At 39.1% G+C, this 60,948-nt stretch overlaps 1 protein-coding gene across 2 annotated transcripts; it reads left to right on the forward strand.

Moving 5' to 3' along the window:
* Positions 1-31,220: 31,220 nt before the first annotated feature.
* Positions 31,221-60,663, forward strand: LOC140239260 (uncharacterized). 2 transcript variants are annotated; one of them, XM_072319136.1, is made up of 13 exons: positions 31,221-32,693; positions 43,137-43,321; positions 43,798-44,245; positions 44,400-45,099; positions 45,534-45,618; positions 47,359-47,523; positions 49,715-50,005; positions 50,263-51,254; positions 52,169-52,291; positions 53,520-53,643; positions 54,210-54,398; positions 55,775-56,089; positions 56,464-60,663. In XM_072319136.1, the coding sequence occupies exons 1-13, from the start codon at positions 31,298-31,300 to the stop codon at positions 57,679-57,681; spliced, it is 6,231 nt and encodes a 2,076-aa protein (XP_072175237.1). In that variant the 5' UTR covers positions 31,221-31,297; the 3' UTR covers positions 57,682-60,663. The 2 variants fall into 2 exon arrangements, with proteins under 2 accessions (XP_072175237.1, XP_072175238.1); XM_072319137.1 differs by lacking the exon at positions 47,359-47,523.
* The last annotated feature ends 285 nt before the right edge of the window (positions 60,664-60,948 follow it).

The raw sequence follows: 60,948 nt of genomic DNA on the forward strand, positions 1-60,948 counted from the left end.
ACAAGCTTTGTGAGATCTCCTTTTGGCCCTAAACTGGCAATTCTGGCTCGTTTATCGGAAATTGATGAGGTTACGGTTACAATCAAAATTGATCTCGGCTGTCCACGGAATGTAATTCTACAACGAAAACAAAATATTTGCCATCGTGAACTTCAACTGGCTGATGTTTCAAAGTGCATAAATCCACCGGAGCTCACTTGTTTTTGTTTTGTTTTTCCCTGATGTAACTCTCTCTTTTTTTCGTACTTGCTAGTTCCTACTTGATGCAGAGTCTAGTTTATTGAATTTGTCTGTTCTGGGCCTGGGCATGCCCAATAAACAATTTGTCTTTTAACAATTCACAATTTTGCTGGATGGGCATTCATCTCTGATAACCTGAATGTTGATGCAAGACTCTGGTTGCATCAGAAGGAAAAGGAGGAGGAGGAGGAGGAGGAGGAGGGGTAGAGATGAGGAAGGCATCCCATGGGTATGTTGCCGTGGTGCCAGAGTGGTCTGTCTTTGGTGAGGTCATTTCTAGTCTTGTTTTCGTTGTCTTTGCCAGTTTATTCAGCAATATCCATACATAGTTTTTCTTGTTGCTTAAGTGATATGTTCAGCTGTTTAGGATTTATTATTTTTGTTTCCATTAGTTCCTCCATCTCATAACCACATTTCCTCCTGTTCCTATGTAGTCGAGATGAAACAGCAAACCCTTCATATTTTAAACCAACTTAAATCAGTAAAAAGTACAGCAAGGGTGCGTTAAAAATTGACTGATTACAAATCAAGCCAGGATCATTATATGTGCACACAATTTTAAAGGCTCAGTTATGAAAATGTGTTATTTTAACCAACGCTGCACGCTGGCACTGGTCCAACGGTTTCTGACCAGTAAAAATCACTGTCGGACCAGTAACTTTTTCAGGAATAGACCAGCAAATAATGGAAAAACTGGGTGCCAACAGACAGGTCGGACCAGTATATAATATGAGTTAGTGTGCAGCCCTGTTTTAACATTTTTTCTAGGTGAGGTATTCAAGCATTGAGACAGGGGTGGATAATAAAAGTTACACTTGGATGGCTGGCATGGATCCATGTTTCAAAACTATGTGTTTATTTTCCATTTAGGGTCGATAAAGATTCATACCATGGTACTGGCTTTTTTTAGTTATAGAAGTCAAACATTTGGTCAATTGCTGTTTATTCCTCAAGTGCCATTATTTTGATAAGCCACATGCATGAATCACTCTGACACAGCTGTATTATTTTTGCACATAGGAAAGTGCAAATGAAGTGACCGATACTTTTCAGCTTTGCCTGTGAGTGAGTCACACAAATTGGCAACACTGGCGTAAATTACCTCATAATTGGTCTGGACCTTCGGTGAAATTTGCTGGCAAAATCTCCAAGAAACACTAACCCTATAATCAGTTCTTCATTAGCAGCTCAAACTTGTGAGAATTTTTTGAATCAAACTTCCCTTGCTGAGTGGGGAGTCACTTTTCTCAATCATGACAAAACATCCCCCCCCCCCCCCACCCATCGTCAGAGAACACCTTTTAATAATTTGAACAAGGATGAATTTCCTTCTGAAAATTATATGATAAATGGCTGGTTTCCCCTCTGTATACTAAACACCTAATTCCTGCCTAACCAAATTAATGGCAAGCAAACTCTTACATACTTAGTCACTGATTTTTGCAATTTTCATAGATTTTCTTCTTTAGTAATTTGGAGAGGAAGGGCGTAAGAATTTTTGGTAAATTGGCTGGTAAAAGGAGAATACCTTGCTATTAGTCCCTGTCTGTGTATTTCTCTTTACAAGGCTTGTCCAAGGAAATAAAGTTATCTCCTTGAGTGCCTTCGTTCTTTTATTTCGAAGAGAAAGCTTCCTAAGCTGCTAATCTACCTTTCATTTATGAGGTGAAGCAAGTGCATACATCTTTCTGCATTTCCTGTAATTCAAATAAAAAAAGATGTACACGTATGTTTTCTCTGATGAGAAATGTGTGCGATTTAATTTCCTGCTGAGATATCGCTATGCCAGACTGATTTTCCTGCAAGGAAGTGGAGATATAGAAAGACCCCCTCAGGAAAAGACCGTCTATCTTCAAAGACTACAACAGTCATACAGTACTCAAGAATGTTGAGCATTTACATGTATGGCAAAATCCATCCATGGATGCCTAAATATAACCAGCCAGTGAGTTTTTTACCTCCTTATAGCTACCTCATGAAAACACCCAAAAATACATGGTTAAATCCCCTTTCTCATTCTTTTAGCAAGTCCTCAGGTGTGATAGGATGTGAGTGATAAGCTGTGACAAAAACTGGTAATCCGACTCAGAGTTGTGATTGTAATCATACCGTGTGTGCTTTTCTAATCTGAAGAGTACACATTTGTGCATTAGTTTTGTCCTCTCTTTTTCCTGAACTCAGTCATATATAAGTCAATTCATCACTAATTAGCTGAGACTGTAGAGTCAGAATTATAGCACTGTGCTGATTTTTGCTATCTGTGGTTACTAAGTTCTCTGTTCATTTCATATTTATTTCTAACATAAATCAGAGTAAACCCTCAGAAAACATACTTTTTCTACCTGATACCTTTTTCAGATGTTGTTCTTTTTTGTTTTCTTTCCCTTGGTGTAAGTTTGTATATTTGTCTTTACTTTGGTTTACAGTACAGAAATAGTCATTTTCCCTTCAAAAACTGTCTTGTATATGACCATTTATCTGCATCGGAAGTGAAAGTCTTGTTAGTACCTATAGTTGCAATTTTATGACTAGAAATACAAGATTTATACGACTGTATTTCTTTCCAAGTTTGTATAAGGACCAACTCGCACATGACTTTGCTGTTCTGCTTACTTTTTCCCCTATGGACGGTAAAAACGTAAATGTACTCAGGGCTCAAAGACGTAAAAACTGGTCCTGTGGTAAAGTCAGTGCCACGTGGCTAGCTACACTGAAGGCATCATCCATTTCCATGGCAACCTGTATCTAGGCTGGGTCAGATTGCATCTCTCTTAGGAGGGTAGCAGGGTGGGGCAGGCAAGGTGGAGGAAGGGGTGGGGTGTGGGTGACTAGCAGAAAGCAGCTCAATATCTGCTTGCCCAAGCGGGCTAGTGCCATTCTCTGCCCGGCCTATGGATGGATTGTGGAGGAGAATGCGAGGCGCTGGATGTGTGATGAAAGCAAATGTGAGGAAACCATTCCCCCCTCACCAGCGGGCACGCTCTTTGGATATTTCTGGAGTCGAGCGCTCCCAAATATGGCGAGGGGTCGGCTGGAAGAATGTGATGGAAATAGAGTGTTGTAGGATAATGCAGGAAAGTAGGTCATTAGAGGGCAAGAGGGTGTTTATTGGCACAGACAAGGGTGAGTGATGAATGGAAGGAGACAGGTCCTCGGGATCACAGAGTCTTCACCAAAAACTTCTCCAGAGGTGAAAAGGAGTGGAATGTGGAGGCAGAGTAGTTTGTTCATCATCAGGCATTGTTGTCACCTTAGAAGGCTTCACCCGCATCCTTTTTATTCAGGAAGAGGCGATGATGACATTGACTTCAGAGGCTCCTGATGGTAGCAAAACAAGACAGAGATAGAGAAAAAAAGATGAGGGTATTTGAGATGACATTAGGATGATAAAGAGAAAGTGGAAGTACGGCACTGCTTTCTAAATGGACATCGAAAAATATCATTGTTTGATTCACTCATGTTGAGTTGTCATGTTGTCACCATTTCAGAGAAGTCAATTTATTGTGACTTCTAACCAGAGTACATATGTACCGTGCAGAGCCAGTGAAAATCTCATAGCACATGCAGCTCATGGTTGGCTTTATAACTTCAGTTATGGTTTGTAGAATTCAAATGAACATTGTTTGCAAGTTTCCCAGTCATTTTGCAGTAATCATGAAGGAAATGCCCAAAATAGATATTTTATAGAAAAGAAGGCAAAATAAGTGAATTAAGATATTTGTTCAGAAAAAAAAAATGTCTTGTCCCGCCTATTTATATTTTTGTATAAAAGGTTACATCATCTTCAACATAAATGTGTAGGTTTGCTTCACGGATTTAGTCTGTCATTACGGCTCATATTGATAGAAGTCTTATCTTTAGCTTACATACAATTTGTAGTTAGTCATGTAAGCAACTTCTAAACAGTGTCTCATGACCCATGTTTTCATTACCAAGTGTTTACTGGGACGGAATAATTGTAGCTTGTGGTATCTTCCCATTAGCGAAACCAAAAATGTAATTTTCATGGAATTTCTTTTCAATGAATAGCAATTTGTTTTGTGACTATTGCATGATGCATGAAGCAATAGAAGCCAAACCATTGTGCCTTTAGCTTTTATGAACTATGTGTCATGACTATCAAGTTTATACTGAGCCTCTGAAAATCCCAAATATGTCACACTTTGCCTATCTTGGTCTGTATCTGTCTATTTTTCTTTTTTTTTTCTCTCTCTCTCTTTTTGTTCACCCTGACCGATGTATGACATTGAACATTGAAATTTGCCAGTTGAGCGATGCACGAAGAAATATTGTTGAGTTTCAAGAATTCATCTTGTATGAGGCCAGACGTCCGTCAAACAGCCAGTGAAATCATCGTAAATTTTCCTGCGTCAACATCCAGCGCCCATTGCTACAGAAATGACATTGTGTACAATGTATGTCACAGGGCTGACAGGGGTATCGGTTTTACGCAGGTAGCTGGAACAATTGTCAGAACTTCAAAACATGCACATACTGCTACTTCATAATCATTTGGCTTATACCGTAGATATCTGATTTTCTAAACAAAAACAAAAAAAAAAGAATGGACACGTTTGAGTGTATATTACAATAATGAAAAGTCACTGTTTCACAGAACAAATCCTCCACGGATGATAATTTTAGCTTTGCAACAGTTTTGTCTTTTTATGAAATCAAGAAATTCAGTGCGATATTGTAACGATGACTCCAAACTTTTCCAATGGTGATGTGGGGATATCAGGTAAATCACTTGTCTTCAAGATATTGGAATTTCCATGGGATTGTTAAATACATATGTTAGCACCTCTGTTTCTAGCGAGGTTACATAATGCCCATGGCAAATTATGACGGCATGTTTCACCTCTGAACTGTCTCATCAAGGTTTGAAGCAGTTCGTTAACATGGTAAATGATGAATCCTTTGTGAACTACTGTACATGCACTGTGTGGCAGGCAAAGGGACAACTAGTCTTTTAGAAATGTGAGCTTGCTGGGGATAATGTACTCTCTCTCAGACCACCAGCATGGATATTAGTATGTGGGGCAATGTCTCACAATCAGATCTTTAATACTACTGAAGGAACTCACATCACTTTTACAGTCAGAGCTTACCTGCCTATGAGTTGATTCTAATGATAATATTGATATCAACTTATTTGGTTCATAGTAAATTAAAAAAATAAAAAATTTAAAGAATGATTGGGTTTTCCCAGGAACAAACTTCCCTAATATTTTCAAATCTTGATCAAATTTTCACTATTGTGCTTAAGACATTTTACTTTTTCTTTCCAGACTAACTTTAAACTGGTCTGAAAACCCCCTGTAAGTTATTTTTTTTTTATTGTTCCATCTGCTCCATCTTTGCTTTTCTTTTCTTTCTCCTCTTGCCCCCCCCCCCCTTTCAGTCTCTTTGTCTTTTTTTTTTTCTCTTATATCTGTCTCTTTTGCTCAGGCTTTACTTTGTCTTTTTTTTTTCTGTTTTTTATTTTCCTTTTGCATTCAGCCTATTGTCATTTTGTTGCAATTCTGCTGGGTTTTTTTTTTTTCTTGCCTATATCAAAGCCATCTCATATCTCAGGCTCACTTTTCTCTCTCTCTCTCACACACACATATTTCTCCCTCTATGCCATTGTCTCATTGTCTTCTATGACAGAGTAAATGTATTTGGCTGCCAAAGCAACCAGGGTGTTTTGCCAGAAATTAATTATTTGCGGCATCTGCTTTGCCATGAAGTGTTTTAATTAAAAGCCCTCCTTTTCATTAGTTATTTGCATATGAAATTTATCTCTGCAGAAAGCAGGCTTTTTAGCAATTTGGGCTCTCTGGTACGCACCAGTAATTATACGCCATCAACGAAGGCCATAATGTGTTAATTACATACGCTTTATTTTTCTTCTCTCTTCTCATTAGAAACAGGGCATTTTTCCTCTGAACGTAACCCCTAAGTAATATTGATGTGTGTTGGGGAATAAAAAATAGATGAGGATTGGTTACCATGGCAATATTGATCTTGTCAATTACGATGGTGATGATGCTGTGTATGTTTGGGAATGTTTGAGAAAGAGATATAAGCAGGTGAAGATGCATTAGGATTGTGGCAGTTTTAATCAGCAAGATATTTTTGTAACTTCGTCTTGACGTAATAGCTAATTATTAATTTCTGTGTCAGTGTTTGCTATTAATACATGCCGGAGTGGCATCTTTTTGAGATTGAAATGCTGTGCTATGATAGCGGAGATTTCATTTTCTACCATTTTGTAGGAGGTTGGGGGTGCCATTGACAATATAAGAATACTGGATATGATGAATTCTAAAAGAAGAATTTTGAAAAGAGCTTTATTGATTGTCAAGATGTGTTTGTAGACATGATGATTGTATGTGGACTTGACATGCTTTATTTAAGAAACTTGATTTGATACTTTGGCATTTAATGTTCAACAATGTGTGACTGAGTGAGCATCTACAGTTTAACACTCTACATGAATCTTCAAGTTGTTAAATCTCACTTTGATGAAATGATTTATAATCTTAACACGTCATAAATTGAATTGGACCCTATTTTTGTAACCAGAGCTGGAAGCGATGTTTTCCATTAAGAAACAAAATTACAATAAGAACACATCCGGGACAGCGGTTTTCAACATGGTAACCGCAAGTAGGGAAAAAATTGGAAAAACTTCAGAACCAAACTTCTATATTTTACCATTTAATCTCAAATATCTAAATGACACCTCACTTTTCTTTCCACTCTTGAATGGTATCTAAAGGTAGCAACCACATTTAACAGTAATTCTAGTTAAAATGTGCATCATGTCAGTGATGGCTAACTTTTGGTTCTCAAATCCATGTATGAAATGATGATGTCGTGGTTTATCCTTTGCCACAAGTCATCAGCGTATTAAAATTCTTTTGAAAGTTTGATCAGGGCTTCTTGTCATTTAGGGGTAATTACACATGGAGACATACTTCATTTCAGCAAGAATCCAATACATGTACCACCCGCTATATTGAACTAATATGGAAATTCACTGTAAAAGAATGCTTGAAATCTTAGGCATCCAAAGTGTGAACCAAATTGAGTGAAAAGATACGCTAGCATATCAAAACTGGAGGGGATATATGTATATATAGCCCAGCATATGCCATTTCATAGCGCTTGATGCGGCGTGGGTAGTGTTACACACATTGGACTGATTAGTCGTCAACACTGTAATGTGCATGCCTGTGTACTTTGAAGTAGTTTCAACTAATGACGAAGGCCCAAACTACAGGTTAGTACTTGTCCACTGTGCAGTTGTCTACTTTAGTAGAAGTAGTAAGAGACAATTTAGGTTAAGTGCTGTAGCAGCAGCAAATTGTGAAGTAATTATTATTACTATTACTTATGCTAATCAAAAGTATTTTGTACTGAACAACTTAATAATTCAGAGACAAAATTTTACATTGTTTGCATCATTGGGTTTGGCTGGTATTTCAATTGTATGTTGCCTCATGATGAAAACTACCACTGGAAAAAAAAAATGGATAAACATCTGAAATACATGTAGCACATCAGATCTCCCCCTTGCAGGTATGTTATGTAAAAGTGATTACATGGACACACATGTACATAATCCTATAATGAAAGCAACACTATAAAGCTACTAAAGATAGCTGCTCAAATCCAAAAGACACCCCCCCCCCCCAACTTCAAAAGTGATAAAGAAATTCCTTGATAATGTTGGTATTTGCCTGTAACAACTAAATGCTTTATTAAAGAATATACAAACACAAATCCAATCTTAGAAAACTGAACTGTTGAACAGTTTCTTCATTTAATGTTGGTGCGTGTGATGTTCACATGTTATAAAATATGATATAATATGTAGACAAAATATTTCTCAACATCCTCTCTTAATGATGAAAGCGGTATAATGTTAGACTTGTTGTAAAATAAGAAATCTACATAACCATGGGAGTTGTCTTCAAGCTATTTGCCAAACCACAAAGTTTCACTGCCACAGCTTATTAGAAAGCATGCATGGATTAGTTATATACCCTGAATTTGAAATTCAAAAGACATAAGAACATATTCTATTTTGGGTAGGCTGCAGACTATTGAAGGTTTACTTGGCTAGCATAGATGATCTCACTGCTTTTAATACTATCAGTAGTTTTGTTTTTCCCTGTTTTGTTATTTGATTGTTATTCTTAACTTGGATTACACAGGCTTCCTTCTGATGAGGTGGTAAAAAAAAAAAACCCCGAAGCACTTCAAATTTTTTTTCAGTTTCCTTGAGATCCTGAAGTATCTCCCACAAAGTCTGAGAGAATACTACACAATTAATATGACCCTGTCTGTGTCATATTTATGCGTCAATATTGAGATGTAGTTCACTCCCTGAGTTCGCATTTTAATTACTCATCAAATGGGTCATTAAATGTTCAGTGATTAGTAAGCAATTTTTATGATATATTATATGTCTTGTGCATCAGATTTCTGAAACTCAAATGTTTGAGATGTATTTTATATTGTGTATGATGACAGATAAAATTGCTCAGTTTCAATCCACCGATGATTGGTTAGAATTGATGTGGTTTGATTTGAAAGCCTTCAAAGTTCATGGCATGTTTCTTTCTGATATCTTTTTGTACTCAAATTTTTAAGATTCTTATAATACAGCTTTATGCTTTGCCGGGAAGTGGAAAATTTGATTTGTGTACAGACAAATAAACTCTTTTCTGCCTTTCATAATTATGTAGTCTTACTTTTGATAAAACGTGGATATAATTTTGATCAAATTGGATATCATAAAGGAAAGTTACGTGCATTCATGTGCTCATGAATAGGTAAAATTGATGGCATAATCCATACTCCTGGAATGAGACCTCAGACATATAAAGTGCCAACTCACATGTAGGTATGTGGGACTACAAGAATTGCGCTTTGCAGACTGAAACATTGGTAACCATTTGATGGCTAGAATAGTACTTTTCAAGGAAATTTCACATTTTCTCATCTCTCACATGTCACATTATACGCATAGGCATGGGTAAATAGAAAGATTTATAATTTTTTGCATATGGTTCACCAAAATCATACTGAAGATTAGGTGGCAAATATTGATCTTGCAGTGCCGCATGCACTTATATGTCAAAGACCTTGTACATTGCACACTTGTATACTAGTCTTCAGAGAATGGCGTATTAAATGTGATAATGACTCCCTTGTACCATAAAATGGCTTCTCTATGATCACATTCAGGCCATACTTTATTCAGACAGAAAAGGGGATGGGAGGTTTGGGTAATGTGTTTGAAATATGTTTTTGTCACCTGCTTTAACTGGGATTATGTTAATAGTCTTCCTGCTTTTGTGTTTCTCCACTCTGGGCAAAGATTGTTGGTGTCTTGTTTTTTTTTTTCTTTTTTTTTAATTGTTCTCTTTTCTCCCTTGCTGTCTCTCTCACTCTTTCTCTACCGTCTCTTTCTTGTTTGAGATTGTGTTTCACTTTATTTAGAGTGTAATTTTGAAGTAGACATCTGATAATGTGATTAATTAACTCATTAAAGTGCAGAATAACAGGGTGATTAGCTCAAAATTGCATAATTTTTGCAGCTGTGCGGCTGGCATATGCATCTAGGTTGTGAAATATTCATTGACGTTCTGCCTGTGTTAAGATTCCATTTTCCCCTCCTGCACAGTCAACACTTGTAAATGGAGATTTAAGCAGTACATCAATGTGTGATTCAGGTAGCATATGGCATGGTGGCGGAGGGTAGACCATTTTTGCAGGCTCATGTCAGAAAATGCAAGCTTTATGGGATACAGGGTGATAATCTTTAAGGTATCATGGTAATTAACTCCAGTTTGGGAGAGAATTTGAGAAGAAGAATAATTAATGATTGTTTTAACATTTCATGCTCTTGACAACTTCATAATTTGTACGACATGAGAAGCTACGCATGGTAAAAATGTATTGTTTTTGTGCACTGCCTTCTGTTCGGCAGTTTGTATGCCCGAATTGGAGTGTGCTGGAATTTGACTTATTTCTGGAATCTCAGTCTCTACCCAGACTATGTGTGAAAGTCCGGTCACCAAAGTTTGCCTCCAAGCAAGAAAAATATTTAAATGTATATCAATGCATGTGTGTGTGTATGTATGTATGTATGTATGTTTGTGTGTATGTACATATAGTATGAGTGGGGGTGTTTTATGTATTTATCAAGAAAGGTATGTGAACATCAGCACATATGTGTAGATATGAAAAGATGATATTTATGTGTTTGTTTGCGTGTATAATATGTATGTTTAAATTTGTGTGTATCACATACTTTTTTACAAATGAAATCAATATCAAATTAATGAAATTACATCAAATATTTGTCTCTTACAAATTTCCATGTGAGAAATGACATCTTTCCGTTCATACGAATGGGAAATGGGATAGAAATGTTAATGGATGAGGTTATGGAAATATGTAGAGACATCAATACATAGACACACACACACACACACACACAGGGACAGAGACCATTGCATTGTTCCAACTCCAAGTGGAGCCTACATTAGTTTGTGTGATGTTTTATTGGTTGTTAGCATGCACTAACCAGGCCCTATAGCGCCTGGCGGAGAAGCCACAATGATAATTGCACGGCGACCCAGTCCGTTGGATTCCAGAAATTCCACATTGGGGTTCTTTTGCTGCATTTTGATACGCCACCTCGGAGCAGGAGCTAGGGGAAAAGAAAAGAGGCAGGGAGACGACACGAAGGGGAAGTTGGGGGAACCACGTCCAACGGAGAAGCCCCAATTTCAGCTGGCTTCTCGCCTGGAATTTGATCAGGCCGGGAATCACTAATAACGTTTTGTAGCTCACCGTACCAAATATGGGACTCCAAGAAATTGGCCTATCTTGACATTACCTCCTTGGGCCTCTCGCCAGAATTTTATACATTATTTATAGAGACACTACGTTGTGAAGGTTCATATGTATTATCGCCACATTCCCAGAGATGACTGCTTTGTACAATGTATAATACATATATGCTGGCGTGGCGTATATTCTTCATACACAAATGTTGGCACAGTCCTGTATGGAAGTGTCACAGTGAAATGTGTCCCGTGTAGACATGCTCACTGTATCTACTTTCGTGTTGTGATATCCTTGTCTAAAAAAAAAAGAAGAAAAAGGTCGAAGGCTGTTTGTGAATGTACTTTTCCTTTTTTTTTTTCTCTCTCAATCCTTTAATGGGAATAGTAAAATATCCTTTTTTGTGGAAGCATTTGCCAAATGATGGATTGGAGATAACTTGTGGAAGAAACGGGACATTCCATGTAAATTGGTTATTTCCGGGATATGTCAATTGTAGCTGTAGCTAGAGAGACTGCAGTTATTGCTCATTTTGTGATTTAATGTCGCATCCCTGCAGCCAGGTAGTAAGCCCGCCTTTCCCCCTAACAGATGTTGACATGGCATTTTGATAAATAATACATCAACATCCCGGTCTTAAATGGTCATATTCATATTTTATGATCTTCCTCCTTCTCACTTTCCATGGGAGGAGAGACTGTGGTGTGTATCAGCACGGAATCTCTCCGTTCCTCAGCAGAAGAGCAAATCCAAACAATAATCATTCCTTTGCCTTAAATGAAGCCTTTCCTTCGGGGCATTCTGAGCAATTTGCTGGCATTCCTGCCTCCTTATCGCAAACAATTTCACAATGCCGGGTTTTTGTTTCTCAATTCCATAAATGCCGGCGTGACCTTTTACAAACGTTCATTATCATAAGCATATTTTTGCCATTACCAGAGGTATGCAGCGAATCTAACGTGCAATTAATTTCATGTACAGTGACGCTTCTCGCTAACTGAGAGTGCATTTCGAGACGGAGCAATCAGGGAAGAAGTAGTACAGGGGGGTAGAGGTCAGTTGAAGAGCACGTATAATTGGTCTGTGTAAGACTGGTTGTAGCTATGAGTCTTCCTCTCTTTCTCCTAAAGCCTTAAAGGATGTGCCCCAGCCCCCTTTGCTCAGCATCTCAAGGATCCATCGGAGGGCATATTTTGAAATCCTTTCTGTTCAGGTTGGTAGAAGCAGGCAAGAGAGGTAAAATGAAAAGGCAGGTGACTGGTGTCCTAGTTGTGCAAAACTAGACCAATGGTTATCTTTTTCTTTTAATTTACTGTCTCTTGTAAAATTTGATAGAAATATTTTGATTTATGATGTATTTTCCACATTTTTCTTTGAAATGGGAAGTGAAATGTTGTTTGTGCAGTTCATCATTCAACTATCATTTATAGGTACAGTATGGCAGCTAGTTCCTGCATGGAATACCATCCACACTCCCTCCCCCCCCCCCCCTTCCCATAACAATCATAGGTTACTACCTTTAAAAGAGCAGATTAAATCAGAGAGGATTGATTGAAGAATTAGAGATTAAAATCCCAGAAATGGGGAGGGGGAGATTATGCCGAAGTGGGTATTTGTGGAAAGATGCATCCGAAAGAAAGATTAGGAGGTTTAGTGCACAGAAGGTCAGCCCAAAAGGACTGAAAACTTATTTATCCCGAAATGAGAAGGAAAGGAAAGCACTGCTTATTATGAAATAGGGTTTGTGCCAGTCAGAAGCCTTATAATGCTCAAATAAGAAGGAAAAACTATGGAATGATTTAATTCAATCCCAGTATTTCATTTCATCTCCAACGATGATGAAAGACATTCAAATGAAATGATATGGAATAAGAAGTTAAGAACTACGAATTGACTAAAGTAGGTTAGCTCTTTTTTTTTTCTCTCTCTCCCTTTCTCTCTTTTATCTCCTTCCCCTTTACTCATCTCTGTCTATCTTTACTTTGATATGCCTCTTCCTCCGGAAAGTATTCCTTTTTTTGATGAAGAAATGTTATTTTAGTTTTGATTTTGCAAAGAAAACACCTTCTTATAAAGTGATGACGAAGTTTATCATGCCAGTGTTTATCCTTGTCAATATCTCCCATTTGATATCACCCAAATGTTTTGTTTTCCTGCGTTCCCTCAGGACATTGTCTCAAATGGAACTGAAGGATCTGATACCGATATCAATGTCTCGGAATTAGTTTTTCTTACAGGAAAATATCCGGGAGACAGCATTTACATCAGTTTAATTAAATTGCGTCGGAGCCTGTGACGAAAATGGGAGTGAGGAGGATGGTGGAGGGTGGGGTTGAAACATCGGGAGAGTCGGGAAAAAACTCGGGTAGACAAGGAGAGAGAATGAAATTAAAGTTTGTGTATGTGTGAGAGAGAAAAGGAATGCCAAAAGAAGACCAGGAAAGATGAGGAGAGAGAGAAAAGGGACCAAAAAAAAAAAGATTAGGAGAAAGATAAAGTGGTATACGCTTGTACTTCCTTGAGAAAACCATCAATTAACGGAGGAAAAAACAATGGCATTGACAAACAAAAGATTAATGTTGTCATGACTAGCAGATATAAGCATTTCTCATAATACATCTGGTTATGTGGAGTGCCGAGTGTGAGGATTGAACAATCAAAGTATGCCTTCGGAGAGGTCATGTAGAAAGGAAGAAAAGAGAAAAGAAATTTTAGAGCAACTACGATTAGTAAAAGATAGATAGATGGAGAAAGAAAGAGTGCGAGGGAGAGAGAGAGAGAAGAGGGGTGATTTGGTGAGCTAAGACAAAGAGGATGAAGAAAATGGACAAAGTTTCATTACCATTAATTAGATGATGTTTCTGTATTCTCCCACCCTGTAAATAAGAAGGCCACTGGAAATTAGCACATGGGATAATTACATTTTCTTCCCCGGAAACATCTGCCGGAGACAGAGACACTAAATGATCAAATTTTGGCTCAATTGCTTCCATCCCATTTGTGCCGTAATTGTGTTTTCTCGGGGAGAAGATAAAGTTTTTAATTAGTTCCCCCCCCCCACCACCACCACCACCACCACCACTGCTATCTTTTTGTCTTTGTCTAATTGATTGAAATGTCTTATTTGCCAGAGGTTTTTGATTATAAGTGTATTAAGGGCAGAACTCTTGACATGTGATTTGTTCCAGAGTTACATGCACTTCGTACATAATGTCGCCTGTCATTATACCCCCGCATACACTAAGTGTATTTAAGGGGGTACTGTATAAGCTATTATTTTCGTGTATTAGGAGGTCACAGACATTTTCGCAAACTGTTATTTTCATGAGTTGGCATCCATGCTATCTAAATGCATTGTTACCCTAGTGCATGGCGACGTTTTCGTGTGTTGTTAAATTCGCAACCTACAATGTAACTGTGATTCGCGAAATTCATGCAAATAACAGCTTTGATAGGAATCAGTGTATGGTCGGTAGGTCAGGCAGTCAGTTGCAAATCTTGCGCAAACTCCTACAGTTTTGAAACAATTTAGATGAAACTTAAGGTATGTGATGACATTGAGGTGTACATGTGCAAGACATGTTTTTTGTGTTTGTTGGAGAAATGTTGCCATGGTAACCACAATTTTCCTAAAACCTTGTGGAGTGAACTACCTCCACAGTATTTAAGCAATTCATTTTAAATTTGGTATGTATAATGATGTATAGGTGTAGTTATGCAAGACACTCTTTGTGTTTGTACCAGACAAGGCATTGCCATGGTAACTGCATATTTTCTTGAAAATGTTGCAAGATGAACTGCGTCCACAATAGCGAAACAATTGAAATCGAATTTGATGGACGCTATGGCATTGAGGTATAGATGTGGAGACCTGATTGAAATGAAACTTTGTAGAGTAAACTACTTCACATTATTGAAGCATTTAAAGTCAAGTTTGGTAGGTGTGATAATGTCGCTATGCAAAACAACCTTTGTGTTTGTGTGTAACAAAGCATTGCCATGGTAACCACATTTTTGGCAGGTATCTTGTGGATCCAACTGCTTACACACACACACACACACATACACGCACACACACACAAGCTAAACCTTTTATCAAACCTTCGTTCAATTCTGCTGGAGCGTGGGTATTAATCACCTTCAGTGATTAGCAAGATCTAGTTTACGTTTGTCAAAATGAAATGCGTGGCTCTAATATACATGTAAATTGTACAGGCAGAGAATCATGAGTATTACAGTTGTACATTGGCCTCATTTTTTTGTATCAGAAATTTTCTCCTTTTTTATTAGTATTTCACTCCTTTTGTCTGCCTTATTAATGCTCTTTTATTAACGTGTGTGTGTTTTTGTATGTGTTTGTGTGGTGATGCTATGTAGAGTATTATTTCTTTTAATTTACCTGATGTGCACTTTATGCTTCATTTTAGCATTTTTTTGTTTTATTTGTTTGTTTGTTTGTTGTTGTTTTGTTTTGTTTTTGTGAGGATACTCAAATAGGCCCTAAGAGTATGATATATATATAACACAGTGCTTATATAGCGCATATCACTACCGTGGTGTCTCTATGCGCTTCAAGGGAGAGGGATGAAAGTAGAAAGAGGAAACATGGTGTACAATGTATGAACCATAAACGCAACACCAAACTCAATCATAATACTTTTTGAACAGAAATGTCTTGAGAGCAGTTTTAAGAGAGTAGTGTATTTTCAAACTGTCTTTGCCTGTTAACACTTAAAATAAAGTTTCATAAACGGAACCACTTAAGAGAAGTTACATTAGTCTTATTCTGCACACATTGGAGAAAATCTTTCCAATGGAAAACTGTTGGGTCAAAGTCTGCTGTACTGACATCCTTTTGCATCTTAAGTGACCTTACTTACATGTATGTGATTATCTGCACTAGCTGAGGCTGTCACTCCTACTTCAAATAGAATCAATGCATTCATTTACCCGCCTCTTGTCACTGGCATGGCAGAATGTAGTTAATTTTGACCATCATCCTTAGTCAAAAAGGGGGCAAAAAAGAGAGGAAAAAATCAATATCGTGTTGTATTTTTTGTTTGTAATTTTCTGGGCTGGTTTTGAATTAATTCACTGATTGGGGCAATATTCCTGGAGAGCCATATGGCAGAAGGGACATAAATTAATGCATGGCCATAAAAGCCTGCGTAGAAAATCAATAGTGAAAGAGGCTTTGCAGGCATGTATTATCTATTGAGTGAACATGCCCCATGTCAGAATAGGATATTTACACATTACCCTCAATCCATTTTATGCCTCTTTTCCCCCCTCTTTTTGTGTGTGTATGTGTGTGTGAAGAGATACCACCTATATACTCGTCATTCCACCAGATAGGGTACCAGGTAGCGGAGCTTTCAAAATTCTTCGCTGCTGAAATATGCAGACTCCAATAAATGTTTCCTGTTCTGTGATAGTTATAATCAGAAGACAAAAATTTGGAACTTTATTTATCTCTGTTTTGCATTGGCTTTTTAATCTCTTTTTTTTTCAAGTTTATATTTGGGGGGCACCTCTGAAATTGCACGTAAATCAGAAGCTTTGAAAGTCTTCATTCATTACCTCTCATGTGTCCTATTTATATGTAAATCTATGGAGTTAATTGTCTCTAGGAAGAGTAGAAACAACCACATCATTACGTATGCTGTGTAATTCGATTAACCAGTCTTAATCTGGGCTCATATAGCCACTGCGTCCATCTTCACTAGCTTCTAGACGTGTGTTTGTTTTGCAGTGTAACAAAGGTTATATACATTTGCTGAAATCAAAAAAGAAGTTCTAAATTACTGCATCATTTGTCAGTGGAAATGATGAATGCACAGACAGTGTTGGAGATATATCAGCCTGGAGTTTACGGAGGGTTTATAGCCTTCAACCCCAGCCTTCTTAGTCTCATTAGCTCGCATGCATTTATTTTCTTCATATTTCATAATGTCAATAGTATTTACACAAAGTTCCTTGAGCCTGTAGTCACCCCTCCAGGCGGCGGGCAGCAGGGACAATTGTTATGTATCTCACAGGCGCTCCGCAGATACTTCAGTGGGGCTCTGGTGAGGAAAATTTGCTCTCTCGCTCAAGTTACATTTTTCTGTAAGAATGTCAAGTATTTCTGATTCACGTCAGTTTCTGCCGTGGAAGGTAACAGACAGAAGCCATAGATCAAGGAACGACAAGTTAATGTTACCCTTCGTGTTTACCCAGATCAGTGATACATGAGGCTTGTGTGAATATACAGACAAGCGGATTTGTTTTCAAATTGCTCCTTACTGCCACTAAGTGAGATACATTTCCGCCGCTTATCCGTACCTTTCTCTCCAGTTCTGGCTGCAGCTCTCGTTGCCGTGGCAGTCCGTTTGGTCCGGGACGCTGTGGCGATCCCACCGTGGCATGTCGAATTCGGTCAGTTTGGGGCACGGCCAGAGGGGGAATGAGTTTCCCCCTGATCGATGAATGTCATCAAGTTCTATTTCATGAATATATTGTTCAGCGGAGTGACTAAAACTCTCTTTTAGAGTTGTGCATTTGTACGCTGAAGTGGGCCAACAGTTGGAGGTGGGAATTATTATCCCTGCATCGACTCTTAACTTCTCCAAGCAATCATGATGTCGCAAGTTTATTTTCTTCCATCCATTCAAGATAGATGTAGGGTGAGATTTATTTGTAAGAATTGTTTGATCAACATTGGCCTCAGCCTATAGTTTATTTTGTCATAGTGTATTCCCACATTGTCAATGTTTCCTCCAGAATTTGTAATGGATGCATTTGAGATTAACCAGAATGTGTCATCTTTCTTTTTTGATGTCCTTGAAGATATTTGTGTGAATGAAGACTAGATGCAGTGTGTATAGTAATCACAGTTTTTGTGGCAAGAGGAAGGTAATACTAGAAGTCATTTTAGTAATGTCTTTTATCAGTTGTACATTTCTCACATTTGCATACTTCCAAATATATGGCATTGTATACGTAGATGGAGAGGTTTTGAATTTAAGCAAAGGAAAAATGGTAGTACAAAGGTTAATCATAGCTTAAAGAAGATGTACACTATTTATCTTTGTGTATGTGTTGTTGTGTTTTTTAGAGTGATTGCTGTACGTCTTATGATTCCCAATGTGCAATGTAAAAAAAAATATGTTCTCTAAAACAGTAGGCAAACCAAGCCAGAAGTACACAGTGTACACTGAGAACTAGTATTTGTTAATCATTTTTATGCAATATTTAGGAAGGAACATTGCCAAAGAGTTTGCAATTTTTAGTGCTTTTACATCTGGTGTTCAAATACTTTTACTGAATTTTTTTATGAAAGAAGATATTTCATCTGTGCCAGCATGGAATTGTAATTAAAATGCACGTGTGCAAAGACATGTGACAGTCAACTCTACGTACAGCTTGAGGCAGTGCTCCAGACTGTTAAGAGGGAATTCATCAGCTTTTTCGATCGGTTTTCTCGATAGGATGTGGGCTTGTCCTGGCCCAGTTAAATTGCTGCTATTTACCTTGCATCATAATTATTCTAAACAAATCTGTGTAGTGTTGCATTTCCCTGGTGGAAACAGGAACATGAATATTGCCATGAAGTGCTGTGATGATTCAGAACACTGTCTGAAATGATGTATTCAGCTAGGTTGTAGTGTGTTTGAGGATTTAACATCTTCACATGTTTCTTTCTCAAATTCACTTCTGAGGTGATTATCATTGGCCTAGATAGTCCTTGATCTAAAGCAGTGAGGAAATGGCCAATATAAAGGAACCTCAAATCTCTGTGTGTGACTGTTTTCAGGGTGCATTCAAACTTCCTCATCCAACTCCAAGTCCTTAAAAGCATAATTTACTATTTGCAGATGAAACAAAAACCCAGCATTAGTGCTTTACACATATTTCCTTATGTTTTAGGCTTTTTTTTTGCAAAAATTGTATATGATAGGATGTTTTGTGGTTCTACAGACTTACACGTATGCATTAAATGTCATATCTTGGAAATCTTTTAAATCACTGTTCCGAAAGGTAAACAAGACCTTTAAAGGGCTCTCTTCTGATCAGCCTACAGTACCTTTCAACAGAAATCACAACCAGATCAGGTGGGCTACTGTTTCCAAGACCCTTTATTGAACCTGTGTATAGTTTTATCAAAATTGCTGTTAACAACGTACTGTACCTACAGCATGTCTAACACACCCATCATTGTTTCAGGGCTGATGCTATGATGCATGTCTCCCAAGATCAGATGTTTAATGATCAAATTAATATTTTCCTGAAAAAGAAAAATAATTACAAGGAAGACTACATTGGTTGAGAAAGGTAAGGACGTTCAAGGTGCAACAAGTGCTATAGGCTAGCTCTGCTCCTTCCCCCCCCCCCCCTTCCCACACACAACCACGTAACTGTAAACCAAAAATATTTGTGGCATGAAATGTTCACAAATTGGAGACAACAGCCTTTTTTGAAGCATGAAATGTATGCATAGTGTAGACAACAGCTTTTGCATGCAATTTAATAATTATGGCAAATGTTGGCTCCTTGCAATTTTTTTTTTTTATTTCATGCACGCGAAAATTTCTAAGTTTTACAGTATGGGTTTATAATGACCTGCAGCTTTCAGGTTACTGGCGAGTGTGTCTGAGTTTGTGAATATTTTGCTCATGCCACGATAAAAAGTGTGTGGGAGTTTACATGGCTGATCAGTTCAGGTAAACTTTTGTTGTTTGTTTAAACTGGTCATTCAGAAAGTTATGAGCAATTATATCATCCTTGATCTGTAATGGAGATGCTGTAAGACCAGGGAGTTTCATGAATTCAAGGTGAACATATAATGATATTTTTCTTTAAAGTATATAGATTGTAGATTATAAAGTTCTGTCCTTATGAAAGAAAGCAACAAAGAAAAAAAAAACTGGAAAAAGGTCTCCTAACTTCAGACAGGAAGTATGTAGGGGCCAAAAGTTTCCAAACCATGTCTTTTTATTTATTGAATGAGGATGTTTTGAAAATAACTGGTACCATCATAATTATCATAGTTATATGAGCTACAATGTACGAGATGGTCTTGAACCGTTTGTATTCTGTACACTAAAACTTAAACTGCCAGGATGTTTTCAGCGTACACCGGCATTCATTTGCTCCTTTTCAGTAACTGTTATCTTTTTTTATTATTCCTTTCTTTCTTCTCTTATACCTGCAAATGTTCGCAAAAACATTAGAATGCATGAACTGACCTTGGGAATTTTCTTTCTACACGATGATTAATTCATATTACACATTATTTTTGCCCCTCTTATATACCTAGCATCATATTTTCAATCACAATAATAATTCATTTCATTTTTGTCCCTAAATTCTGAACTCTTTCAAGGAGATTGCTTTTTTTTTAATTTTCTTCTACCATCAAATATTCTCAAGTCCTTGAGATTTTTTTTTTATAAACCGATAATTTATTATGATAGGTTTTTGATTTGAACTGCCTCTTGTATACCTCACGTTATATTCTTAATTCCTACAATAATTCATTTCATTTGTCCCCAAAATTATGTCATGTCTGGAGGACAGTATTCTCTTGGGTTTTTTTTTTTCTACCTGTAGATATTCTCAAAGCTTTGAGATCTCTTTTTACCAATATATATGTTTTTAATTAATAAAAGATATTTAATTTTTGCCATGTTTTACATCAAACATATTTTTAATCACAATGTTGATTATTCATATCATTTTTCTCCAAATTATGTGCCGTCTCTAGGGGAATGTTGTCATGATTTGTTCTACCTGCAAATGTTTTTTATTGTGATGCATGAACTCGGCTTTGAGATGTGTATTCTACTCATGATTAATACATATTTGGTATTCAATTTTTTCCCATTTTCTGTGGAGCGTGAATGAATTATCTAATCTCTTTTTCTTCAGAATTTGTTACTGTTTCGAGGGGAATGTTTTCTTCTGTATGGGTGAAGGCAGAGTGATGTGTCAATATTCAGGTTGCCTCTAATCCTAGAGATACATGTACAATAGAAGTCTTAATAAATAAGAGTTTGTGTCACATAACTTGTACAAGGACTACACAGTCACACTATAACCACTGCACATGTGTATGCATAGCAATTAGGAGATACACAGAACTGCACTACATTCCTACTGTGCAGTTAAGATGAATTTTATACGTGTTTATTTTCACGGAATCAAAATATAGCGTAGCTGTAACATGAAAACAAGTAATAAATCTACATACTTTATATTTTCATGCTCTATAGTTCCATGTCACATGAAATACTTGAAAACTTGTGCTTTCATGGTACTAGCTTTTGTGCTGTCTCTTTCTTTTTGGATACTGCTGGACTGTCAAGGAAAAATAATAAAGAAAAATGTCAATTTTCAGTGACAACAGCCATTCCATCCAACATCCACATAGAAGTAGCTTGGTGATAACTCCAAACTGTTCACAGTATTCTGTTTTCACCCTTCGTACATGTACTTGGTACAATAGCAAGCAATATAATGTGCAAGATGCAGAATAAAAAATAAAAAAAAATACCAGTGAAGAATCAATGAATATCATCTGAAGGATGAAAAAGGAATATTGCTCTTTTTGAAAATTGACATTTCATGAAAAAAAAAAAGAAATGAATGACAAATACACCTCTCCATCCCCTTACACCCCCCCCCCCCCCCCCCATCATGCAAAGCAGGATTTTATATACGTGTGAATTACACACACAGTATTGTGTGAGCACACATGTCAGTTTCTCCTGCGTGCAAATCATGTGTCGCAGTAGAGCTGTGGTGTGGTCTCCTGACACGAGAAATAACTTTGCATGTTAAATTGATCATCTTGATGAATTTAGACGGTGTTGAGGTCACAATGGAAAGACACTTTAGCTTGTCATGACCCCAAAGATACCGAAGAAAGGGAGTGTGAGAGAGAAGAGAGCATTCCCTCAGCTTTAATGACTGTACAGCTCGTCTGAAAACCCACGACAGAGTGTGTGACTCCTGTGTGTTCCCTGCCCGAGTGAGAGTAATTTTGATCTACCATTTATGGAGATGCCTTCTGGGCTGTTGGGTGACAGTCTCCCTATCGGTGTGTGCAGCGGTATCCTCCTCACATCATTCAATGCACCGGCACCTATCTCGGCCGCTGCGCCAGGGGGGAAAGCCGTGTACATTGACGTCAGTCACTGATTTGGGCCAACTCGTGCAATATTAGCCAACTTCACCCTCCCATCAATGAAGTATATCTCCCTGAAGATTTACAGTACGTACCTTGCTTCCTTTATTCATCCTCCTGTAGTTTTATCATTTTTCCTCTCTTCTCTTCATATTTTGTTACTCCTAGCCCTTTTTACCCATCTTCCCCTCACATATCTTTCTCTTACCCACCCTTCTCCATTTTTCTCTCCTTTTCTCCATCTTGACATTCATTTGTCTCTCATTTTTTTTCTCTCTCTCTTTTCTTTTTTGTCCCTTTTTTCTTTTTTTTTTATTTTGTAGATATTTGTATCTCTCTTATTAGGTGATCCGAGTATTTCAGATATCCAATTCTTCCATGTTTTTTTTTTCTCTTGCCTATTCATTCCTTTACTTAATACCAATCTATCATTCCTCTGTGTTTTCTTTCTCTTGCCTATTCATTCCTTTACTTAATACCAATTTATCTATCTGTCTATCCTTCCATCATTCTTTCTACTATATACACATAGTTCTATCTACCCTCTGTCTCCTCTCTGTTTTCAATATTTTTCATATTCCAAAAAAAGATAGTCTTGAAAAATTCAAGGGCGATGTGATATCTTTTAAGCAAGCTCTGAACCTAAGAAAAAAAAAAGTCTCATGATATCAAAAAGGAAGAAAAAAAATGTTACAGTGAAGAATGTCCATGAAAGCAGAAGAATAGCATTAATGATGAATGTAATGAACAATGTGATGCAAAGTTTTCCTGTGAAGTAAGATATTGTCAGACTCTTTGTAATTGGAACTCAAATGTTGTGATTTTATCTGTGGGTCTTTATTGTTGCTGTGTTAGTCTTTAGTTTTGTCCTTTTCCTTTTTTTTATCTCTGTTTGTTTTTGCTGCACAACAGTGTAGGACACCCAACATTGTGGAAGAATTGATGCTCATAATTTGATCTTTTGACCATAAAGGGACACATCTCCATGGTAAATGATGACTTGTGGTAAAGGTGATGGCAGACAGACTTCAGTTAATAGTGTTCTTCCTTGGTAAAATCAACCGTAGTCTCTATACCAGTATGCCATGGTGGATGTTTGGTTTGCTGATTAATGTGTTTTGAGTTGTTGGCATCGTGTAAGCTGCAATGTAACTTCCCTAACATCGAAACAACTGAATGTGCCGTTAACAATGTACATTGCATTGGCACTTACGAATTAAATATTGTGCATGTCCTAGCATGAAGGTGGCGACCATCTATCCAAACAACAGAATTTGTGTTCGTTAAGCCATGATTTCAAATGTAGGACGGTCATACATGAAACATGACTCTTCATATCGAACCTAATGCTATGAGCTTTGTTTGTTATTGATGTTTCTTACACGTGTAACAGGGGAGGGGATCATAGACCAGTACAAATCTCATATACTGTACTGAGAGTGGCATAATGATAATCGGTGGATGATGAACATTGTAGAAATTGCTCCGCGAGACTCTTGCTGCACAACATCGCGGAGGAATTTGAAAGACAGTTCAGAATCTTGTCATCATGCCAGCCGTGGAATTGTGAAGCGTGGCTTTCTTTGGACCAGAAGACAGCATCATTCTTTGTGTCTGGGAACTAGTAACTCATTAGGCATTCCATACCACATGCATGATATCACTGTCTTGCAGCGTAAAGTACATTTCACATGAATTTGAAAGTAAAGAAGCCTTGCCTATTCTGTCTCCTGTCTGTCTGTACCTTTTGTAAGTTGTCATGGCGTGATGGACGTGTCTATTGTTTTAGCGACGCGTACTCCACGAAGTGAAGAATTGTAGTATAGCAATTTGAGTGGAGTGATGTTCATCATCACCGAACCCAAGACACTGAGTGCACTTCAATCTTGACATCGCTCTGAAGTATTTTACAATCTGCTTGTAAAGAGGAGAAATCACTGTGACAAGACGATTTTATGTCTCATTGAAAAGGTGTCGGCTCATGGTTTCACATTGTAGCTGTACTCAACAGACATTCATACAGTGTGAGCAGATGACTCCATTTTACCATTTGCTTCCTTGTGACTCCATTCATGCACTGCATGTTTTAATGCTTTCTTCTTTTCTTTTCTTTTATTTTCTCTCATTTTTCTGCCATGTAGTACCTTTGGCTCAGCCTAGCATGCTTTTCTGGCAGATACCACAATTTTGTTAGCTTTTGTCTCACACACACTGGATGCCAAGCTTGAAAATCAATTTGTTCATGCATACATGCAAGGGACTTGGAATAGATTTTGCATCATTTATATTTGAAATATACTGCAAGTGTGCAAGAGTGAAAAAAAATAGACAGCAGGAAATCAAAAATGCAAAAGATTCTGTAAATTGCTAGTATAAATGTGAGTGAAGGATGTGTTACCTGGAGGTGGTGTGTATAAGGGCACTGTTCATCCCATTTGTTATACAAGGAATGAGCAACAGCCCTGGAATTCCCCATTAGTGACCTAGAACAATGAATGATGAATGTTTCTGTTACTCAACTGCATTGCAAAAATATAATAATGTCACTATAAGTAGCGTTCTCCATGACATGGCTAGTCCATTACGTTGCAGATCAGTGTTGTTATTTTGTCCATATGAAATGCAGTGTCACTGTAAAGAGAAATGTAGTAGATATCAATTATATTGAACTTCAAAAGGTCATGCAGGGATAACATTAAGCAAATTACAGGGTTAGTTGTTACACATTTATGCAACAGACAAAATCAAACGATGAATTTGCCTTTCGCATCATCCGAGTATAACTTATTACTACGTACATAATGTAAATGTAGTTGAATAATCACTGTGTGGTATGGAGCATGAAATTGTATACATTCACTCAGCTCATCTATCTTTGTCAGTTCTCAGTCGCTATGGTAACAGAACACTAGACAAGTAAGTATAAATGGAGATAGAACCTACACACAGACTTTCCTCCTAAACCAGAGAACATTTGACAAGTATGTGCCATGCTACCTCATTCAGAACGTCTTGGGGAATTCTCCAAATACGCACTTCTTTTCATCAGCGGAGATGGCTTTATGAAACCATAGTTGAATTTATAAGCAGAGAACAATGGCACTCTTGTGTACCAGTAATGAATGTGAGGATTGTGGTGACGTCATGAAATCTTAGAAAGCATCATCATTTCTTCTTATTTTTAGGTCTGAACATTTCATGTCATTACTACGCTTGGCATACCATAGAAATATTGAAGGTCTTTTTCATGGGTTGACAGCTCAAATTAAAGCGCAGTATCTCGTGTCCAAGTCCCATGTCCCAAACATTGCTCTATGAACTTTAGGGATAGGATGTCCTTCGTCACAATTTGATGACTCTTGAAGAGATGATACTACTGCATCATGCCTCTTAAAGGGGAAATCCAGTCTAAATATAAGTTAGTCTGATCAAGAGTTCAACAGTAAAATTTTGATCAAAATTGGGTGAAAAATATGGAAGTTATGACATTTTGAAGTTTTGCTAATTTTTCAGGAAACAGTTCTCGAATAGTCAATATGAATATGCAAATGGCAAAGTGAGCATGTCATCCCCTGACAAATTGCCATATAGTTTGTACACAACATTTCGGAATTTTCAGTTTTTCATTCAAACACATTTATGCCCGAGGCTCAAATCTTGATACAAAGTGATCACTATTCTGAAGTTATTCAACCAGAAATAACATCATGTTTTAGACTTCAATGACAGAAACATTGCATTCTCGTCATTTTTTGTACACGATCAATGGAAAATTGTGAGGTTATGACATGGTCAGCTCACTCATTTGCATATTATATAAATCCACTGTACAAAAACTGTTTTGCAGAAATTAGCAAAACTTAAAAATTTTATAACTTCTTATTTTTCATCCCATTTCAGTCAAAATTTTACCATTGAAATTCATAAGATTTTACTCTTTTTTTTTATCAGACTAATTTATTTTTGGACTGGATTTCCCCTTTATTCTTAGATGTTCTACAGGAGAATTCATTGATTCTATAGGATCTCTACTACCTCAAGCACACACAGAAAATAGATAATGACAAATGATATGACAATTTTATGTTTCATCATTGAAGTATTATTTTTGTACTAAAAAACAGCACCCATCTGGTGTCTTTCCTATCTGAATTTTGTGGATAGAGTGTTAGGGGACTGTGACAAATACAGCCTCCTCACTTTAGATGCCCATTTTTCATGCTATCATGGGCAACCATTCAAACCAGTATAAAATGTAAATTCATAAGAATATGCCCCAATAATTCAAGGCCTTGTAATATTTAATGTGATCTCATAGGTGATAACTGTTGTGTGTTCAACAATAGAGTACTAAAGTGTGATGTCATAGCCATTCATCGCCATGGAAACTGGTTCTAAACAACCTCACCTGGCCCGAGTGTTTGTGCTCGCACCTGGTTCCAACCCAAGCTATAACAAAAGACTGTGACATCATCGCGTCATGTTCTTACATTACAATGATTATTTGTTTTAGTTGATGAATTGCTAGATTTTTAAGTGATTCTTCAATCAACATCACTTATGTATGCTTTAAAGTCCCCCATAATCACAATGTCATGGTTAAGCGCCATATCTTCATTGTAACTTTTACTGTTCATCAAATATTCATATATTTTAGTTATTAAAAAAAGTGATCATTTCTGCCCTTTGCTGTACATGTCATGTTCTTACGTTACAATAATTATTTGTTTTAGTTGATGAATTGCTAGATTTTTAAGTGATTCTTCAATTAACATCACTTATATGCTAGGAGATTAAACTTACTGTTTCTTTCTTAGATTGGTCAAAATTTGAAATGAATTTGCTTTTGATACTGTGGCAATTTTATGAATTTAATAGATTCTATTTAGATGTTTGCAGTAAAAATCAGTGTTGCCAATTTGATGACAAGATAATGAGCAGCAAATTCTCCCAGGACTCGTGGGTTGACAAACAGCACTGGCTTTTTGCATTCTTTACTGACTACATACATAGATTAATGGCTGGATAAATCAGTAATACACCAACACCACCAACACCACCACTACCACTACCACTACCACTGCCACATAACATTACGGCGGCGGTATAGAAGCAGAATGGCATTACAAGTACCTCCGGTTCCAGTTTTACACAGCCTTATTGCTATTGACTTTCAGTATGGTTCTGCCAGTTGCTGGAGAACTTGATATGTCTCCTGTATTTTTTCCCAAACTGTTGGGTCCATGAGTGACACCTGATACTTCCACTGCCATCACATGACTTCGTTGTATAAGATGGGAAGGAAGGCAGTGAGAGCAGGCCATGCACATACCGTCATCCGCGTGTCACACCATTCCTAAGGATGCTAAGCACTGTGTAGCCTCTGTCTGACTGCTATGATGGTTTCTGTTACACATAGGATTTACAGCATCACTACTCTCTACCAGGATTCTCTTTCCTCTTCTCATCACTCATTCCCTCCTCCACCTCTTCATCTTCCTCCTGCTTCTCCTCTTCCTTCTTTTTGCTCCTCCTCTTTTCACCCTTCCAGATCTCTTCTTCTTAAACTTCTTCCCCTCCTCCTCTTTCTCCTCTTCATCTTTTCATCCTCTTTCTCATCTTTATCCTCTTCTACCATGCAGCAGGGGGTTTCCCTTTCAGTTGTGATAGGAAGGTGTACACAGAGAAACATTAGCACGATTTGGATTGCACTCTGAATTTTTTGCACCCATTCAAACATACAGAAACATCTTGCTGATTGCTGATTGCAATATTTTGTTGACCAAACTGCACGCGCCTGAAATCTTCTGAAATGATGATCATTGCCCCTTTGTTTGTGTGCTGTTGTAATGTGTGTTTTAAATGATGGAATGGACAATCTCAGGATTTACTCTAATATTCACACACTCGCTGATGTGAAAATCATTGTACTATTTCTCAAGTAATTGTCAGGATTCTAAAATACAAAGATTTCTTGCAATTTGGATCCCAATGCTGATCACATTATCAAGTGGGATTTTTATTCCCAGACAGGCAAAATATGGATCCTGATGCAAATCTCAAAATTTGATCCTGCTATATTTGCATCAGGGTGTTTTGCATTAATGTGTATTGCTATCAACTGAGGTGTTAGGTCTCTATGGCAGTCGATAGTACACTGTTGTATCCTTTCAAAATATTTATGCATATAATAGCTAACATAATATGAAGCTGTTGCGGTTCCAGAAAGGTTAGAAATGATTATCATTCCATACTGCTTTGATATGGAGTTTTTGATTGAGTGGCTAAAGGGAAAAACAAAGAGAGAGAAAGAGAGGAGATAAAAGGAAGCAGAGAAAAATTGAGCTGTACTATTTTCCAGTTATGCTGACATTACAGACACTCCATACATATTCATTGGTCAATGCTTAATAGTCATTACTTATGAGAACTGGAGTCCAAAGAAAAAGGAAAGAAAATGATAATTCATATTCACATAATAGAAATTATGTTTGTTTTATGGAAAAGTCATGATTTTAAGCTCCTGTCCAGACTAAAAAAGAAATATCCCATTTCAGAGCCGCTGTTTAGTTTTTGACCTTGAATTTCATTTTGCCTGTTCTAATTATTTTTGCCTTTCACTCTAATGGTGTCTTATGATTTGGAGAACTATTTGTAAAGTGCAGTGCACCCTGTATCTTAATCCCTCCAGCTGACTGGCAAACCTGTCGAGGTACGTCTGGAGGGAAAACTTGCTTAAAATGACTAGGCGGGATCCAGTGTATGGCAGAGGATGAGGGCCTGCACAGGAATTAGGGAAAAGATACAGCATTAAAGACCAAGTGGTATACGAAGACCTTGCCACGGGAAGGTTGCCCAACTCGGATCTACAGTATGTCCAAAAAAAATTACAATCAGATTTTTGCATTGATAACACCCAATATGATTAAACCATCGAAATGCTACTTCAGGGTCTTAATATATAACATCTTAGCTCTATTTTGCAGAAAACCCCATTCAATTTGGTTAAGCGGTCACAGAAATATGTGGATTGTTGTAAAGCATGTCATGAGTCTGATTTTTCCAAGTTTAGCACTTGGATGCTCTTGGAACTGCATATTAATGTGTTAACACAATAGAACTTAAAGGGAAGGGATTCCTGACATCATGCTCTACAAAAATCATCATTTCTCTTTGACCACTGAAGCAAATGAGATGGGGTTTTCTGTAAGATACATGTACGTGGGCAATGAGTTATAGTATCATACCCTGAAATTGTGTTTGGATTGATTCACTATTTTCAAAGTTATCAATGCGGAGGGTCCCGTTGAATTTTTTCACATACGGCATTTGGGAATCCCCGTAACAAATCATGTACAGCTATACTCAGCACTTGTGCAGCCAAAGTCAGTGTCAACTAGAGTCGAACATTTCTGATCAGCGTTATGCTTCAGTCCCAGGACATTTTCACTGACAAGCAATTCTATTCCAGTAGGCCTGTGCTAGTCATGGTTATCTAGAGACATTTATGATGAACTGTATGTTTCCTCAAATAAGACTACCATAAGTCTGATTTTAAACCCAGACTAACATTAGTTTGGGTTTAAACCATGACTTGGTTATATTCCCCCAGACAATGTGGGGGCAAAGAAACTGATATTCTCAGAGCGAACAAAACCTGACAATGATGTAAATGTACCTATATAGAGAGTCTCGTTTCTTTTCTAATGCTAGTAAGTTTGATTGTATCATTTTTTTTTTAATTCATGGAATCTATCTGACAAATGATGTTAAAAAGTAATATGAACACAACATGATTTACAGCAGGGAAGAAGTGTCATGATGTAAAGTTTATGAAGTATGTAAAGTTTGTGAGCTGCTTTCTAAAGACTCTATAAAGAGACCCTAAAGCAAAGGTCATTTATACAATAGCAGCTTTCCCTCGAGTGTTGTGGTAATCGTTTTCATGTGAGAGAAGAATTTTTAAAATGTTTCATGGTAATTTGATACTCGGCCAAATACATGAGATAGGCCGTCTCAAAATAGGGAAGTTTGGTGAACACTGACACTAGAAAAAAAAAAAAAAATGTCATTGTTTTTGTATGTTTTAGCTTTTTATCTCATTCAGGGCTTATTTTGTCATTTTACCTCATGATAACCCAATTTGTGAGACAATGCCTTGCCTTATTGACAATATTGTTTGAAATACGATTCACTCATTTTAGGCGACTGATGGGGAAAAATCTTGAAAGCCTTTGAACATGGCATAGAAAAATTCACCTTACGAGATAATGTTCTGATAAGATAAGGCAAGCTCTTTTATTGTGAACACTCATTGGATAGTCTTTTGTAGATATTTTGACAGTTATTTTGTCTTGTCATTTGCAGTACCCTAGTGTACCTCATTTAGTTTCAGTTGATTAACCCCCCGAGTGCCATACAGCCATTGAGTTTCATTCTTACAGGGATTGTTCATACAGCAAGGGGATGCCACTGGGATGGATACTAGCAGACATAATAATTCTCTGAGAAGTTTTTCAGTCAAATACACAAACTGATACAAACGTGCACCTATGGATATATGAATGTCTGTCTGTCTGTCTGTCTGTCTATCTGTTTGTCTGCCTGTCTGTCCCTGGAGCAAAAGATATTATTTTGGATTGTGAATTCTCATGGGTATGTGAAAGAATATTCTATAAAGTATTATGATTATTGTCACCCAACCTTGAAGGGTCAGTACATGGAAGGGCTGGTTTTGTTGTGACAGTGTGTTCTTGAGCTTTTTCAAGTACTATTCCACTAACCTTGTGCGATTTGCTCTCTGTTTAATACAATTGGCCTCGAAAGTTTTGCACATGTCAAGAAAGTTTCAAAAGTATAAACCAGTTCTGATTGTGCAGCAAAGGAGATTTGAAAGAATTGGATAAGAAATATGAAAGACATGTTTTTGCTTTATCTCAACCTTACAGATGATGCTGGGAAAGCTAGCTAGCCAGGACCAAGCCTCATGAGAGAACTCTTCAATATCTGTCTCCCTCCTCCTCCTCTTCCTCCTACACCATGCAGAAGAACACTCTCAAACTTGACGCAATATGCGCCAAGCTGAAGAAGGGCTTGTCGGGCCTCCCACCACAGGAGGCACAGTGTCCCACAGCAACCCTTCCGTGTGGTAGCGACTCGCGTAGCTACACACAGGAGGGCAGGGAAGCATGCAAGCCCGATGGTGGAGCAACTAATCTTCAAGCTCTCCACAATGGAGGCATCACACGGGACACTAGTGCTCAACTGCCAATGCTGCAGGCAACAGAGAATAACGGCTACCGAGATAGTGAGCTACCGGAGTACAAAGATGCCATCCGAGCCACCGGTAGGGATGGTGAGGACAGCAGGTGCAGTTCCCCCAAGGTGTTGAGTGGAGCCAGCAAGAGGAAATCGAGGCAGTGCTTCACCAGGGTAACAGCCCAGCCTGATAGTCCAGAGGACTGGGAGAGTAGCTCGGTTAACAGCTACCAAGACTGTGACCAGAGTCTGGACAGTGGTGTGGTGGACTCACAGCCAGAGGACCAGATAAACGGACTAGAACATTGGGAGGAGGATCGGGAAGATCCCGATACCACCTCATATGACAATACTCAGGAACACAACCATGAAGATGACAATGTATCTATGCAAATTAACCCATACTCGCATGCAACTAATCAAAAAGCAAATCATGGCAATAAAACAGGACACGATGCCCCTTCTTCTTCCTCGGCGGCAGAGATGTCCGCCTACAAGGTTGCCGGACACGACTTACGCGTCCGCAGCAGCTACAAGGTACATATGTACGACGAAACTGGGCTTTCAGATGAAGAGGAGGTTCCCGGAGAGGCAACCTACGATCCACGAGCAATAATGGAATATGCTGAACGCAGCTGGTGCAATGAACACGGAACTGAAATCGAAGAAGGGTTAGAAACGAGTGCTGTAATATGTGAGATTGACGAGAGTGGCAAAGCACCTCAGGGACAGGAGTCGAAACCCAGGAGGAGGCGAGGGAGACCAAGTTTGAGTGAACAGGTGAAGGCGGCGGTGGAGGAGCGGGGAGACGAGGTAGCCAAGCAGGAGGAGACGGTCGAGAGGGATGGAGAGAAGGTAGAAACAAGGAGTCATGATGAGGAAATGAAGAAGGTAGATGTTCAGGAAGACGGAGAAATGGAAGAGGAGGAGGAGGTGGTGGTGGAAGAGGAGGAGGAGGAGACTGCTGTGGAAACATCATCATCATCATCACCGCTTCCGACATCATCACACTCCATTAAGGAGGGGCAGACAGCTCCAACGACTTCCTATGATGTGGATGGGTTGGAAGCAGTCAAGGAGTATGCTACGGATACCATGAAGGAGTTCCTTGGGATGTACGGCTACATGGAGGAAGGGGGCGGAGCTAGGGAGGAGGAGCTACCGTTGGATCACATCAGTAAGTAACAAAGACTTTGTGAATAGCGAGGTGACAAATACAGTGCACTCCCATTATAACGAACACGGTTATAACGAAATTCTGGTTACAACGAAGTAAAAATTCAGGCCGCATGATTATCCACTCTACAATGTATGTATTTTTGTTGCTTATTTGTTCGGTTATGACAAAATTTAGATATAACGAAGGAAAACTGCCTATCCTGAGGACTTTGTTATAAAGGGAGTCCACTGTATTTCAAATTTCCTCTTGTAGTCTTCAATCATGTACACTGCAGTATCACTCTCCTTCTTTGAGTGAGTGTAAACCCTTCTCACCCCCCCCCCCAAAAAAAGGAAAATAAAAAAGCAATGCCACAGATGCACTTCAGGTTTGAGGCATAACAATGGTAATCATATCGCTTTTATGTATTTACTTTAATGTTGAAAGATTACTCAACTGGATCCCGTTTTGGGTATTTACATATAAATGCACTAGTGCACATAAAACACGTATTACAAAATTTTGTAACAAAAATTATTTATTACAACCAGTATTTTCATCCAAGTAGGTAATTTCCCTTTGAAACATCGAATAATGTGAGGTAATAACAGACCTGCAGATTTATTGCATACGGGAGAGTGGGGTAGTCCTGAAGATATTTTCATTTTAATGTTACCCACTAAAAAAAAAAAAAAAAAAATAGAGAGAATATGATAGCAATAATATCAATTTCCTGAAACTGTCTTCTATGATGGAATGCCTCAACCTTCAGGAATGAAAGACTTCCAAAATTCATTTTCTGAAAAATTTAATTACAGATATTGCTCCAACTGTTCTGTAGGCACTGTCCCCTTAAGTTGATTATCAAATTCAATAAATTTTTTTTAGAATTCATACCTAAGGGATAAACCTTTGCAATCTGGCCTATATAAAGCCCTTAAATGCCAGGATTTTGCAGGGAATATTGGCAATATCTTCAGGGATGGGAAGGTTCTGACAACAACCTTCAGTTTCCCCAATAAAATATGTTTGGAGGCAGGCTGTAGGGGTGGGTATGAGGACAAAGACTATGAACACTGTTTTTCATCAGGAATCAAAACAATGTCACACCTCGTCGGCAAAAAATAGATGCACACTTGGTATTTCCATGACATTTACTCAGATACCGTTGCTACAGCAACCTGGCTTAATCAAAATGAAAGTCATTATTTCCGTTCATAGTGACATCAGAATATTTTATCACCCCTGGCGATGTCCAATCAGGATTTCCCATACAGCATCAGTTTTATTAGAAATTCACAAGGACTGAGCGCTATTTTATGGGCATGAAGGGCTTGTTTGCCTTGCTATCATCCGCTATGTATGGCTTGGTATAATGGTTAGTGACAGACGTAAGGGAAATGATATTCCTGTTGATGATTTTATCCATTATCATTGTCTCACCAGAGTGGAATTGCTTGATGACAGCCCCAATACTGTAATTATGCGAATGTTAATGATTGATTTAATAGCAGTGTAGTGTGGTATATTATTTACTGCTCTGGCAAAATAAATGCAGATATTGTGGATTTTTTTCTCAAATCTAGAAAGGAATATATGGCTTAAGGTTCAGTTTAACTAGATAATGAAAAAAAAAATCAAAGCCAGATATTGTGGATTTTTTTTTCTCAAATTCACAAAATGATATGCCACTGAGGTTCAGTTTACGTTGTACCTAGAAAATGATGTCATGAATTGATGTTTTCTTGAGGTTAAGATATCTTTCTAAAATAAAAATGTACAATTGGTATAGTCATGCAAGAGTTCCAAAATGCTCATGTGAGGATAAGTTTTTAAAAATGGATGGATTTTGGCAGTTGCACATTTTCCCCATGACAAGCCTGGGGTAACAAATTGAGGGAAAAAGAAAATAGAGCTTATGGAGTGATTTTGTTAAATACTGTGTGATTATAACTTACACAAGATTACCTGAGGATTCGTGAGCCAGAAAAGGGAGTGAATCTGTACAGACAGCATATTATTTTTTCTCTAAATGAACAATGCAGTAGAGCAAACAACTGCCCCATTGTGTATTCTCACATGCACCCATGTAGGTATGTATGGCTGGTTCTATGTAACACAGAGAAAAGCCACTGGCTCTTTGTGTGTTATGTGCACATGCCCAATTCAGCAAACCAATAATATGCCTACCCCCAAGTCAGTTTGTTGATTCCCATTGCCATAGCAACTGAGTGCTTTCATACTGCAGCCATTTTTGGTTGCCATGAGGCAGTAAGGTATTCACCCGTTGAATGGCTTGTTTTTTGCATTCGTTCTACACACAGTGGCGTACTGTAGATGTTGGCTCCGTTTCATTGTTGCCGTGGTTTCCATAGAGTGTTGAGGGGAGGGGTACTGTCAGGATCCTTTTTGTTCTTTTTACTCCCATAGTGTGGGAAAAGGAAATATAATGTGGAAAATTCACACATGTCCTGTACAGAGGTACACAGGGCTGCAGCATAGATGGGGGGAAAAGAAATCCCCAGTGTCATCCAATTATTAAACAAGGATTTTTTTTTTTTTTTATTCTGCATCTTTTCAGCTTCTTCTGTCATATTAGGAGGCAAATGGGTTGAATATGTCAAGATGTGTGGAGTGCAATGTTTTATCATATCATTTCTTCTGAATATTTCAGTGCTTTGAAAGAATGAAGACAAGGCTAACAAAATATTGTCAATGTTTTCGATATCATCAACCCTATTTTCTATCATTTCAGTGTCGATACAGGTATAGGCATTAGAACGATCTGTTGGTAGAGTAAGTGTTGTAGGACTACCTGAACAACTGTTCTCGCATGTACCGCTATTGTTATTATTCTTCTTAAAAGAAATTATACTGAAATTTGATCTGTCTTAGTAAGAATATACTCACATAGTTGAATAATGCCAGTACATGTGTGTTAATTTCAGATCTCTTCTTTCTTCTTCTTATTCTTCTTCTTTTTTTTTTTTTCATTTTGAAAGTGAAAATGGGTGCTGGTTGGATATTGATAGTTGTATGCATTCACCATCTATGCTTCATAGTATGCTATGCTGCCAGATAAGTTTAGATGCACAAATATTAGAATGGAATGTCTGTAATCTGTACCACGCAGTATGGATACAGTCCTGTACAGACCAGCTTGACTTGCAGGTTGTGTGCCCTTCTTAACTACGTTCTACCATGTCTGCTAGTCTTGTCAACATCCCTAGAGTCATTTCTAACCTCCCTAAATTCTCCACCCATGGCGTATCGCCATCTCCTAAAATGCACAATGCGTAAAGCACAGCTTGAAATCACTGTAGGCCCTTCCATGTGAACGTATTATTAGCATGTTTGCACTGCGAATAGGTTTGAGTCTCTCCAAGGAACAACAGAGTTATAGAGAATAATGTAGAATAGTAGCAAATGCCTTTTTTTAAATATATATAAATGCTTTTTGTAAACACTTGAGCATCTGGTTTCATTCAGCTGTGCAAAACAAATCTTACAATTAATATTTGAATTTGAAAGATTGTTAACAAAGAGAAATATTCATGTGAGCTATGGAGCATGTGGATTGAATGAATGCAGCAATATTAGTAGAACACATTAATGAAAGTTTGAGGAAAATCGAACAATCAGTTCAAAAGTTACGAATTTTTAAAGTTTCTACACAGTTATTGCTGGATAAAAACACTGCTATCCCAGTTTGTGATATATATAGAATGTTCTAAGAAAATTGTATAAAGAGAATTCCACAAAATTTCATTCTTCAAAAAGAAAAGCACACATTTCTTTGTTTTAAAGTCTTTTTGAGTGAGTTTCTAAATGTCTTCTTTCATATATTTCTCACCTCAACTCTTGTGTATATTTTCTAATGCGACATAAATGTGCGTGTCTTTATTTATGTTGGCTCATCACAGTGAACATAGCTTATAGCAATAAGAGAGACAGGTGAACTGACACCGTTAAAGAGTCAACATGGAAAGTGTCTGTCACATAGCATAAGTGTCATCTGAATTAGCAGAAATTGATCAAGGGCATTTCGTGTTCTTCAGCCACACAATTACGGCATTAATCATCCAGTAAACTGTCCAGATTTTGAGCAAATTGATAAGAGAAAAAGCCACAAAATAAGTTTGAGGGAAAATGTGAGACTTGAAAACAATCTAGAGAGAAATGGTGTTCCTTACTTCTGATCTACCTTCTGTCTATCTAATTAAGAAATCCTTCCTAAGACTTCTAGAGAAGAAAAAAGTAGGAAAAAAAGAAAAAGAAAGAAGTTTTCCTCTCTTCCTGCACGTAATACGAGTTACTAAATTCAGGCTCGGGTTTCTTTCATTAAGGGGAATAATTTAGGTCAACATCCCTGAAATTGTGAAATCTTATCTTTCCTTAGTCTGTGCTGAAATATTGGACAAATCCAAGTGCGCTGTGTGTTTATACAGCATGCAGGGATGCAGGGCGTGTAATATTCGATATGGATGAAGCCACACAACTTGAGTTAAAAAAAAGTCCTCTCCGGGCGGCTCGGTGTAACCGCTGAAACTTAGGAGAACGGAGCCTCCTTTAATGTCAAATTGAACTTGGTGAGCACTTTTAATTAGGCTCAACCTATCTGCCCCAGCATCCATCCATTTTCCCTCCAGAGAGTGGATTCCGCCAAACTTCGGGAGATAAGGGAACCTCTTTCAAATCAGAGCAGAAATCAATTCTTTCATGTTTTCGTATTTGTGTATCTGATCAGAGACTCCCAAACAATTGATGGCCTAAAGGTCAAATGAATGTTAATGAATCAATTGCTTATTATTTCAAAAAAATCTATACACTGGAGCAAAAACTGAATTGTTAAGTTACAAATTATTCACTGGTTCATAGTAATTATCTTTCATTTTCATTTTTGTTATCATTACATTTGCTACTGTACTGGTATCGCTCTTGTCCTCGGTATGTAATTATTCCACAGTTGACATTGCTGCAATTATCATGGTCATCACCAATGTCATAAGCATTTAAAATCACTGGAATAATCAATATTTGCACCAGAAAAGCAATGATAAAATTGCCACACACTTAGGCCCGAATTCACGAAGGTGGTACAAATGAAACTATGGTTTAAACCATGAACAAAAACCATGGAGTGCCAAGTTTCGCATGGAATATTTCGTTACGAAATCAGTCATTTCATCGATGGAATGATTATTTTGTAACGAAATGACAGCATTTTGTAACTAAATGAACATTTCATCCACGAAATGATAATTTCGTTTAAACAAAACGGTCATTTTGTCGACGAAATGACCAATTTCGTAACGAAATATTCCATGCGACACTTGGCGCTCCATGGTTTTTGTCCATGGTTTAAACCATGGTTTCATTTGTACCACCTTCGTGAATTCGGGCCATTGTGTCTAGATATCAAAGAACCAATGCATACATAACTCAATATCCAGAAATGAGTATCAGGTATTGTTTGATACAGGAAACAGAGGACAGGTCTCAATGTTGATGATATTGTATGTCAGTTCTTACAAGTGTACGTCCGTTATTTATGCGTGTGTGTGTGTGTGTCTTTTCTTGCTGTGGTCCCGTAATGAGTCAGAATTTCTTGACAATATTTCAAAATGATAATGACACAGTTTTCTTAGAAGGAGATGAGAGGTGCCCTCGCTTGATTTCACGGACGACTTTATGCTGGGAGGAAAGGGATTGTATCCAGTAATCATCCCTACTGCATGTATGTCAATATGGCATCCCACAGGGTCGTGGACTCCCATAGGTGACCATGAAACTTTGATTTGTGAGAGCTGGGGAAGATTGCCTTTCTCACCTGGTGACTTTTCTGACCTTTTCGTACCGGCCGGGACGAGTAATACCAAACGCAAACAAGGCGAGTGTGTATCCCCTGGCTTCACCATTAACAGCCGCGCTAAAAACCGGCGCAAGCCAAATTTGGAATTTGATACAAACCAATTCGATATTAGCGCAGGCTTAGCCGCGCAGACAGAAATGTGGGATGTGGATTGGGGGGGGGGGGGTTACCAGAGAGAGATGAAGAGAGGAAAGGGGGTGGGGTGGGATGACGATGATGCATGCTTTGCTCATCACCCAAGCTGCCTGTGCATTAATGAACATCATTGCCCTCAACTGTATTCTTGGGGTGATGTTTAATGCATCATCGCTGGCAGATAACACACACCCGCTGGTGGTATTGCAGCATTGATCCCCGGTAATTTAGAACAATTACCAAAGTTTTGAGGTGAATGGTGAATTCCATAAGCAGACTCCCGATCAGGGAGATCTGCAAAGGCAATCAAAGAAAGGAGATATCACCAGCAAACTTGGTAGTGAAGGGGAAAGCACTGGTGGGGGGGGGGGGGGGGGGTGACATTGGTAAGGGTAGAGCAAAGTGAAATATCACAAGGGGCCAAAAGAAGGGGATGTCATTCTATGATTACATTCAAACACTTCATCAAAATTAAAAACAAAGCAAGACACATGTGGAACGACTATACCGTTGCAGGATATATATTTCTATTCCCCGCTTATGCTGCCAATACACTGTTGGAATGTACCGAGAGTTCAGGTCGTCTCTCTTTACCCCAGCTGGAATTCAAGTTGTAAATAGCCAGCCTGATTGAAGCCCGAATCGGATAGTTTTGCTAGAGAATGTGAGGCATTTAAGCAATTTCAGATTTTCAGCTCTGATGTGCATAGGAAATTGAAGGATATCAACCATAGCAGTTGTTGCCCATTCTTGTCTTCGAGATGTGTATTATTTTTGATAGAATGAAGACTGATTGTGTTATTGGTGATATGAGCAAGAAAGTATTGAGCGTTGGATTGAAACCATGTCAGAAATTCACTTGAATGCCTCAAATACTTCAAATTCCTGAGACATTCTTTAGTGCAAGGCTTGTATCAGGGCTCACTTTATTTCAACCGAGCTCGAATAGTGGAGTAAATTTTGGCGAATGTAAGGCACGCACGTCAAAATTACAAGAGAATTTGTGACTATGTAAAGTGTAAAGATCATTTGAAATATGCGCTGTGCGGAAAATCTATGCCCGCTGAAATTCCCCTGTGGTGATCCAGCGACAAAAATAACGTGATTGAAATTATTGTGTATGCATGCTAGCGTAATTAAGTTCCAGCGGTCCTGGGCATATCCTAGCGTGCACGTAGATATTACACAGCACCAAAAAGTCACTAAACAGTCACCTGCTCCCCTGCCCCTGGAGGGGGGCCTCCCCGATAATACCAGTTTGATGATATTAGAATTCCTTGCGGATTATAATTCTTTAAAAAATGCAATTTTGGGATGATTGCATTTTAAATGATCGGCGGGATTCATGGAAAGTTGCTTCTCGAGTGCTCTTGAGAAAGAGGCGGCCAAATTCTGGGCATGCCTTACAGGCCTTGCATTCGTGGCTCACTCCAATTCTCAAGTCTCTCTCTTAGCGCTCTCTGAGAGTAGAACACCAGCCCGAGTTTGCCCAAATTATTTCTCAAATGAGAATCTCCAGTCAGCCCACGAGCTATCCATTGGCTCACGTGTCTTGAGGGTTATTTTTGTACTTTTTGCTTCCTCATGTATTTTTATGAGGTGAGACCATATTGTATTTGGTGCATTTTTTTTCTTTTCATGATAAAGAGAAACGTGAAGTAAATTGAAGACTGCATTATTAAACCATTTCCGCTTTTCAGCCTCGGACAAAACTCTGAACTAGTAGGATGTCCTTGATATGGAAAGCTACATGGTGCTGAATTCTGTTTTATGCAGAATTACAATTTCATCAGTGCTATTCATTTATCCTAATAGAAGAGTCCAGGCTGAACATTTTCCGGCTGGCCTGCTGAGGGACGCAGCAATGAAAGGAGTATTTTGCCACCATTCACTAATTGAATTTGCCCTCTTTTATTACCTCGACATAATTACATTTGTAAAATAAAACAATCGGGTCTAAATTACGGGCAAAATGAAAACATCCTCTTACAAGCAGTTAATTTCAATTGTGCCCCTCCCAATTCAATAAAGGAAGCTTATCTGCTTGTCTCTTTCAGTAATCAACTGTGGGGACTACGAAAAACGCAAGGTTTCATAAATGTTTGTGTTTCGTCTCAATCTTGAATTGAATCCCAAGATGCTGCGTCGTAGGATGCCGAGCTCTTACGACATTTCTCCTCACAAGGCGAAACATCCAATTTAATCTTCCACATGGAAAAGAAAATAAATCCAAATATTTAATATAGCCAGCCCGGAGCCAAATTTTGCCATTTTCATTTATCAAGCCAAATTTCCCTCTCAATCGAGCTGCATGACAGCCATTGTGCGTACAGCCTTTTAAGGTAATTAGATTATCGGGCTAACAATCCTCTCTCGGATGGCACAATCTTCCGTCCACTCGGCAAGACCATCTTCCGCCATCTTATGACTGTCATCACACTGCCCGCTCGCTCTCCGGACGGGGATTTCGGGGTTGGAAACGCCGGTTTTGATGAGGGCGTAAACCACTCCTTCATCATCAGTGTTATGTGACAGTTTGCTGATTAGTGTGTGTCATCCTAGTCCAGGAGAAAGAAAGATTTCCCCAAGATTCCTCTTGCTTATCTTCCGTGATTACCTAGGAAGATCCAGCTTGTTTTTCTTTCTGTCTATACCAAAAAGGTTAGAGGTGATAGTACGTTCCTCCCACAAGTACATGCTTGGAATAAAGTAAGGATTTTAGAAATTGTTTTTGAAAAAAATGTGAACAAGAACAGAATATGCACAATAAAACTGTACTGGATCTAAGCATTTTATGCACAAATGTTAAAATTTGCACAATTATGATGAAAATGGCAGTGAATTTAATGAGTTCCCTGCAGTGTTGATGTAGAATCTTGTGTTCAAAAAATCTGCAGATCATGCAGTGTAAGTGGGATATATTGTGTTTTTTGCTTGTATGTTGGTGATCACAATTATGCAATGATTATGCAGATTGCAAACAAGCGACCCGTTCCCTCAATTTGCATATGAAGTAGATTGTGACTCGTCACCCATGAAATCTGTCATTGATTGATTTGGCCCACACATAGCTTTTGTCCACTAGCCATGCGAAGAGGATGTGACGAGATGACATTCATGAGGTGTCTCTCGTTGGGGGCTTCTCAAAACCTGGCAATCTGCCAAGCAGGAGAACTAGAGCAGAGATAGACAACTTTTGACCCAAATTTTGAATGAGATAATAACCTATGAAGGCACTTTGAATGATTCAGACCCACCCCCCCCCCCCATTCCACAGTTCATGGCATGATATACTCCATGGCACAGCAGATTGGGACAAGTTACCAACTTGGTACATGAATTTTTAAGATTTTAAGATAAAGTCAATAAATGTATACATTTAATTTACGTACGATCCCAAGACTGGCCTTAGAATTGGCCTTTTTTCTTGTTTTAGTATGTCAGCTGACAATGGAAATTTTGCTTGGTCATTCTTTTTACAAATTGTTAATCTTGTGCATCTCACTTTCTTGTGTGCAACACATTCAATGATTTTTCTTCAGGAATGGAAGCATTTATGGGGGAGATAGTACTGCTATCTGAATGTGCATTGTACAAGTGGGCAGTATTTCTCTACTTTTGTGTACATTTGTAAACTAATCCCCTGGTTTTGAAAAGATGTTCAGCAAAAGCTTAATCGTGAGAAAGGAATGCACAGATGGGCAACATTTGTACTTTCTGCCCTGTCAACATTTATATACAAATAGTTGGGTTACAGTTCTAGGCTAAATTGATTTTGAGCAGCACACAACACGGAAGTTGTTGCTCAGAACTTTACTTACGTGCAAGTTTCTACTTTTCTTCACCATAGGGGACAGTGCATAATAAACTACATTTTCAAATATGATTTCCTCAATCCTGGACAGTGCTAGTTTAGAGCTTTGTCAGATCCTAGATCTTTACCTTTGTCTTTGAAACAAGATATGTTTTATAACCACAGAGTGCATCAAAGAGAAGTATGGTACACGAAAGAGATGTTAAAAGTGACAACTGAGGAGAATGAAATGATGAGTTAGTACTTTCATAATGTCATTTGTCTTGCTGAAAAAAACTCAGATCTGACAAGAGTTCAGTTTAGACAGTATTCAGAGAGCAGCTGGAAATAATATTTGTGGTTCTTTTTTCATATTCACTGTCATCATTTGTTTTATGAAAGTAGTCGTCATTTGTTCTATGAAAGCAGTCATCATTTGTTTTGTGATAGTAGTCTTCATTGATGTTGAACCTCTTATGTGTTGTGCTTCATTGTTATCATCACAATTATTTTCATGTTATACTGTAACTCAATCACTTGCATAATTATTGATTTGTTATCGTAGTTATCATTACAGAGTACTTAACATCAGTGAAAAGTAGTTTGAAGTTTGATAGATTTGTTTTTAATGCATTACATTGCTCATTTCTAATTTGCCCAGGACGAATCCTTGAGTTGGAGAGACGCCATGCGGAGAAGAGGAGAGCATCGGTATTACAGAGGTTTCAGTCCCAAAGTGGTCAAGGAACGTCCGATGGTCCAGACCAGTCCGAAGGCCCAGGACCAAGCCTTCCCCACTCCTCAGCCTTTGTCAAACACTCGTCAGGGAATTCCTCCGAGTCGAAGGTGAGAATGATGTCTTCCTTGGATAGGCGGGCGTGGTTTGGGGGCAGCAATCTTGTCACTTTCAAGAGGTATCTCGCAAAGTGGGTGCGATGGAAATGGTGTCAAGATGGTTATGGTGATAATGATGTGGTAGCAGGGTTGATGCTGTTGGTTGTGGTAATGTTGTTGTCATGATGCTAACAGCTGTTGTTGGTGATGGCAATGGTAATGTGGCAATGGTGTTGCTGGTGAAAGAACTGATGTTGTGATGGTGGTGTTAGTGGTGATGGAGATTCTGTTGTGGTAATGATGTTATGGTGGTGGTCTCTCTCTCTGGAAATTGTTCAAAAGAACTGCTTGTTTTCCTAAGACTCTTTCATCAATGATCGGTGCTATGTTTGCCATCCCATAAGATAGACACACATGTGAGTTTTCTTCTTGCTTTACATGTAGATGTTTTGTCATCTTGGGGTGTTTGGTTCTGATTCATTCTCCAGGAGACATCAATGATGAGGGAAGCAGGAGATCGGCAAGCTGCTCCCAGCCACACTGTCCTGCAGCAACTTGCTGCCCTTCATCAGCAGCTAAGAGCCGAAGAGTCTGCCCTCATCAGCCATCAAGATCATGGTGATGGTCTCCCTGGCAACCAGGAATCCTCCCAGCATCCAGACCTGGACCACACCCAGCCAAGGACCAGTGGGCGTGACCACCTGGAGATGATGCGGGAATCAGAGGGGGGTGTGATCCCGGACCTCCTGGCCCCACATCCAGGGGTGCTGGCAGCCCACCTAGAGGGGAAGGTCAGTCCACGGATGGCCACAGGCAAGACGGTCAAGCAGCTGATAGAGGAGCAAGAGTTCATGAGGAATCTGATGGAGCTTGGGGACCGGGCTGAGACCAAACGATTCTCCAAGTATGACTACTTCATCCAGAAACTTGAAGCAGGTGAGGCGATATGACCATCAGTTTTTATGTTGATAAAAATATTGTGTATTTCAAGGGGGTAAAATTATTGCATGCAAGCATTTGATTTGATTTTCATTTTGAGTTTTGTGTGTATATGTTTATCCATTCTCGTCTTTCATGTTATTTTTCTCAGGTGAGAGTATATCGAAAGATGTACCGAACTTGAGGGTCTCAAAGTATGACAGCTACATCCGCAAACTGAAGGCAGGTCAGTCCATCAACAAGATCATTGGCCGCAAGGTCAGCGCCTCGCAGCGTATCCGTGATATCATCAGCCAACAGATACAGTTAAAGCAGGGCGGAGTCGGTGGCCATGGCAATGAGAATGGCTCCAAGGAGGATGCTGAGGCGGAGGCTCTTGAGGCAGCCATCCTAGAGAACAGCGGCTTTGGCCGGACTGACTACAGCGCGGTGGCAGCAGCGGCTGCAGCTTCTGCTAGCAGCGCCGCCGCTGCTGCTCTCAATCTCGATCCCAAGAGCGGTGGCCCCAGCAAGTACGACTACTATGTGTCCAAACTCCGCAAGGGTGAGGGTCTGTCCCCTTACACTGTCCTGGAAGGGTTGGCCTCGACCTCTTCGGGCTCCAGCAACTCTGCCATCAGCCCGCCGCTGGAGGACTACCCTCGGGACGAGCACTCCCGGGATGAGGAGAGGATGGAGGAGTACGAAACCTACAAATCCCGCAACAACATCCTGAAGAAGTGCCTGCTGGAGACGGGCAGGAGTGACTTGGACTCGGAGGAGGGGAGTGAGAAGGGCATCAAGTCTGGCACATTGTCCACATCCTCCAGCCCGGGACTTGAGGGGAGCGCATTCAACCGTTACATAGCCAGGTGGGTCACTAGGGCTTCTAGACACTGGATTGTTGGTTGGTACTCTGTCAAAGAGATGGAGCTATGGTGGAGGAGGGAAGACTAAAACAGTTTGGATTGTTGCATTCAAATACAAGGAATTTATACACATTGAGTCATTAAAATGGACCTAGTGTGTAAAAGAGATTAATCGTTCTAAGCAAACTTGTGTGTTAATATATGCAATATCATACTAACTTGCCCATCATCCCCCCCCCACACACACACACACACGTAGGGAACATACATAAGGTTACACTTCACATGATTTGAGTCACATTTTGCCTATATGCCAATGTCAATTTTATTAACTGTTTGAGACTGTAAGATATGGGAATGCTTATGCTACTGAAAATGTGTCAAGTCACTCTGTGGAGAATGATTGGTAGCATTTTCTTTCCTTTTATTCTACCAAGGTTTGGAGCATCCCAAGATTGTGGTCGCTGTTCTTACCAGTTCAAGGAGCATTACCACTGTCTGGACGAAGACTGCAAATATGCTGTGAGTACCAAGAAAGAGAAAACTCCAAAAGATGCGGTCCCTCTCATACTGAGATCACTAACCCATTTATGTAGCCCAGTTTTTGTTTTTGTTTTTTTCTTTTTGCATATGATCCCCAAAATTACCAGCAGCAGGTGTCCAATCAATTAGTGATCTTTGGCTGGCAAAGTATACTACCTATCTCTATCATGCACAACTTGGGAGGCTTAATGTTAAGTTGTGCAATTTCCTATCTCCTGCCATGTGCCCATGTGCTTCTATTCCCCAAACTACCAGTACTTTGAATTTCTCAGGGTTTAATCTGCAACAGAAGCAAGCCTAGTGTCCTAGTTATTTCTCACCAATTTAGTCATTCATGAGCATACTGACTAATTCATTACTTCATTCATTCATTTATTCACTCATTTATTCCTTCATTCATTCCTTCATTCATATGCCACTGCACTAAACATTGTGCATCATGTAGTATTTTCAATGTGCCCCCTATGCCCCAAATTTAACATCATTCGCTAGAGCCAAGCAGTAAAAAGACCTGAATCTAGTTAAAGGCTGGCCCAGTGCTGTAATAAGATATCATGCCATTACAAAGTGACAAAAAAAAACTCTTGAAGTGTCTCATGAAGTACCTCTCTAAAAAAATGTAATTTGATGGAGAAAGTCAGACCTTCAAATAGCAAGAAATCACACCAAACTGTTCATCTTATGTGTCCCCAAAAGACCATGAAATGATTGACAACAATTTTGCTGAAGTTTCGAGAGTTTCATGCTTCAGTTGTCACTGAATTTTATAATTCACAGTGTTCACTGATTTATCAACTTAAACTGTATGAACTTGCTTACCTTTAAGTATTTGTAATGTACAGTAGTCAATTTCCTTCCATATACATGTATGCTGACATACTAAATTAGATGAATGATAATACATCGTTTCTCTCTTGCTATCCTTAACAAAATCAATGGTGTTGTCTTGGACAGCCATATGTCAGTAACAAATCTCTTTCTCTGTTGAATTAAAACATTAATTCTAACCAAATATATGTAGCTTTGTTGCTTGAAACCAACCTGCATGGAGAGGTGTTTTCAAAGTTGTGTGTGATTCTGTGCAACATTGCCAAATTTGCAGTACAATGGAACATGATTAAGTATAAAAACAGTGTAAGTAAGAAGAGCTGTTTTGGGGCTCAACATGAAAGTGAACACATGGGACTTTACACATTCTTTTGAAAATCTCTATAAAGTAAGTAATATGGTCAAATTAAGAAAATATCACTAATGTGTAAATATTTTGTGAACTATTCCTACAATGAAATGGAGCCATCTGTGAAATGATTGTCTTATGAATTTGAGTTATTTGTACTTGAATTCATCTGTTTGGTGAAATAGTCTAGTGAGGCCTTGGAACATGTTCACACAGAATCATACCTGTACATTTTGAAAAAAACCTTCATGTTGGTCTAATGGGATTTCAGAAAAGAGCTTGGAACAATGATACCCCCTCTTTGTTTCAAAGGTTATTGCTTTATACTCTCTTTTACTCTATAACTAAACTGGTGTTGCAACATATATGTACACACTGCAGTTCAAAGTGAGTAAGTAAATTGTGTAGGAAAAGTAAGGGAAAAAAATAAGCTAACTTAAGGTAAACTATTTAGGATAGTTTGGTCCGAGACGGAAAGGCTGAAGAAGCCTCATGACATTTGAGGACAAGATATTGGAGACTGTTTTACCCACAATCAACAGAGATTCACTCGCAAGGAAGATGTTATCCGCCACTACAACTGGCATAAGCGGCGGGACAACTCCTTGCAACATGGATTCATGCGCTTCAGTCCCTCGGATGATTGTCGGCCGTACTACCCAGGATGTACCCTCAATATGAAGAACACACATTATCACTGCATGCAGGTAAACAGCTCATGTTGCAGTTTAGATTCGGTGCAAATCCCGTGCAGTGAGTGTCCATCCCAATGCCTTGTTTACTTTCCCCATTTTTTGGTTTTTGATTGTTATTTTGGGGGATTTTTCTTTGCCTCTGTTTGACTCGGTGTCATGGCTCACTGGTTGTGTTACTGTTTGCCTGGTTTTAAGATGATGTCCAAACCCTGATTGATTGGTTTTGTTTGCATTTGATATGCAGCAGTTTGTCGCAGCATGCCGGATGCAAAATTTGTTTTAGTCTCAGTTTTGGATCTCCCCTGTAAAAACCTGAGTTTTTATTATTATTTTGTCGTCTCTTATGTGTTGTTGTTTTTTTGCTTTGATTCCTTTTGTCCTTTTTTTTTTTCATTACTCCATTCTCTGTTACATACAGTGATATCTGGGACACTTGACAAAGAAGTGCAGTGCTGAACTTTATTGTCTTTTTTCTCCCCCCCCCCCCCTTTTTTTAATTTTTTTTTCTTTGCATGACTGGTCATTCATTCGCTTGTGTTGTTTTTTATTTGCAATATGAGGTATAATCTTTGTGGGTAAACAATGGTTCTTTTCTGTACCCTGAAATCAGATTGCAGTTTTAACAATCCTTTCTATTAACAACTGCTAAAATCCATTGATTGATTTAATGGAGACTAATATCTTTCCAACCTTATATTTTTAACCAAAACCCTTTTCCATGGCATTTAACCCTTAACCTGATTTGCTCTTTTGGTTTTAGGGATGAAAGAAGGCATACTAAACAAAGATTAAACAAAGATTATTCAGTTGTATCCATCTTTCCACTTGAAATTCTATCATGAAATTCACTGGATTTCCATTTGATTTTGATTGTTATATGCAAAATTTATATACTCTTTGTCTTGTTTGCATGAAATTGTTGTCTTATGTTTTATTTTGTTTAAAAACCAACTAGTTCTTTTGTTTCTAGTTTTGTGCCAATCATTGTACAATTTAGACATATTGCTTCAAGTATGGTTTGTATATGTTTTTGATGGCATCTAATGGAATACATTGGACAGCTTCCAGTGATCACAGTTTGTATACCCGTTGTTGTGGTGCATACATGTAGTATTGTAGGACATACTGTACATTGTGCATGGTGAATAAAGTACTACGTGTACAGAAATAATTGTTGATGAGGGAATGATGTAGACATATTCCAAAGTACCCTTTCAGCGTGATTTATGCATGTCAGGATATTCCTGTGTTTACTAAAATTGTCTCTAGAAGCGATTCTTATCAGTGCATTATATTCATAACATGTTAGAGTAGACACGGCTATTTAGGAAACATCCTACACTGTATGTAGCTCGATATCCTTACCCTTCTCAGTTTCACATGGTAGATCCTGAAACTTTCATGAGAAATGGGAAATTTTGATGTCTCAGATTGTGCACGTCTCACATTAATTACTGTAAATGAGTGCCTTTGAAAAGATATGTGTGTGCAGCTACTCCATAACATGAGAAGAGTTTTATTATTAATGGACATATGTATAGATTCTTTACTCAATCATGAAAGGGTAACTGCTATGTATGTTGTAGAATGTTCAGTTCTGTGTCCCTTTACCAAATTTACGTGTCAAGCTTTTAGATTTTATTCGTGGGAATGGCAATTGCTTGCCTTCAGGTGAGATAGTGACACCAGTTTTAGTTTTAAAAGCCAAAGGTATCTGTCTAGTTACACTGCGAAACCATAATTTTTGGTTGTCATTTATAACTGTGCAGTGAGTAGGTTACTTATCAAACGTGACATTCAAGGGGGCACTTATTCTTGTCATGTCACTTTTGAACCTTGGACACACTTCTGGTTCTTTTTTTTGGGGGGGGGATGACATATTGTCCATGGAGCAGCTATTTATCAGTTTCATCTGATTTGAGTTGTGTCAATTGTCAAGTGCCCTAGCTTTTGTGAGGTACAGCAAAAATCTAGAGCTTCTGGGATGAACTTTGTACCGTACATAATATATGATATTTCAGGGTAGGACATGTGAATAATGCTCAATGAATTAACGAGTTGAATTCTGAAAATGTACCCTTGTATTGTGATGATATTATTTTCCAATCGTAATTGTTTTTTTAAACCTCCTGTTTTAAAATTGTGGGAAATGGAAATTGATTGTTAAATTGTGTTTTCCACCAATGTCTGTTCACCCGTACAGCCTGGCTGCCACAAAGTATACACAAGCACGTCTGACGTGCTCACCCATGAAAACTTCCACAAGAAGAATTTCACTCTGCTTAACGACGGCTTCCAGCGATTCCGCGCCACCGAGGATTGTGGGACGCCTCGCTGCAGCTTTTACGGCCAGAAGACAACTCACTTTCATTGCCGCCGGCCTGGTTGTGAGTTCGTCTTCAAGAACAAGTGTGACATAGAGAAACACAAGACTTTCCACATGAAGGACGACATATACCGCAAAGATGGATTCCGAAAGTTCTCCAAACATGAGGTAAATGACAAGTTGGAAGATGTTAAATAAAGGACAAAATGTAGAATATGGATCATAACAAGAAATGCAGGTAATGCACATTCTTGTTTCCAGGAAGTTTTAAAGTGGTATGCCAGTAAGGAAAGTGATTTTGTTCGTTCTGAAAAATTGTTAGGACGCTTTCGCCACCTGATGCTGACAGTTAGTCTTGTACATGCATAGTAGTGATTCACTCGTAGAAATGGCCAATCTTTATTTTCTTGTCCTCTTTGTTGCAGTCATGCAAATACGAAGGATGCAGGTACTCCAACACAATGAACCACTTTCACTGCATACGCAATGGCTGCACCTTCGTCTTTACCGCTGCAAACCAGATGCACTCCCACAAGCGCAAGCACGAGCGTCGCCAGCGCATGATGGAATATGAGACGGGTCGTCACTTTATGCGGTCTATCCGTCCGAAGCTGAAGCTGCCGTTGCCGCGAGTCAACCCCACCTACCGCAGTCTCCACTCCCACCACCCCCAGCTTCCTATGGGGGACAAACCCTTGATGATGCCCCCTTGTCCCGCCATCATCTTCAAGTCAGATCCTGGTGCCGCCTCCATTGCAGAGCGGGCAGCGTTGGCCGGTCAGTCTGCTGGTCTCGGAGTTAGCCAGACCTCTCCCTTGGCCAGTCAAGTGATGCCCCTTTCATCTCACTCTACTCCCAGGCTGGACATTCAGGCCGTCCAACCTTCGGTCATCACCTCGGCGCCTTCATCCGCACCCCGCCCCATCTCACCAGACTCCTCCAAGCGCAGTGGGTTTGAGTCGATGGGCGAGGAGTCCGTTGACGAAGAGAGGGAGCCCAGCCTATCAGCTGCAACGTCAGTCATAACTAATACCTCAGCCGTCACCTCAGAATACCACCAATCAGAGGATGAAGGAGACGACAGACCAATGGACCTCCAGGTGCTATCCAAGCACCGAGCTGGAGCGGAGGAGAACTCAGAAGAGGATGACAAACCGACAGACCTCAGCATGCGTGAGAACCAGTCCCGGGACGGGGAACTTCCCTCTGGATTTGCCAAGATCGCCGAGATGGACAAGGATGCGGAAGGAGAAGACCTGAACGACTCCCTGAACCTCCCCATCGCTTCCCTCATCTCACCACCAGGTCAGATGATGAGGGAAGAACCGGAGGACTCACCTCCCACCAGGGTCATCGTCAAGGAGGAACCCCGGGAGGATGGCAGACAGGAAGAGGCGTGGCAGAAATATTTCAAGAGGTGAGAGGTCATGATCTCCTCTCATCTGAGCCATGGAGACATTGCCATGTTTCTACCCTACAATACTTCACAGAATAATCACTAGTAGCAATGGCTGTAAAGAGATAGCAGTATGAATTTTTTGTTTTGTTTTGTTTAGAATGAATCCTGTAATTGCACTAACCCAACCAAAGAAATAGTTTTTGTTCTCTATTCATGCATGTATGTTCATTGACAATTGTTGACTCGTAAAAAATTGGCAATTGAAGTATGACTGTGATTGGCAGGAGGCAGCTTATTAGCTGTTGCCATGGCAATTAGTCATTATAATATGAATACTATTGCTTTAAGCAGGGCTCCCCACTAACTTTTATTTTTGGTGGCCCGATCGTGCCACCAAAATCATTGATTTTTATTTTTTGGTGGCCCGAAAGTAAAATCTGGTGGCCCGAAAAAAAAAAATCAAGAAAAACATAAGAAAAACTAAATCAGTCCTACTAAATATAGAAAAACAAATATTAAGCATTACTGACGTGATACAGGTACCCATGTCTAAATTCATTTCCAAAATTAAAAGCAATCATCTTTATTTTAGCATCTTACGGAGCCGATTGTTACCTCTGTTTATTTCCAAAAGTAAAGGCAAACATCTGACTTTTTTGGTGGCCCGATCGGGCCACCAAAATCTTCATTTCCGAATTTTTGGCGGTCGACGTGCATTTTTGGTGTCCTCGGGCCACCGTATCTGTCAAGCCCTGCTTTAAGTCTTAGTGAGACGATGCCCAGCACGTCTCCATGTGTCTGTGTCAATCAATCAACCATTTTACGAACAGTCTGATGTATGTGTTAGCTCTGTTGGAGTTTTGAAATACATCAGTATGATCAGGGTCTGATGATGATTTTGTTGTTTTTTTTTTCCTTCTTCTTCATGACAGATTCACTGCCAATGACCATTGTCACTCCAGCTGTGAGCTCCTCTACAAAGGTCACTACCACTGCATCGTGGAGGGGTGTGGAGAGTTCTTCAGATCTAAGGAGGGGGTCAACAAACACACTAGGTATGCTTTGTAAATTCTTGCCATTATATTTGTTTTTTCATGTGGGACTTTCTTGACTACCTACAAACTGATTGAAAGTTGTAGCAAGTTAAACCTAGTCAACATTTTCTTTGACATATATGAACAATTTGAGCAATGGGCATGCTTTGAATTTGGCATGTAGGACTTTCAAAAGGATTTCAAAATTAACTTGAAATTTAAAGGGGCATTCCAGATGATTTTCAAAATTTCACATCATGTAGTACATAAATCGACAGCTCCATGTATAGATTTGTGGAATTTATAGTGGTCCTTAGTAGAGAAACAATACTATGAACAATTTTAAACAAATTATACTGAGCAATGTTAATTGCCTCATTGGATACATACAATTCAGACTTTTGCGACTCCATGTTTGACAGCATGTAGTATGTGACCTCCGATGCATTTGCCTATAATCACATCCAGACTTGACATACGGTATATATCCACCTCAGCAAGAGGTTCTTCCAGTTGTTGGGCTAGTAAACTATTCATCTGGGCTTGTAATAACAATCCACTTGCCCAATGAGGCAAATGCCTATAGAAATCAGTGAGGTCATTGTCAAAGGTGGTCTTTGTTCGCAACTATCATAAACTTGTGAGGTCTTCGTTGTCAATCCCAATATATATATTAACCCATTGAGGACGAGTCCCAAGTATACTCGGGCAAGGGTCTATGGGAAATGCGTGTTGAAGCAAAATCAGCCAGTCCTCAACAGGTTAAGACATGGCACCCAGTCTGCTAGATGCCGTGAGGAGTGTCTGCTGAGGTCACTCAAATTAGTCTTGGAATGTGATCTGACCTCTCGTTTCTCCTGGTATTGAAGCCAAGAAGAAGTTGGCTTTTTTCTGGTCTTCTCATCTTATTACTTAGCTGTGAAATATATCTTGCTGTCAGATTCAGTCATCCTAGCTTGATACTGAATCGTCTTCCCAGACCACTTCACTCTAAGCAGTCATACTGACTCGGAAGCATTTGGTTTGATTTATTGAACGGGTCAAGTAGGCAAGGTAGCCACACCTCTTTAGTCTGTATAGCTATACTGTTTGCTAGTGGTGGATATATGTTTCAATACATGATAAAATTCACATGAAAAAAAAAATGCATTCTCTGAAGTCAATCTACATTTGTATGTGGTATGTGTACACTCCTCAACAATATTTTTGACCTCTCGTTGACCTCTTGACCTGTCCGTGACCCCTCCAGGTACCATCTCATGTCGGAGGAGGCTTGTGAGCTGGGCTTCCAGTACTACCAGCATGGCCAAAGCTGTGAGGATATCTTCAAGGGTTGTCCATTCAGTCCTCTGGCTCACTACCACTGCATGTGGGTGAGTAGACCCGCCCCAGGGGGGCATTCTACACCCCTTCCTGGCAAGCCCTGTTCTGCCTCCAGCTCCAGTCTGGCATCATGAAATATGCCAACCAACTCTCTGCAAGAATCCAACATATATGTTTTTACATATATGCCTTTGATATAACTTCTTTTATATTATTGTCGAATGCTCGTAAGACATTTTGTTTCAATTGAATGTGTGATGAGGGAAAATGATAAGAAGCATGTTAGACCAGACAAGAAATTACATAATATTATGTGGGACTGGCATTTGTCTGATGTATAGTTGCTTAGGTGGAGCCTGATATGAAAGAACAGTTGAATAGTTCATTGCTCTTTCTTCAAATCTTTTTAGACTACTAACGACTAGTATGTGCAAGTTTCTATTTGGCCTTCCCAGTAGTATAACAATTGTTTTGCTATTACAGGGGGTGATGACGTTTTGAACAATATGGTATATTATGGAAAAGTGATGCACTGTAGCTACCTCTGTGTCATAGTATAACTCCAAACCAGATAATAATGGTGTATTCATCCTCTTGTCTCGTGTTCTGTGTCCAGAGCCTGAAGCCAGGCAGCTACTGTGGTGAAGTAGTCCACACAGGGAGCAGCTTGATGAAGCCACATTACGAGAAGCACCGGCAAAACCCGGACCTGGAGGTTATTCGGCACAGCGAGGTGGAGAAACCGGGGTACCTTGGCACCCCTGTCAGCCAGCCCCCACCCAAAGTGGTCCTCAAGGACCAGACGGTGAGTGACGAGTTATCACCTTAAGAGATCTTGGAGTAAGAAACAAAAAGTTGTGCACCCAAGGAGCTAGAAATCTAATATTGAAACACCAGGCTACTGAGGCATTTACATCAGAAGGTCTCAGTTCTGATCCTGCCTGGATCATTTCTCCTCTGACAAGATGTTTTACCCCCATCCTGTCCCTCTTAACCCTATAAGAGCAGTGGTGTCAACACTTCAAAGGCCTCCCTAGGTGAACAGGACCCAATCATTTATCAGTATCAATAATTTTGATCTTTTAGTTGTATGGGTAGTGGTAGAAGTTATGATAGTGGTAGTGGTGGTTGACTATTGATAGTAGTTGTGATAGTGGTAGTTGTGGTGGTGGTGGTGCTATTGTTAGTGATAGTGATGGTGGTGATGTGATACTATTGGTAGTGGTAGTGATAGTGATGGTGGTAGTAGTAATACCTTGACCTCTTAGGAACAGCTGTATGTTCCATGTTTGCTCTCATCCATATTTAGACTTGAATTTGTCCATTGACATTTTCCTTTATTAACAAAATGCCCATGCTGCATACATGGACTACCTTGTGACTGCCAAAATAATTGAAGGGGATATCTGCTCAAGACATCAAAATTTCTGCTAAATGGGCAAAGAGATGTACAGGATGTTTGTTTTAGATATCAAACCAATTGCTGCCATTCACCCCATGCGTGTTCATAAGACATTAAAGCAATTATGATCAATATTACATCTCACAGAGTCAGGATCATGAAACCCAAGTAAATATGTGCTAGTAGATTGAGTGAATGGCAACATATTATATTAGAATACCTTAGTGAAGTTTGAGGAAAATTGGACAATACTTTCAAAAGTTACAAATTTTTAAAGTTTTGCTACCGCCATTGCTGGATGAGAAGACTACAGCTCTTCCAGGTATCATAGATGGACAGTGATAATCTCAAGATAATTTGAAGAGCATTCAGCATATTTTCACTTCTTTCTGGTGTAATAGAGAGAGCACTTGGCTTACCACTTTCAGAAGAAGGGAGATAATATTACACCTCACATAGATCAGTGACATGTAGAAGGAATGTGTAATATTCATAAAAACAGCAGTTGTGCAATTCTCCATGTTATCTTTAAATCATTGTCCAACTTTGACATCACAAATTGTTCCCGACCTATTATCCAGTGAAAGCAGTACCATAATGTTACAAATTCATAACGTTTATTGTCCAGTTTTCCTCAAATTTCACTGATATGTCCTAATATTTTTGCATCCACTGTATAATCCACATACAAAGGTGTTCATTTCTGGTTTCATTCTCCTTTACTATCTATGGAAAACCAATGACAACATTTTGCACTACTCTCTTTTTTTTTTTTCCAGATGAAGTGGTTTCCTCAAACTCCTACTAATCCTAGTGGTGACAAGGGCTACTGTAAGCTGGATTCTGGCAAGTGCACCAAGCCGGAGTGCCCGTTGGTTGCCCAGATGCACTACCACTGCACTCGCCCCGAATGCAACTTTGCCACAGAAAGCCACGACATGCTGCATGACCACAAGAGCAACGAGAAGCTCATCTTCGACAGCTTCCGGCAGTTTAGCCGCAAGCTGGACTGCCGACGCCCGGGCTGCAAGTACAACCTGCTTCACAAGCACTACCACTGCATGCATCAGGGTTGCCAATTCTCCTTCTTACAGGTACGTTAAGAGCAGAGATACCATGAATTTATTGGAGGATGGGGGTGATGAGTATGACAAGGGTGATAAGCAGAATGGCAGGTGGTGGTGGTGTTGTGGGGAGGGGAGGGGAGGGGTGGTGATGAGGATGGTAGAAAGGACTGTTGAGATGGAGGAGGATGGAGGTGATAGATAGAATGAACCATTTGATGACGACAAGGATTGTTGACAGTGATCATGATGCGACAAGGTTACTTAGATTGCATCTTTGAAGGAACCATCACATAAGTTTCTAAGACATGGGTCAGAACTTTAGTTTATGTTATGTAATATGTGTCACGAGTTGCATTTCTGATCTCATTTTGACATTACCCTTTTTCTTTTTCAATCTGCAGATTCAACAAATGGAATCCCATGGCAGGAAACACATGCGCCGTATCTATGGCAAGTTCTTCAACCGTCCAAACAACAATTCTCCGACTGGTCCCCAGCAGCTAGTTCTCCCCATCCTACCACTCAACAGCAGCAGTTCACCTCAGGGTATCCTTTCCTCGCCCCCTAGTGCCCTCTCTTCGCCCCCTGGTGGCCTGTCTTCACCCCAAGCCCCCATTCCCAGCTACCAGCAGATGGCCTCACTGGCTTCGTCAAGCCCTCACCAGCTGGTAACATCAAGTTCTTCTGCCATGGCACAGACAGTCCCCATCAACCCTTCCAGTACTCTCCACAGCATGTTTGTGTCTCCCATCTCTAGCACTATGCAGTCGATGCTGGCCATCCCGCCTCAGCCAATCATGACCGCTCCCAACGGCCTCCTCATGGATGGATCCTCCCCGAAGGGACTGCATCAGTTCATGGTTCCCATAGCGCCCCTGGATGCGGAAGAGCCGTCTCCCAGTACATCTCGCCACCTGGAGAATTCAGAGTCTGGAGTCCAGGTGCTGCCAAACTTCCAGCTTGGTCGCTGGAAGATCCGTTCATCCTCGGTGGTAACTCCTCCCCGCAAGTCTCCTCCAACACCTCACAAGCGACCTTTGACCCTAGTAGTGGAGGACCCAGGGGCACCATCTGGATATAAGCGTTACAAGCGTGGCCCTCTTGATTCATCAATGCAGGAGCGTTTTGAGCGCTTTGAGCGGAATGTCCACTGCGGAGAGGCTAATTGTCAATTTGCCATGAACACAACTCACTACCACTGTCTCCACATTGGCTGCAACTACAAGTTTGCTGGCAAGACCATGATGTACAAGCACGCTCAGCATCATGACCGCGTCGACAGCATCATCCAAGATGACTTCCAGCGGTACAAGGCATCTGTCAGCTGCGATCGAAGCGACTGCGAGTACACGGCAAAGAGCACCCACTTCCACTGTTTGCGATGCCCCTTCATCTGCACTGACAGCGGAAAGGTGGCCATCCACCGCAAGCAGCACGCCAAGACGGAAGCAGTGTCAGCCGCTGGCTTCAGACAGTTCAGCTCCTCGGAGAAATGTCTGTCGGAAGACTGCAAGTACTCACAGAAATACTCCCATTTCCACTGCATGCGGCCGGGCTGTATGCAGGCTGTGATCGGTATGACACAGATGGAATCTCACAGTCGTAAGCACCGCCTTTGAGACCCAGGGGCGTGGCTAGCTGATTCAATCACGTAGAGCAATAGATAGGATTCCACAGAGATTGAAGTGAGGAAGAACTCTCTTGTTAACAGACTTTGAAGTATGCGAAAAGAATGAATGTGTACAAGATAAAGGTATCATATTGTATACTGCTTGTATGAGAAGTTTTGAAGCAGACTACGGGCTATCCACTAGGATGTGATGGTTTGCTACTCTTAGACTCTCGCCAGTCTTTTAGCCAATTTTATCAAATCCCCAAGTCTTTACCTCTTCCCCCCACTGCACAGTGTGTAATTTCTGCTCTAACTTTTTGTAATGAATCAAAGAACAGCAGAGTCTGTTTATCTAGCTGCATGTAGCGAGAGTGAATTTAGCTAGCCTTCCATTTGTGTTCACTTTATCTTTATATATCTGTTTCTTCTTCCTCATTTGCAATCTTTGACATACTTCTTGCAATTGTACCTCTTATGTTTCATTGTTTATGGCAGCTGTTTTTGTGATGTTATAATTCTTGTATGTACCTTTCTGGAATTTTCTTCTTTTTTTTCTAGCTCAGTAGAAAGAGAAGTATCTTGAACATTGAGCTGTTACTGAGAAAGTACATAAACATGGCAATACCAAAGAAATCTCCTTCTTTGTAACACATTATCTAGAAAGTTATTCTCTTTTGAGGTTTCCTCTCTTTCATTTATCATTTTATTTCAGATGGGAAAAAAAAAATACCTGTGTATTTTTTTGTTTATATCTGAACTGATTTACTTACAGCAGTATACAGCATAGTGCTCCGTCATGCACTGTGCTGCAGATTGGTATACATTAATATCCAAACAGGTTTATAGAGTATACATTAGTTTGGTAAATATTACAAGAAATAGCAATGACAAGTTACCTACAATGGCAGTGTGTCAGTGTCTGTATTCATATGATGTTTTGAGATATGTTAAGTCCATCCATTTCTTAAGTGAAAATTTGTGCAAGAGTATTATATTACTTGAAATGGTGAAGCGCCATAGTTTATTTAAATGATTTCATACGTCCATCCTGATATTGAATATATGTACTACTATTATTTATTTGACATTTGTGTATGATGTGAATGGTCGAGATAGTTTTGCAACATTGAGAACATTGTATAGCAGAGTATCATATGTATTATGTGAGAGTATGTGTGATGAGATATATGGACTTATTATAGAGTTTGCAGATAGAATATATTGATATGAAATCTACAGATACACCCAGGCATCGTCTTCCTATAGATTTAGATATATACACGTACACAGACGTAGTATATCAACAGATATATATTTATCACAGGTAAACCTCACAGTGGCTATACTCCAATATCAAATAGAATTGGATGTCTCCAGTTCTTGTTAACCTATACACTATCGCAGAAGGGGGAGTGAATCGTAATCTGAGATCTTTCGAGAGGTGAATATATGATGATGTTTTGATGAGCTATAGGTGAAAGTGAAACATTTGTTTGGTTGGACTTGGTCAGATTTTTTTCTTTCTTTCTTTCTTACAAGGATGACACTGAAGCAGTAAGAGTGTGCACTCACAGGTGCAATGATGTAGCTAGCAGTTGACCGACATTTTCTGGCCAATCTCCAATTGTCTGAAATGACACACCGTTTTCTTCCAATCTTTGCTCCGTGCAATGACACAGCATCTCACTACACATGCAACTGGAATAAGAACCCCAAAATTCTTTCTGCTATGTTTCCTCTTTTTTATCATCATAAGAGCCAAAAACACAAGCATATTTAATCTTTTTTTTTTCTGTGCCTGGATACACAAAAAATTCAGAATGATTTGAATTATCATATTCAAACTTTGAAATCATTTTCATTTCTCTTCCAACCGTTATCTGCTGTGCTGTAGTGTAGTAAGAGGAGGAGAGATAGATTGTGAAGTTTAGACCATTTCCAGCAAATCATTGATGTAGTTTGTAGTTCTCTCCTCTGTATGGTGAAAGAGTTTGCTAGGCTAGACAAAGGCCAAGGGTGGGTGTCAGTCCGCTCCGAGAATGAGTAAAGACCATGTCAGGTTTCCCTTTCTCACTGCTAGTCACTTATAATCACAAACTGAACTCTCTGAGGACGATTTTTGTCTCCGTAATTTGCAGATGATGCATTCTTAAATATGTTGCAAGTTTCTAACACTTTAGATCTGCAAATGTGCACTACAAAAAGATGATGCGTGCCCCATTACGTATGTGGGCTGGTACACTGTGATGCATGCACCCCGTCAGAAGATAAATCATATTTTGGGCAAATTATGATATTCAATTTGAGAAAACTATCCAATATTAACCTGATTGATTAAAAAAAAAAAAAAAGAATTATAAACAATAGCATATTGATAACAATAGCGTATTGAAGGCATTATGAATATTTCTAATGAAACTGAGGAAAAATATGCAGATTTGCTACTTCATTGTATAAAAGTGGTCTGATGGTCATGGCACATTGTGTTCGATACAAAGTACAGTCCACGGGCTGAATGTAAAAAAAAAAAAATGTAGTTGACATTTGGAATGTTTGCAAGAGAGAGCTACTATATAATAGTAGTTTGTATATCAGGAATCAGCATATTTTCCTTCACCAAGGACATGACTGAAGCTCCAGTGAAATGAATTAATGAATGAAATTAACTTGTTAATATTGGCGATGTCTGACACCATACAGGTGACTGGAATATTCCATTCTAAGACAGTTTCTGTATTTCATGCAATCATCCTGTAGAGTTTTCTCTGAATTCTTCCATATACAACCACTCGTCTTCAGATCTCTCCTTTCAATGTATTTTATAATAATGTGATTTGGTGTTTTTTCTGTGTGAATTCTCAGACTATAACATGGCAATACTTTCATTACCCATAGATGTTATTTGATAGCTACGTGTATCACTCTATATTTATCTTAATGTTATATTTCTGGAATATGTGACTTGAGGTTGTGTTGGCTGTGTCAATCTTTTTTTTTGTTGTTGTTGTTGTTTTTGTTGGGGTTTTTTTTTTCCTTCTTCTTAAAGTCATTTGGATGAAGAATGAAACTGGTAAATGGCAGGAATTGATGAGACCAGATGGAAATGTATATAAAGTAAAATTTTGATGTGGTAATATGCCAACAAAAAATATATACCCTCACAGTATACTGCTTTTTAACATAGTCTTGGTGGCAATATTTTAGAAGAATCTTCTCTTTCTACTCTAGTTACCTTTATTTGTATGCAAAGGTCATTGAGAATGCACTACTGGAT

Source organism: Diadema setosum, chromosome 15, assembly GCF_964275005.1.
Source record: "Diadema setosum chromosome 15, eeDiaSeto1, whole genome shotgun sequence".
NCBI lineage: Eukaryota > Metazoa > Echinodermata > Echinoidea > Diadematoida > Diadematidae > Diadema > Diadema setosum.

What these genes read in the sequence shown, in the direction of transcription:
- LOC140239260 (XM_072319136.1), top strand. Translation starts at nt 31,298, where the DNA reads ATGCAGAAGAACACTCTCAAACTTGACGCAATATGCGCCAAGCTGAAG. An exon ending in GGAATTCCTCCGAGTCGAAG is followed by an intron (nt 43,322 to 43,797) that starts GTGAGAATGATG and finishes TTCATTCTCCAG; the next exon opens with GAGACATCAATGATGAGGGA. An exon ending in GCCAATTCTCCTTCTTACAG is followed by an intron (nt 56,090 to 56,463) that starts GTACGTTAAGAG and finishes TTCAATCTGCAG; the next exon opens with ATTCAACAAATGGAATCCCA.